At 38.5% G+C, this 50,682-nt stretch overlaps 2 protein-coding genes, 1 long non-coding RNA gene and 2 pseudogenes across 3 annotated transcripts; all 5 read left to right on the top strand.

Moving 5' to 3' along the window:
- The first annotated feature begins 370 nt into the window (after positions 1 to 370).
- On the top strand, positions 371 to 15,784 carry LOC108427127 (annotated as a pseudogene).
- A 10,185-nt stretch (positions 15,785 to 25,969) lies between these two features.
- LOC108427090 (CMRF35-like molecule 5) lies at positions 25,970 to 30,550 on the top strand. The gene is made up of 5 exons (XM_017697035.1): positions 25,970 to 26,049; positions 26,219 to 26,551; positions 26,664 to 26,990; positions 28,083 to 28,145; positions 30,504 to 30,550. Exons 1-5 carry the CDS (start codon positions 26,013 to 26,015, stop codon positions 30,548 to 30,550), a joined length of 807 nt encoding a protein of 268 aa, XP_017552524.1. The 5' UTR covers positions 25,970 to 26,012.
- A 5,273-nt stretch (positions 30,551 to 35,823) lies between these two features.
- LOC119261574 lies at positions 35,824 to 36,708 on the top strand. Its single transcript, XR_005129059.1, has 3 exons — positions 35,824 to 35,896; positions 36,399 to 36,458; positions 36,590 to 36,708. It is a non-coding gene; the product is annotated as an uncharacterized LOC119261574 (long non-coding RNA).
- Positions 36,709 to 41,501: 4,793 nt separating this feature from the next.
- LOC108415594 lies at positions 41,502 to 48,299 on the top strand (annotated as a pseudogene).
- Positions 48,300 to 48,741: 442 nt separating this feature from the next.
- On the top strand, positions 48,742 to 50,134 carry LOC119261626 (CMRF35-like molecule 3). Its single transcript, XM_037531239.1, has 3 exons — positions 48,742 to 48,763; positions 49,563 to 49,728; positions 49,978 to 50,134. Exons 1-3 carry the CDS (start codon positions 48,742 to 48,744, stop codon positions 50,132 to 50,134), a joined length of 345 nt encoding a protein of 114 aa, XP_037387136.1.
- Positions 50,135 to 50,682: the final 548 nt, after the last annotated feature.

Genomic DNA, 50,682 nt, shown 5'->3' with positions numbered 1-50,682 from the left:
GGTGTTGGGGTAGGAGAGTCGTAGTAGGTTACATTGCAGTGCATGCTGGGAACTATAGTGCAGCACATTGTGAAAAGGAATAATATTAATAGAAAATGAAAAATCTGTTTTAGCCCACGAGTCAGATCAGGCCTGCCACACAATCCTATTTGGCCCATTGGCCTTGTATTTTACACATGGGCTCGAGAGTTTGTCTATTGGCCTGAGGTCAGTCTCTCATCAGTTCATCTTTTATGAAGTCAGTCCATAACATACGACATGCTTTCTATAACGGTTTTGTGGCTTGATGGTAAATTTAACTAACAGGAACTGGCTCTGCTGATATAGTCATAGTGTCACCAACACAACAGACACTGAGGCAACAAGAAAAGCTACATCTTATTCGACATAAGAACGAGTCTAACATGAACTACCTTTTGATGTTCATTTTCTTTATTTCCAGTAAGTTGACTGTCTATGTTACCTTTTACATTAATCTGCAAAAAAAGTTTTTATTAACTAATAGCAAAGTTTGAAACTAATGTACTGATCCTCAAGAATCTTAAATGCAACTAGCAAAAATAAGATAATAGTATGTGCAGAAAGTGACATTTGTTCTGATGTCTCTGCAGGCATTGAGAGCCGGAGGTGGTCAGAAAGGCAGTTATCTCTTCAATCTGGAGGAACGGTCACCATCCCGTGTCATTATGATATGAAATATATACAACATAAGAAATACTGGTGTTATGATGCTAAAGCAGCATTTAATTACTGTGAGATTCTGGCTTATGGAAATACTACAAAAGGTAGAGTAACAGTGACTGATTATCCAGCTCAGAGTCTCTTTACTGTGACTATGAGAGATCTGCAGAGTGGAGACACTGGAATGTACTTTTGTGCTGTGGAGATTGGGGGAATATTTCAGCCAGATGTTAAAGAAGACATTTACATCACAGTGAAATCAGGTATTAGATTATAAATCCTATTTAGGGTTTTTTTTTTGTTTTGTTTTGGTGGTTATTTAATTATATTTCATTCTTGCATCATTACAGAATTGTCTCTCTTTGTGTCCAGGTCCTGATGTGTCTGTAGTGGAGAGCAGTGTGAGTGGTCAGGAAGGGGGCAGTGTCAGTGTCCAGTGTCTCTACAGTGCTGGATATCAGAATGAACAGAAGCAGTGGTGCAGATCTAAAGACCAGAGGTGCTACACAGTGGGGAGGACTGACACATCCCAGAATTCAACTGTTCAGACCAGTGATGATGGGAGAAGATCCTTCAGTGTGGAGATGAGTGGGCTGCAGAAGAGTGATGCTGGCTGGTACTGGTGCAAAACTGGAGATCTGCAGGCTCCTGTTCATCTCAGTGTCAGTGATGCTCCTACAGCTATGATCACAAACCCTGGTATTTGATTTCATGAAGTGAATACAGCTGTAATATAATGCTTAGCATAGGATAAGAAACAGTAAAGTGTAGTCAGGAAAAAGACCTGCTCTAGTAAACATTAGTAAGCAATGTTTAAATGTATAAAATGTAAATGTATACGTTTTAAAGGTAGAGGAGCATTTTAAAGGCTTTGAATTCTCATTGAAGTTTCTAAACAAGCACTCAGTCACTCATTCTAAATATACAGCTGCTAGATTTCAGCCGTGTTAAAATCAGACAGCCCTCACTGGTTTATTGAGTTTGTTTATACATTTTTCTTCATACATGTAGAGATGCAAATAAAACATGATCATCAGAGGTTAAATTAATTTAGTTCTGTATAACAATAAATGTTCCAGGCCACTGTTTGTTCTGCCACTGTGTAACACAAATAAAACCACAAGAAAACAACTCTACTGATGGCACTAATGATGATGTTCTAAATTAACATGATATAAATATAGAATATGTGGTTTCATGAGCAGCTGCAGAACACAGTCACCCTGCACCTGAAAATCTTCCTACATCAGCCTGTAACCAAAAAAGGCACAGAGATAGAGAGAGAGAGAGAGAGAGAGAGAATGACAGTGAGAGAGAGAGAGAGAATGACAGCACTAGTACATTTTATCTACTTCATCTGATGGAATGTAATGAAATTGGGTCAATTCAAATGTGCACATCATTTCCACGTGCATAAAATCATGAGCTATGGCAGTCAAAACTGTAATGTGTTGAATTCATACAGAGACCATTTTAAATCATGTCAATTCAGTGATGAACAATGTATGATGTATTTTCAAAGTAAAACCTCTTCATCAGTCTAAATGGCTGCATCAGACTCTGTCAGAGTTTTACTTTGCACAGGTGCTTCATAGTAACTCCAGCTTTCCCTGAAGAGGACAGATTTAATCCTGACACAGTCACACCATTTCATTGTTCTACAAACATCAACTTGTTCCTTTTTTCAACAGTTACAATAGCTGTGGCTTCAGTTTCTGCCTCTGAGAAAACCAGCACCAGTGAGGCCACTTCAGGTACGATCAGTCAGTCTTGTAAAGCTGCACTCATGCATGACATCATTCAATGTCATGTGTGTACATGCTTGTGTACTTATTTTACTTTTTTTTTTTTTGCCTGTCTTGTCTGGCAGATTTGCAATTGAAGCAATTGAAGACGTTTTCCAGTTCATTTTTATTACAGTAACAATTTTTAATAACATTAATTAGTTTAACACATAGTATTATTTTATTAATTTAATTTAAAAATAAATTACTTTGTTGTACTTTTACTATGGCAAGCCATTTAACCTTCTAGTTACTTTTTCTATAGATCTCAGGAATTGTGAATTTAATTTTTTCTTGTACATATTTAATCTCTTAGATCTGGAATCAGTAAAACTGTACAAAATAATCAACTAGCTAGTAACAATTCAGTTTTTATGAATTTTATGAATGAAATGAATTTTAATTAGTAAAAATGTCGTGTTCACATGCATGAACTGAAGTTCTTGGCAAAATCTGTTGTACATTGCCATTCCTGGATGATTAGTTCTGGATCACAAACATCATTTAAACTCATCCAAATGTTTCTGATGGAGCTCTGCCACTCCAGAGAACAGAACTGTGCTCCACAACCCCAAAGCTTTATACCCCTCTAGCCCATTCTTGGCTTGGCGCAAATAGTTTGTGATCTTTGAAGTGTCTATGAATATGGCCTATAGAACCTAACATGATGTCACAGTATATGCTGCCCACATGCTGCTAAAAATGCACCACCAACCTTCCAGTGCCCCTGGAGCTTATTTTTGCTGGTATGTGCCTATGCTGTATGTGTCTTGAATCTTGTCTATGAATCATGGAATTGAGGCAAAAGAGAAGCATCAGGGATAGCACTGATATAACCAGGGGTGATTCTTTGGAGCTTTAGGGGTGCTGAGCACCCAATGAATCCAGCCCCCCACAAATCCACTTATCCTTCGGGGTCATGGGGGAGCTGGAGCCTATCCCAGCCATCATTGGGTGTAAGGCTGAATGAAACTAAGTGATGCATATAATTAACACATTTGCTTTGTCCTTATAGGTTCTGCAATTGTTACTACCAAAACAGAATCAGCAACAGATCTGTGAGTAGTGCACTTCTGCAAGTGGTGGTTATTCTTTAATACAAATTCATTTCCACACTTCATTATCACCCTCACCTCTTTGCTTTTTTGCAGAATAACAACTGAGAATGTAAATAACAGCACAGGAGAGAATGGGGAGAGCAAAATAAATATGCTCTGAAATGCTAAAGAACGAAATTGTTATTGATTCTGCTGAAATGGTGATTTCATCAGTCCAACAGCATGTGTACTCTGATTCACTAATATCGGAAAATAACTAGTATACTTGTGTTTTCAGTGCAGTGCATTATATGAATGGTTAGTGTGGATTTTGGGGTGATTTAAAATGATAATTGTGCAGATGACAACAAAAAGTTAATGATAACATCATATGGAAGTGAGGCGTTTGCATGTGCAGAGTGTGACAAGGTTGGATCTCAAAGAAGATCAGCTGATGTATGAGTTTACAAAAGACTGAATACAGGTAGAAGCTACAAAACACAGATGAAAGAACAAGACAAGGGTGGACAGGGTGGAGTCAATATGCCCCCTGATATGAAACACCATGAACTGATGCAAGTCTGACACCTCTGTTTGTTATATACACTGGCATATATAGTCATATGTGATGTATTGCTGCTTTTATTTGTTGCAGAGAGCAGTTCTGTGTTGCACGCAACTGAATAATTCCACACATGCTGTGATCCTGGAGGTGTCGAGGGCTGGTGAGGGCAGAGAGGAATATTCAGCAGCAACTTCTGTGTTTGTTCATTTAATAATTGTGCAGTAATGGGAACTGATTAGTAAAACAGCAGTGCAGTATATAGATCAGGGTTCCTGGAGGGTTCTAGCCAGTTTTGTAGTCTCCCTATAACACCTACTAAACACCAAGAGTAACAGAACAAGTTGAAGTTCAGGTTGTGTTTGAGCAGGGAAATCATTACACTGTGCTGGACACCAGCCCCCAGGACCAGAGTTGTTCACCCCTGATATCCTTCTGCCTCATGTGATGTCACCGTATAACAGTGATGGGCAATTCCACCAATTTCCTTTTTCAGTGTTTGTTTTGTTGTTTTCTTTTATCACTGCTTGTTTGTTGTTAACTACTTATATCTGTATTGTTCTTTTAATATGGATGTCCTTGATTGTAATGTGTGAGCATGTTATGGCTTGTGTAGATTAATTTTTCTTCTCTTTCAGCTGATCCCTTTAGGGGTCACCACATCGGATCATCTGCCTCCATCTTGCCCTATTCATTGCCTCCTCTACTTTTACACCAACCATCTCCATGTCCACCTTCACTATATCCATAAGCCTTCTCTGAGGTCAACCTTTTCTCCTTCTACCCGGCAGCTCCATCTCCAACATTCTTTGCCCAATATATCCACTATTCCTTCTCAACGCATGTCCCAAACCATCTCAACCTGGCCTCTCTGGCTTTATCTCCAAACTGCTCCACCTTCACTGTCCCTCTGATCAGCTCATTTCTAATCTTGTCCATCCTTGTCACTGCCAACGAAAATCTCAGCATCTTCATCTCCGCCACCTCCAGCTCAGCCTCCTGTCTTTTAGACAGAGCCACAGTCTTCAAACCATACATCATAGCAGGACACACTACTGTCTTGTAAACCTCCCTTTCACTCTTGCTGCTATCCTTCTGTCACACATCAGCCCTGACATCCGTCTACACCCACTCCATCCTGCCTGCACCCTCTTCTTCAACCTTTTGTACACTGTCCATTGTTCTGGATGGTTGACCAAAGATATTTGAAGTCATCCACCTTTACGACCTCTACTCCTTGCATCTTCACCTTTCCACCTGCCTCCCTCTCATTCACACACATGTATTCGGTCTTATCTCTACTGACCTTCATTCCTCTCCACTCCAGTGCAAACCTCCACCTCTCCAGATTCTCTTCCACCTGCTCTCTACTCTCATCACAGATTACAATGTCATCTGCAAACATCATGGTCCATGGAGCCTCCTGCCTGACCTCATCTGTCAACCTGTCCATCACCATTGCAAAAAAGAAGGGGCTCAAAGCTGATCCCTGATGTAACCCTATCTTCACTTTGAAACCATTTGTCACTCCAACTGCACACCTCACCACTGTCTCACTATCCTCATACATGTCCTGCACCACCCTAACATACTTTTCTGCTGCACCTGACTTCCTCATACAGTACCATAGTTCCTGTCTTGGCACCCTATCATATGCCTTCTCTAGATCCACAAAGACACAATGTAGCTCCTTCTGACCTCTCTGTACTTCTCTACCAACACTCTCAATGCAAAAATTGCATCTGTGGTACTCTTTCTGCTCACTGATCTGAACCTCTCGCCTTAGCCTTGCTTCAACAACTTTCCCATACCTTCATGGTGTGGCTCATCAAATTTATACCTCTGTAGTTACTGCAGCTCTTACATCACCATTGGTGACCAATACACTGCTTCTCCACTCATCAGGCATCCTCTCACTCTCCAGGATTTTGTTAAACAACCTGGTTAAAAAGTCCACTGCCTTCTCTCCTAAACATCTCCATACCTCCACAGGTATGTCATCTGGACCAACTGCCTTTCCATTCTTCATCCTTTTTAAAGCTGCCCTCACTTCCACCTTACAAATTCTCTGCACTTCCTGATCCACTATCTCTCCCCCTGTTGTCCTCCTCTCTCTCGTTTTCCTCATTCATTAGTTCTTCAAAGTACTCCTTCCATCTACTCAACACTCCCTGTTCACTCACTAGTACATTTCCCTCTCTATCCTTTATCAGCCTAACCTGCTGTACATCCTTTCTGGCTCTATCTCTCTGTTTAGCCAAACAATACAAGTCCTTTACTCCTTCTTTACTGTCCAGCCTCTTATACAGCTCATCATAGGCCTGAGCCTTTGCCTTTGCCACCATTCTTGTTGCTATGTGACTAGCCTCACGGTACTCCTGCCTACTTCCTTCATCTCTCTGGTTATCCCACTTTTTCTTAGCTGCCTTCTTCTTCTGAGTACTCTCCTGGACTTCCTCATTCCACACCAGCTTTCCCTTTCTTCTTTCCTCTGACCAGACGAAACACCCAACACATTCTTGCCAGTTTCTCTCAATTTTTTCTCTGCAATTTTTCCCTGAACTGCCTGCAACCATCCTCCTCCTTCAGCTTCCACCATCTAATCTTTGGCTCTGTCTTCACTCTCTTCCTCTTCTTTGTTTCTAATCTCATTCTACAGACAACCACCCTATGCTGCCTTGCTACACTTTCCCCTGGCACCACTTTACAATCTCCAATTTCCTTCAGGTGGCATCTCCTGCTAAGGATATAATCCACCTGTGTGCACGTCCCTCCACTCTTGTATGTCACCCTGTGTTCTTCCCTCTTCTGAAAATCCGTGTTCACCACAGCCATTTCCATTCTCTTTGCAAAATCTACAACCATCTGACCTTCTGCATTTCTGTCTTTCACACCATACATACCCAGCACCTCTTCATCCCCTCTGTTCCCTTCACCAACATGTCCATTGAAGTCTGCACCAATCACTAATCTCTCCTCTCTAGGGACACCATTTACCACTTCATCCATCTTACTCCAAAATTCCTCTTTCTCCTCTAACTTCTAACTGACAACCAACCTGTGGTGCATATGAACTGACCACATTCAAAATCACACCATCAACCTCCAACTTCAGGCTCATGATCCTGTCTGACACTTTCTTTACATCCAGAAAACTTTTCCCAAGCTGTTCCTTTAGGATTATCCCTACTCCATTTCTCTTCTTCTCTACACAATGATAGAACAGTTTGAATCCACCTCCAATTTTCCCGGCCTTGCTTCCTTTCCATCTGGTCTCCTGGACACACAGAATATCTACCTTCCTTCTCTCCATCATGTCTGCAAGCTCTCTGCCTTTACCAGTCATTGTCCCTATGTTCAGAGTCCCTACTCTAACCTCCACACTCCTGCCTTTCCTTCTCTCTCGCTGCCGTTCTAACCCGCCTTCCTCCTCTCCTCTCTGATGGTCTTCGACCTACATAGTCCAATTTCCACCGGCACCCTGCTGGTCAACAGCACCGGAGGCGGTCGTTGTTAACCCGGGCCTCGACCGATCCGGTATGGCAATCATATTTGTGATCCGCATGATAGTTTTGGCACAAGTTTTACGCCGGATGCCCTTCCTGACGCAACCCTCACCATTTATCCGGGCCCCTAATGGCTGGTTTGTGTAGATTAATTATTATATATTATTATATATTAATAAAAAAACACCATTAATTTTCTTTTCAATCCAATGCTGTACTTGTAATATCCTGATACCAGTACTAATACTGAACCTTTCAAAAAGGAAAATTCTATATGATAATAATTTAATAATTAATATTAATAAACTGCCACATTGATCTACCATTACTGAGCATTTACTGAGTCTTATATGACTATGTGACTGTGTGTTTGTAATAAGCAGAAGGAGAAGAGGAAGGGAAAGTAGTTCCTATCCTATACATTATATATATATAGTATTGTATTGTATTGTATTGTATTGTATTGTATTGCATTACACAGAATTCTGTGTTCAACTCTGCACCTTTTCTCTCAGTATCAACAGTGACTTTTGTTTCTAGCAGTATCTGAGCTCAGGACTGTCTTTCTCTCTAACCTATTTGTAACTAGCAAAGATGCTTTCTCTAGATAGACAAAGCACTTCTTGTAAGTCGCTCTGGATAGAGGGTCTGCTAAATGCTGTAAATGTAAACGTAAATACTAAAAATGTCTAGTATCAATACTGTCAACAAAGGATTGATTTTTTTTAAAAGAAATATCAGGATCAGAAGTATTTATTTCTTAGTATTGATCTGCTCATCCATACCATATGACTGCTCTGCTATTTCACTGGAAGAATCAAACTATAGTCTATGTGCTGTACAGCTGTTAGAAAACTATTTAGAAGAAAAATATTTGACTGTAATCTAGGTATTCCTAGCTCTAACTGACATGGGAATATTTAATAACTTCAGTGTGATCACTAACATTAACTTTACGGTGGAAAAGTTCTAAACTAGATCTTAGAACCTTAGAATCTTAGATCTTAGAATTTAAACTGATCAACACAGTGATCACATAGATCTCTGCTGGTACACACAGTTCACTGGCTGTTCAACCTAACGTTAACAAACTAAGATAACGCCTTCAGTTTTTATTGTATTTATGGATAATTTCACATCATTTTTTTCACATACAGCTTATTACATCCTTAAATCTGTCCCTCTTGCCCACCCAGTGATGAAGCAGCAGACATCGACAACTACTCTTTCTATACTAAATACACACTATATGTATGTAAACATTACATTTATGTTTTCAGCAGATGCTCTTATCCATAGAGATTTAAAACAGTAGTGTGAGGAGTCAGGCTAAAATACTTTTATTGGTATAACAGTAATGTTATCACAGTAGCCCAGCATCACCTAAACCTTCCGCTCTTTCAGACAACAATAAAACATTCAAATTTGAAAGTCAGTTTGAAATATTGTATTTGTTAAATGATACCTAAAATTACCCTGAGTTTAAAAAAGATTATTTAAGTGTTACATTTTTACCATTTTGAAAATAATAACAATACTATCTATTGTTATTATTATTAAGTCTAGGTCTAACCCACAATTATCAATAACAGCAATAACCAAGATAATCAGTAGAAAATCAACAACAACAAACATCAAAGCCACGTATCAAATTACAAAGAGTCAATAATCACCAGTTTCAAAATGAAATAGAATTCTCCTCCTCAACGTCTCTTTTGTCAAGATCGATTTACTTAAATATCAAGAGTCAGTTCTACTCAGTGGGTGAGCAGATAGAGAAAGAGACCAGTGCGGGAGTCCAGCAAAAGTATGAGTACTCCAGCTCCAGGTTCGGGTGGTTGGCTCTCAAATATGGGCCTTGCTCGCCATCTAGCGTCCGTTCGGTGCACAGGCCACGTGCAGTCGAGCGATGAAAAAAAGGTTTCGAAGGATTCAACCACACCAAAAAACCCGACCGAATCCTGTCCTACATATTTATATGTCGTCGTTGCAGATGTAATTCACCACGACGTGCTCCTTCAACAGCAACATTACTGGCCTGTCTAAACTGGGATAGCTCAGGTTAAACCACTTACGGTCAGAGATAGACCGTTTTAACCTTTACTTTATGGACTTTTACCAAGCCTTAAGCTTTATGTTTCAACGGTAGACGATTTGTAAAAGCATATTCTCAAGTTAGAAATACTTAATCCCAGGGTTTCTCCCAGTTTCACTGCACAACATACATCAGAAAAGGCGGAGTTTACGCCCACTTCACGCTGATTGGCTGTATTAATTTCACCAGTTGTTCTGAGTATTTCAATTATTTCTTTTCTTTTTTTTTTCAAGATAATTGCACAAATAATTTTGCACTTTAGTGACTGTTTCGTTCTGTTGATTTCTATTTCATGTCACTTCAGAATTAAATTATAATTTTTATTCTCCATTATTTCACTTGTCTCAGTGTCCTTCTGTTAACCAAATGAGACCTGGGTTACAAGTGGATCAGACACAGCAGTCCTGCTGGAGTTTTTAAACACTGTGTCCACTCACTGTCCACTCTATTAGACACTACTTTGTCAATCCACCTTGTAGATGTAAAGTCAGAGACGATAGCTCATCTGCTGCTGCACAGTTTGTGTTGGTCATCCTCTAGTCCTTCATCAGTGGTCACAGGACGCTGTTGACAGGATGCTGCTGGCTGGATATTTTTGGTTGGTGGACTATTCTCAGTCCAGCAGTGACACTGAGATGTTTAAAAACACCAGTAGCACTGCTGTGTCTAATCCATGCACACCACTGCAACACACACCAACACACTATCACCACGTCAGTGTTACTGCAGTGCTGAGAATGATCCATTGACTAAATAGTACCTGCTCTGTGAGGGTCCATGGGGGTCCTGACCACTGAAGAACAGGGTAAAAGGGGGCTAACAAAGTATGCAGAGAAACAGATGGACTACAGTCTGTAACTGTAGAACTACAAAGTGCTCCTATTTAGTAAGTGGAGCTGATAAGTATCATAATCTCATAATGCTGTGCTTGTTCAGTGTGAAATTACTGCTATTGTTAACAGTGTAGTCAAAAACTACAATCTAGAGTGAGGGAGCAGTGGGTGGGTCAGACTGATTACCTGAATGAAGTCTTCAGTTCATCAGTTACAGCTACATGTCAGAGTTTGTCTGATGGCCTGAGGTCAGTCTCTCTTCAGTACATCTCTTATGATGTCAGTTCAGAAATTAAAACATGCTCTTTATAATGGTTTTGTTGCTTGATGGTAAATTTAACTAACAGGAACTGGCTCTGCTGATATAGTCACAGTGTCACCAACACAACAGACACTGAGGAAGCAAGAAAAGCTACATCTTATTCGACACAAGAACCAGTGTAACATGGACTACCTTTTGATGTTCATTTTCTTTATTCCCAGTAAGTCGACTTTTATGGTTCCTTTACATTCTTGAGCAAAATAAACTATTTTTATGAACTAATACCAAAGTTTTAAACTAATGTACTGATCCTCAAAAATCTTTAATGCAACTAGCAAAAATAAGATAACAGTATGCGCAGAAAATCACATTTGGTCTGATGTTTTTACAGGCATTGAGAGCCAGAGGTGGTCAGAAAGGCAGTTATCTCTTCAATCTGGAGGAACGGTCACCATCCCGTGTCATTATGATATGAAATATATACAACATAAGAAATACTGGTGTTATGATGCTGAGGGAGCATTTAATTACTGTAAGATTCTGGCTTATGAAAATACTACACAAGATAGAGTAACAGTGACTGATTATCCAGCTCAGAGTCTCTTTACTGTGACTATGAGAGATCTGCAGAGTGGAGACACTGGAATGTACTGGTGTGCTGTGGAGATTGGGGGAATATTTCAGAGAGATGTTAAAGAAGACCTTTACATCACAGTGAAATCAGGTATTAGATTATAAATCCTATTCATGACTGTTTGTTCATCACTGAATTTTGGTGTTTCTTTGACTATGTTTCATCATGGCATCATTACAGAATTTTCTGCCTTGGTGTCCAGATCCTGATCTGTCTGTGTTGGAGAGCAGTGTGAGTGGTCAGGAAGGGGGCAGTGTCAGTGTCCAGTGTCTCTACAGTGCTGGATATCAGAATGAACAGAAGCAGTGGTGCAGATCTAAAGACCAGAGGTGCTACACAGTGGGGAGGACTGACACATCCCCGAATTCTGCTGTTCAGATCAGTGATGATGGGAGAAGATCCTTCAGTGTGGAGATGAGTGGGCTGTAGAAGAGTGATGCTGGCTGGTACTGGTGTAAAACTGGAGATCTACAGGTTCCTGTTCATCTCAGTGTCAGTGATGCTCCTCCAGGTACGATCGCAAACAAAAGCATTTGATTTCTTGAACTGAATAAGTGAACACAATTGTAATGTAAGGCCTAACATCTCACAACAACCAATAAAGTGTCAAGAAATGGGCCTGCTCTAGTAAACGCAGGCAAACAATCTTTAAATGTATGTGTGTGAGGATGGACAACATGGAAAGGCTTCTGACTGGCTTCAGCTGCTAAACGAGAACCCTACGCTGGCCACTTATAATATTTTAAACGTCTGTTTTTTTTCTATAACTCATTTTGGCTGTATTGATTTAAAAAACAATAATCTGATGGGTTCGCCAGACCCCAGAGTAACAAAAACATGAATAACACAAAAGGGTTAAATGTGTACATGAGGAAAGAGTGAGGATGGAGAGGAAAGATTTAATGATGACAGTCACACCATTTCATTGTGCAAGGAATATCAACGTGTTCCTTTTGTTCAACAGCTGTGACTTCAGTTTCTGCCACTGAGGGAACCAGCATCAGTGAAGCCACTTCAGGTACGGCTACAATCAATCTTTTAAAGCTGCACTCATGCATGATATCATTCAAACGTTAAGCAGATGAGGTGATGTGAGCTGCCTGTGACCTGTTTGTGCAGAAAGATATTGTGTTACAAGGGATTTCATGTTCACAAGTCATGAAGTGGGCAGAGTTCTAAAACCTGGAGAAATGGCCACAACATGTAGAGATGGAGAAAGTGACAATCCCAATATTGATATTTACCCACTTGATTCAAGACTGTTATTAAAAAATAAACAAACAAAAAATAAACAGCAGACTAACTCAATATTGAAATATCTTGAGCACTGTAGGGTGGTCGGGTTGGGGGGGGTTTGCATTTATTGTTTTTTGTATATGTTCAATTCAGATAAGATGCAATAAACAGTAATTGTGCAGTAACATGTGCAGAACTGTGTTCCCTATAGAAGATGTGCACTTATTTCACTTCACTTATTTTCACAGTCAACAAAACATGCCATTTGACTGGGCACCCAAATACATCTGTACTTTTATTTTCTGTATTTATATTCCAAAGCTGCAGTAGCTACGATGTGTTTATGTTCAACACTGCCTGTTAAAGAGAAGTGAATCACTTGCCTTGCCGACTGGCTGCTTTAGGGATCACTACAAGAAGCAGGGGTTAGAGGCTGTTTGTTTGGCTTGATGCAGAATAATATTGCCTTAAAATCATTAGTTCATCAGAGAGCAGAGAGAGCAGGGTGTGTGATGCCACACTATCTGCTCTTTGTGGTTTCCTTTTATGAGCCTCGTCTATAGTATCTAGCATGATGGCACAGTATATTCTGCCTGAATGCTGCTAAAAACGTACCTTTAACCTTCCACCACCCTTGGAGCTTATTTATGCAGGCATGAGCCTTTGCTGTATGTATTTGAGTCTATGGAGCGCAGAGTTTGGGGAAAAGTGAAACATCAGGAACAGCATGGATGTAACAGAATGGTAAATAAGTTATGGAGTATTATTGTCATTTCATTAACTTGTCCTTCATTAACCCTACATAGTAAAACCATGAAGACCTGTCAGTTGTGTGTCATTATAGAACTCATTAGAAATGTTTAATGCAGAAACCTTGTAAATTGCTTTGTACATAGCCTTTTAATGTCTCATTAGCTGCTAGCACAATGCAATTTCTACTAGCATGCCTATGGGAATTTTGTTAGCACTAAGCTACCAGTGTTTGTTTTCAATTCACATCCAATTTTAATTGTTTAGTCCTTTTTATAAGCGCTGTTGTCACAAAGCAGGGTGACACTTTATTTTAAGTGGTCCTTTTTACATGAAATAAGTACTTCACAGTGGTCTTAATCTCAGGACCATATCAATAACATATCAATGTTGTAGCATCAGTGAATACATTCCGTAGATTATCAAGAGACTTTTAATCAACTGCTGAAAAACGATTTGTTTATAATCTGCTGAATTCAGTTATTCATTTTATTTGTTAGATCCAACTTTATATTTGTGGATGTTGACCTGAGAGGTCACTGAACATGAAACAGGTCTAATGCAGACCATCTCAACAGTCCCAGCATGCTGTATTACGTTGTTAAGTTTCACTGACATTGTCAGATATACTGAAAAAAACTGTAAATGCAACCTGAGATGGATTACTGACTGACCATGCCGGCCTCAGACCACAAGGCCTGACATGGCCAAAGAGGGAACAGTCCACTGCAGACACAAAAATACATAAATAAATGTCTCTTGATTATGTGACGACTTAATAAATGAAATATCCTGCCACTTTAATTAAAGTGTCTATCATACATTATACTTAAAATTAAATTTTTTCACCTGAATTTTTAAACGGTCATTTTCCAACCTCTCTTTACCCTTACTGCACCAAGCTCCTTCATTTCAAATTGCTGAGGAAAGTTTATTTTTCATCAGATCGTGAGCCGTGACTTTTTACTGGGAAGATACACACATTAGTATCCGGTGTGACCACCATGCACATGCAAGAGAGGAACACATGTAGGCCCGGAAGGTCGCCGGTTCGATCCCCAGAGCCGACAGCACATGACTGAGGTGTCTTTGAGCAAGACACCTAACCCCCAATTGTTCCCCAGGCGCTGCGGATTGGGCTGCCCACCGCTCCGGGCAAGTGTGCTCACAGCCCCCTAGTGTGTGTGCTCACTAGTGTGTATGTGGTGTTTCACTTCACAGAGTTAAATGCAGAGGTGAAATTTCCCTGTTGTGGGACTAATAAGGGTCTCTTAATTAATGTACAGTAAAAACATGGTTAAATAAACATGTTAATTTATATGTAATTTACTGAGTTGCATCACTTTTTACAGTTATGTAAAATTACAAAACATTTAGTTACTGCTTATTACTGTAAGTGTACAACAGACTTGCAGTGCTGATGATTCGCAGGACATTCTGGGAATTTCCTCATAACACTCCGTTTGGAATGCGCCTCTGAAAAATCACTGTTTGAAGGGCCATGTAGCCCTAATACTTCACCGTACCCCTCCATCTTCAAATCCACTTATCCCTCGGGGTCATGGGGGAGCTGGATCCTATCCCAGCCGTCATTGGGTGTAAGGCTGAATGAAACTAAGTGATGCATATAATTAACACATTTGCTTTGTCCTTATAGGTTCTGCAATTGTTACTACCAATACAGAATCAGCAACAGATCTGTGAGTAGTGCACTTCTGCAAGTGGTGTTATTCTTTAAATGCAAATTCATTTCCACACTTCATTATCACCCCCACCTCTTTGCTTTTTGCAGAATAACAACTGAGAATGTAAATAACAGCACAGGAGAGAATGGGGGACGGCAAAATAAATATGCTCTGAAATGCTAAAGAACGAAATTGTTATTGATTCTGCTGAAATGGTGATTTCATCAGTCATCAGCATGTGATTCACTAATATCAGAAATAACTAGTATAACTTGTGTTTTCAGTGCAAAGCATTATATGAATGGTTAGTGTGGATTTTGGGGTGATTTAAAATGATAATTGTGCAGATGACAACAAAAAGCTAACGATAACATCATATGGAACTGAGGCGTTTGCATGTGCAGACTGTAACAAGGATGGCTCTCAAAGAAGGCCAGCTGATGTATGAGTTTACAAAAGACTGATTACAGGTAGAAGCTACAAAATACAGATGAAAGAACAAGACATGAGTGGACAGAGTCAATATGCCCCCTGATATGAAACACTATGAACTGATGCAAGTCTGACACCTCTGTTTGTGCTTTTATATACACTGGCATATATAGTCATATGTGATGTATTGCTGCTTTTATTTGTTGCAGAGAGCAGTTCTGTGTTGCACGCAAGTGAATAATTCCACACATGCTGTGATCCTGGAGGTGTTGAGGGCTGGCAAGGGCAGAGAGGAATATTCAGCAGCAACTTCTGTGTTTGTTAATTTATCATGGTTTGATGGCAGTAATGGGAACTGATTAGTAAAACAGCAGTGCAGTATATAGATCAGGGTTCCTGGAGGGTTCCAGCGCAGTTTTGTAGTCTCCCTATAACACCTACTAAACACCAAGAGTAACAGACAAGTTGAAGTTCAGGTGTGTTTGAGCAGGGAAATCATTACACTGTGCTGGACACCAGCCCCCAGGACCAGAGTTGTTCACCCCTGATATCCTTCTGCCTCATGTGATGTGACCGTATAACAGGGATGGGCAATTCCACTAATTTCCTTTTTCAGTGTTTGTTTTGTTGTTTTCTTTTTATCACTGCTTGTTGTTGTTAACTACTTATTTCTGTATTGTTCTTTTAATATGGATGTCCTAGATTGTAATGTGTGTTTGAGCATGTTATGGCTTTGTGTAGATTAATTACACCATGTAAAAATTTTGTTCCCAGTTGTTAAGTGTGTTTTCCTGATTGTTTGTACCCTAAATGAATAGAAAAAAGTTATTATTCCCTGTAAACTTTGCTTTTGTGGTCAGCACAATGATATTTTGAAATTGATCTATTTTTAAGGATATTCGCCATATTTCAAGATACTTAAGAAGCTTCTGGAATTCTGAGAACTATCAAGAAGTTTCTAGAACTGTCCAGAATTATAGAATAGAATAGAATAGAATAGAATAGAATAGAATAGAATTCAACTTTATTGTCATTGCGTATGTCACAGGTACAAAGCAACGAAATGCAGTTTGCATCCATCCAGAAGTGCTTAGCAGCAATATAAATATATATCTTACAATGTACAGTAAGTATAGTATATACAGGTTAAAAAAATATGAGGGGGTATGAACACGAAGGGGGTTATACAGGTTATAAACAAGAATGTACAGGTTATAAATATGAGGGGTATAAAGTACTATGAACAGGTTATAAATATGAGGGGGTATAAAGTACTATGAACAGATTATAAATATGAGGGGGTATAAAGTACTATGAACAGGTTATAAATATGAAGGGGTATAAAGTACTATGAACAGGTTATAAATATGAAGGGGGATAAGTATGTACTTATGAACAGGTAGAGTATTTACACAGTATATACAATAATGGGCAGTATATACAGCAGATGTAAGTGCCGGTAAGTGGTGTTGAGTGGTGTGTAAGTCTGTGTGTTATTGGTGTGTGTTAGGGTACAGTCCATTGTTATTTGTTTAGATGTCAGGAGGCAGAGTTCAGGAGTGTATCTAGAACTTTCTGGGACTGTACAGAATTGTAGGTAGCTGTATAACTACAGTTATATAGGGCCACTATAGCCCTTCCTGAGAGACGGAGAGACATGATCTAATTGATTGGGATTGCATAGTAAGTGGGCAACAGCCATCACAGACAAAGGGGAATTGATCTAGACAGACAGGTGTGAATTCATTCTCTATTCAGATTCTGATAATGACAGTATTCACACTTCACCCCACACCCATTACAGGAGGAGCTTAGGAAGGACCACTACTTTCAAATGTATATATTGTGTGTTACTCTGCTACCGGGTGATCAGTCTTGCTCTGCTGAATCTTCAGTACACTCTTGTACTTTGATACTGCATGGAATAAAGATTGACCATTTTTATCAAGTTTGGAGAGACAGGCTTTTTCCTTACAGTACACAGCAACTTAGTCAATTTAGATGGCATCAAGAGGTTGCATACATCCAGCAGACGCATTTTGCTATGTATGTGGCCATTTTATAAAGACGAGCGAAAAAGTACTCTGTGGAAGCATCTGCTAAGATGTGTGAGGCCTACAAAGCATACTTCGGCATGCCTGTTGGTGACCAAGACAAACCATGGGCTCCTCATTTCACATGTGAGCACTGCAAGAAAACTCTTGAAGGTAAGCGGATAAATGATACTCTCTTAAATAGCAGATTTAAATTTTTATTTTGCAAAATTTTTAAATCAGTTAAAGTTTAAAAGAGCTTTAATTAACACCTTTTCACATGTTGTAGTTAAATATATCAAATATACACAGATATATTTTATTGTGTGGGCGGCACGGTGGCGTGGTGGGTAGCGCTGTCGCCTCACAGCAAGGAGGGCCTGGGTTCGATTCCCCGGCCGGGCGGCCAGGGTCCTCTCTGTGTGGAGTTTGCATGTTCTCCCCGTGTCTGCGAGGGTTTCCTCCGGGTTCTCCGGTTTCCTCCCACAGTCCAAAGACATGCAGTCAGGCCAATTGGGTGTGCTAAATTGTCCCTAGGTGTGAGTGTGTGAGTGACTGTCTGTGTCTGTCTGTCTGCCCTGCGATGGACTGGCGACCTGTCCAGGGTGTATCCTGCCTTCCGCCCGAAGACTGCTGGGATAGGCTCCGGCTCCCCCCCGCGACCCTGACGGAGAAGCGGCTTAGAAAATGGATAGATGGATGGATATTTTATTGTTTGATATATAACAGATTTCAAACTGTGTTAATATCGCACATACCACTAGTCATTAGTGTGAAATTGGCCCAAATCAAATTCTCAATCCAAATTTTATTTTGTTTGCTTGTAGGTTGGTACAGGGGAGAGAAGAGAGCCATGCATTTTGCTGTCCCAAGAATTTGGCGTGAACCGACTGATCACTCAACAAATTGCTACTTCTGCATGGTGGACCCTTCCAAACGTCGCACTGGCAAAAATGCAACGCCTGTAACGTACCCTGACATTCCTTCATCTATTGCCCCAGTACCACACTGCCCTGAACTTCCTGTACCAACACCTCCAGACAGAGCAACACCACCTTCAGAAGAAAGCAGCAGGTCAGACACCCAGGAAGATGTTGAAGATCACGATTTCTCTTCATGTGCAGATGAGGAGCGGAAGCCATACTACCCTAACCAAAAAGACCTCAATGATCTGATCAGAGACCTTGGTCTCACCAAGTCCAACACTGGGCTTCTGACATCAAGGCTCAAGCAATGGACTTTATTAGATGAAAGCGTCCAAGTCACAGGTCAGAGGAAGCGTCACCAAGTTTTTTTCCACCTTCTTCAGTCATCAAGACGGACTGTGCTTCTGCAACAATGTGGCCGGTCTATTCGAGGCTATAGGTATCACCTGTAACCCCGAATGAGTGGCGTCTCGTCATAGACAGCTCATGCAAGATCCTCAAAGCCGTGCTGCTTCACAATGGGAACAAGTACCCATCTCTTCCTGTAGCTCACTCTGTACACATGAAAGAGGAATACACCAGTGTCAAGATGTTGCTAGATTCCTTGAAGTATGATGAGTACAGCTGGGAATTATTGGAGATTTCAAAATGGTGTCATTCCTGATGGGCCTCCAAGGTGGTTTTACTAAGTATCCTTGCTTTATTTGCCTTTGGGACAGCCAGGATACTAAAGCGCACTACCACAGGCGGGACTGGCCTCAGCGGACAGAGTTCACTGTGGGGAAGAACAATGTAAAGTGGGAGCCACTGGTGGACCCACGCAAGGTGCTGATGCCACCACTACACATCAAGTTGGGGCTCATAAAACAATTTGTCAGGGCTCTAGATAAGGAGTCGAGAGCTTTCAATTACCTCCAAGATCTTTTCCCTAAGCTGTCTGAAGCAAAGATCAAAGCTGGTGTCTTCGTCGGACCACAAATCAAGAAGATCATAGAGTGCAGTGAATTTCCCAAGAAGCTGAATAGGAAGGAGAGAGCGGCTTGGAACAGTTTTGTCGCAGTGGTTCGCGGCTTCCTAGGCAATCATAAAGATGAAAACTATGTACAACTGGTCCAGACTCTGATAAAGAACTATGCTGCAATGGGCTGCAGGATGTCACTCAAAATCCATATCCTTGATGCTCATCTTGATAAGTTCAAAGAGAACATGGGAGCTTATTCAGAGGAGCAAGGCGAGCGCTTCCACCAGGACATTATGAACTTTGAATGCCGTTACCAAGGACAATATAACGAGAACATGATGGGCGACTATATTTGGGGATTGATTCGTGAATCTGATTTGCAGTATAGTCGTAAATCTCGGAAAACCACACACTTCTGAACAGTTTTTGGTAATCTGTGTAAATTTGCAATGCCTATAGTGTTCTTAGTCTGACTGTATAAATGAGAAGATACAAAATCGTCTGTTTCTATAATAAAAATTCATAATTTTCGTTGCCGTGGTCACAAAAGCGAAGTTTATGATGAATGTAAGCAATTTTTAATTTGTTTTAGACATAAGCAATTGGAATATAACATTAAAAAGCTGGGAACAAAACTTGTGTTAATAATTATTAGATATTATTATATATTAATAAAAAAAACACCATTAATTTTCTTTTCAATCCAATGCCAAGTAATTCTAATATCCTGATACCAGTCGTAATACTGAACCTTTTTACAGATAAACCAGTAAAAAGTCAAATTCATATTTGAAAGCCTTTGTATTAATATTAATAAACTGCCACATTGATCTACCATTACAGAGCATTTAATGAGTCTTATATGACTATGTGACTGTGTGTTTGTAATAAGCAGAAGGAGAAGAGGAAGGAAAAGTAGTTCCTATCCTATATATATATATATATATACACTGCTCAAAAAAATAAAGGGAACACTTAAACAACACAATATAACTCCAAGTAAATCAAACTGTGAAATCAAACTGTCCACTTAGGAAGCAACACTGATTGACAATCAATTTCACAGCTGTTGTGCAAATGGAACAGACAACAGGTGGAAATAATTGGCAATTAGCACAGACCACTTCTCAGTACCTTTCTGCTTTCTGGCTGATGTTTTGGTCACTTTTGAATGTTGGTGGTGCTTTCACACTCGTGGTAGCATGAGACGGACTCTACAACCCACACAAGTGGCTCAGGTAGTGCAGCTCATCCAGGATGGCACATCAATGCAAGCTGTGGCAAGAAGGTTTGCTGTGTCTGTCAGCGTAGTGTCCAGAGGCTGGAGACACTGGAGGAATGAAGGGTTGGGTTACATACATTATATGTACAGGGCACTATTACTGACCATAATGGATTATTTCAGAGTCCAGAGCACAAATATAAAACTCATTTAACAATTTATCAATACAAGTGTCCTTTGTTAATAATAAATTGCTGTGATGTGAATGAGATTCTTAAATATGCGTGCAGATTCTTCTTATGTGACTTGTATTCAGTGCTTTATAATCAAAAGCAGTGGACACTGTTGGGGGAAAGGACAGATAGGTGGTTTAGATTTCATCCAAGAGCTAAGTCTTGCATGTATTAATAATATAGATCAGTTCAGTTCAGTTAAGTTTCAGAATGAATACATCTTCTGATTCTGTTTCTGGTTTGACATCTTGATTTTAAATTTAGCAAACAGGAACTGGTTGAGCCTCTATGGGCACAGTATCAGCAACACAATGGAGACAGATGAAGCAAAATTTATGCCATGAAAAAAACAACTAACATGCATTGCCTTTTCATTTTTATATCTTTTGTCACATGTAAGTAGATTTTCATGCAGTAAGTTTTTGTATTGCATTCATTTAGACCAGTTATCAAAACCAGACATTAGTGTTAATGTACTATTAATAGTATTTCAAAACACAAAATGACAGTTATTTGCAGTCAGTAACAATAGCTGTCTGTCTGTTGTCTCTGCAGGTCTCGAGAGTGACAGGTTTTTAACTCTTCAAACTGGAGCGTCTGTCATTATTCCATGTCCCTATGATAACAAATATATGCAACATAAGAAATACTGGTGCTATCATCTTGGGGGAGAATTCAGTTACTGTGAGATTCGGGCGTATGCAAATACGACAAAGGAGAAATTAGTAGTGATCGATTACCCAGCTCAGAGTCTCTTTACTGTGACTATGAGAGATCTGCAGAGTGGAGACACTGGATGGTACTGGTGTGCTGTGGAGATTGAGGGATTGTGGCCTGATGTTAAAGAAGAAATGCATGTCACAGCAGAGTCAGGTATGAGATTACAATAGTATTAGCCTTTCCCTGAATTTAGTTGTGTTTCTCATGTTAATTATAATTAATCCAAACAACATTGTCTGTCTTTGTGTCCAGTTACTGATCTGTCTGTGATGGAGAGCAGTGTGAGTGGTCAGAATCAAATTTTTTATTGGAAGGGAGGGCAGGGTCAGTGTCCAGGGTCTCTACAGTACAGAGTATCTACATAACCAGAAGCAGTGGTGCAGCTCTAAAGACTGGTGCTGCTACACAGTGGGGAGGACTGACACATCCCAGAATTCTGGGTTCTTTGCATGATGCCACAGAAGAACCATTTCTGTTTCCCTTTAAATGGATAATTCTTTAGAGAACAATTCAAGTAAATGATTTGTAAGGGTGAGAACACTTTTAGTTAAAACTTCCATATAATTGAAAGGTTTTAGGAAAAACCCTTAAATTGGTCATTATATGAAAAGTTCTTTAATTAAATTTGGTTTGAATTAAATAAACATCACAGAAATGTAATATCACATCTATCGGAGAACACTTGTTTCACAGCCCTCAGTTCAGTGCAAGTGGTGAGAAGAGAGTAAAACAGGTTCTAAATATGCAGGTGGTGTTGTAGACCGTACTGTGTCCAAAGGGCAATAACACATTAATAAGTTTTATATCAACGTCCTAAAGATGATGAGGTTCTTATTTACTTTACTGTTGGAGGTGCATCCAGGCATCCAGGGAAAACTGGTGTGGCCAACTGAATAAAAGAAACAGCAAGCAGGCAGCTGGTCTAGCCTAGCTCAGTTATGATTGCTAGGTGAGTTTTCGCTTGGTTGTTAGCTTTCTCTCAGTAAGTTTCTCGAGCATAGAGAGCACACAGATGAACAGAGAATCATTTGGTGACTGGTGAGGGGACTACGGGCATACATGAGACTGATGATCAGCACTTTTTTGCAAAATACATCACCCATTTAGTGGGCATTGGAAAATCACTTGCAGAACATTCAGTATATTTCCAGAAGTACTCACTCACCCATCCAAATCATTTTCCAATCACTTCTACGTGTATAAAACCAAGCACCTAGGCATGCAAACTGCTTCTACTAACATTTATGAAAGAATGGGTCGCTCTCAGGAGCTCACTGAATTCCAGAGTTGTACCTGATAGGATGCCATCTGTGCAACAAGTCCACTCGTGAAATTTCCTCACTACTAAATATTCCAGTCAACTGTCAGTGGTGTTATAACAAAGTGGAATGACAGCAAATCAGCTACGAATTGGTAGGCCATGTAAAATGACAGAGTGGGTCCAGATCTCCAAACTTCATGTGGCCTTCAGATTAGCTCAAGAACAGAGCTTCATGGAATGGGTTTCCATGGCCAAGCAGCTGCATTCAAGCCTTACATCACCAAGTGCAATGCAAAGCGTCAAATGCAGTGGTGCAAAGCGCCAGCAGTGGACTCTAGAACAGTGGAGACGTGTTCTCTGGCGTGAAGAATCACGCTTCTCTGTCTGGCAATCCGATGGATGACTCAGAGTTTTTTGGTTCCCAGGAGAACGCAACTTGTCTGACTGAATTATGCCAAGTGTGAAGTTTGGTGGAGGGGGGATTATGGTTTGGTGTTGTTTTTCACAAGTTATGCTCGGCCCCTTAGTTCCAGTGAAAGGAACTCTTAATGCTTCAGCAGACCAAGAGATTTTAGATAATTTCATGCTTCCAACTTTGTGGGAACAGTTTGGGGATGGCCCCTTCCTGTTCCAACATGACTGTGCACCAGTGCACAAAACAAGGTCCATAAAGACATGGATGAGCGACTTTGTTGTGGAAGAACTTGACTGGCCTGCACAGAGTCCTGACCGCAACCTGATAGAACACCTTTGAGTTGAATTAGAGTGGACACTGTGAGCCCATCCAACATCAGTGTCTGACCTCACAAAAGCACTTCTGGAAGAATGATCAAAAATTCTCATACACACTCCTAAACCCTGTGGAAAACCTTGAAGCTGTTATATCTGCAAAGGGTGGGCCAACATCATATTAAATCCTATGGATTAAGAATGGGATGTTACTCAATTTCATATGCGTGTGAAGGCAGATGAGCGAATACTTTTGGAAATATAGTGTACTTCCTACAGGTATAAGATAAACCTACTTACACTGTAAAAAAATCTATAAACAGAATTATAGTGGCAAGAAATTAATAGTAAATTTTTGTAACATTAACAGACAATTCTGTTGCTTTGCTTTCACAGATATTATGAATGTGTTATTTAATAACTTATCAATAGACAAGCAATTCATCAACAATGGCTAATCTGTATCATTTGCTGTACTCACTCTCTCTCTCAAAAAGACGAAAAAAGACAGCCATTGACATTCCATTACTTATTTAATGTAAAATTCTGTTAAATTGCAGCGTATATCATGGACAGGACTATTATTTCACTCCATATACTAGTCCATAATTTTATATTTTTATATGTAAAAAAATCATACTAGACAGATGTTGACTTTTGGTGATAAAAGTCTGGATGGCTTCTTTTGTCTTTGGAAAACTCAATGTTTTCCCAAAAACAAGCTAAAACATGGACTCATCTGACCACAGCATACATTTCCACTTTTTTTGGACTAACATAGACGATCTTGGGCCCAGTAACTTCTGCACAGAATTGATTCATGGATTTCTTCTTGCGTAATAAAGTTTCAAGTTGCATTTCTTGTTGCAGCAGCAAACTGTGTTAATTGACGATGGTTTTCCAAAGTCCATCTGAGCCCATGTGGCTGTATTTAACAGTAGCGTGACGTTTTCTCAGGCAGTGCCATCTGAGGGCTTGAAGGTCACACAAATTCAACAGTGGTTTCTGGCCTTGCCCTATGCGGACAAAGATTTCTACAGATTCCCTGAATTTCTACAATATGTTTATATAATACAGTACATGGTGAAAGTCTTAAATTCTTTGCAATCTTCACTGAGAAATATTCTTTTCTTTTTACATTTGCGAGTCAAATGAAGGTTCAAGAGAATTAACAAATTACAGATTCTTGTTTTTATTACATTTATTTCCAAAATGTCCCAACTCCTCAGGAAATGTGATTTGTGTAGTTTATAAGATTTATGTACCTTAAGTGTACACTGAATTGAAAGAAATATGTCAGCATAACTGAATCCAACAACGGCAAGTGAACAGTGTCTTGTTGTCCTTTGTTCTTGTTCCTATGTTCTGTTTTCTGACATTAAGAAAGAAACAGTTAACAAAGGGATCAAAATGTTACTGTTACTGTTGAAATGACAAGATCAGCAAACTATTTACAATTACAACAAAAATGATACAGCTGTGTAATTTAATTTCATTTCACCAAAAAGTGTAAATAGGAATAAGAAGTTTAAACACACCTGCTGTTTTGTCTTATACGAACTGTATTCAGTGCTTCATAGTCAAAAGGCTCTAGAACAGAGGTGTGAAACTCAACCAATAGAGGGCCATATTAAAAAATCTCATCAAATCTGTGATTTTTAATTAATTTAGTATAATCTGAACTGGCTATTGCTTATTTAAAATATGCAAAAACTTCTAACAGTAAAATACAGACACTTGTAGTAGACCTTGAAATATTACATGAACCCCTGAAATACTCAAAAGTGTCTCAGACTTTTAAACCTACCTATTTGCTTGAACTAGACGCCCTTTCTTTTCATAAACTTTTAAAACTTGGGCTCAAATGAACTCCTGAGCTAACAGGCGTTTGTATTGGTTGAACTGCAGCTGAAATGCATTTTGGTGATACGACTCGTGTAGAATTGCACAGAATTGTCTAGAATTGAGGTGTAACCACTGTACCACAGACTGGTGTTGGGGTAGGAGAGTTGTAGTAGGTTACATTGCAGTGCATGCTGGGAACTATAGTGCAGCACATTGTGAAAAGGGCTAATATTAATAGAAAATGAAAAATCTGTTTTAGCCCAACACAAGGCCCACGAGTCAGATCAGGCCTGCCACACAATCCTGTCTGGCCCATTGGCCTTGTTTTTGACACATGGGCTTGAGAGTGAGGGGGCAGTGGCTGTCAGAGTTTGTCTGATGGCCTGAGGTCAGTCTCTCATCAGTTCATCTTTTATGAAGTCAGTCCATATCATACGACATGCTTTCTATAACGGTTTTGTGGCTTGATGGTAAATTTAACTTACAGGAACTGGCTCTGCTGATATCGTCACAGTGTCACCAACACAACAGACACTGAGGAAGCAAGAAAAGCTACACCTTATTCGACATAAGAACGAGTCTAACATGGACTACCTTTTGATGTTCATTTTCTTTATTCCCAGTAAGTCGACTTTCTATATTACCTTTTACATTAATCTGCAAAAAAGTTTTTATTAACTAATAGCAAAGTTTGAAACTAATGTACTGATCCTCAAGAATCTTAAATGCAACTAGCAAAAATAAGATAATAGTATGTGCAGAAAGTGACATTTGTTCTGATGTTTTTACAGGCATTGAGAGCCAGAGGTGGTCAGCAAGGCAGTTATCTCTTCAATCTGGAGGAAATTTCACCATCCCATGTCATTATGATATGAAATATATACAACATAAGAAGTACTGGTGTTATCATGCTGGGGGAGCATTTAATTACTGTAAGATTCTGGCTTATGAAAATACTACACAAGATAGAGTAACAGTGACTGATTATCCAGCTCAGAGTCTCTTTACTGTGACTATGAGAGATCTGCAGAGTGGAGACACTGGAATGTACTGGTGTGCTGTGGAGATTGGGGGAATATTTCAGCCAGATGTTAAAGAACAGTTTTACATCACAGTGAAATCAGGTATTTGATTATAAATCCTATTCATGACTGTTTGTTCATCACTGAATTTTGGTGTTTCTTTGACTATGTTTCATCATGGCATCATTACAGAATTGTCTCTCTTTGTGTCCAGATCCTGATCTGTCTGTGTTGGAGAGCAGTGTGAGTGGTCAGGAAGGGGGCAATGTCAGTGTCCAGTGTCTCTACAGTGCTGGATATCAGAATGAACAGAAGTGGTGGTGCAGATCTAAAGACCAGAGGTGTTACACAGTGGGGAGGACTGACACATCCCAGAATTCAACTGTTCAGACCAGTGATGATGGGAGAAAATCCTTCAGTGTGGAGATGAGTGGGCTGCAGAAGAGTGATGCTGGCTGGTACTGGTGCAAAACTGGAGATCTGCAGGCTCCTGTTCATCTCAGTGTCAGTGATGCTCCTCCAGCTACGATCACAAACACTGGTATTTGATTTCATGAAGTGAATACAGCTGTAATATAATGCTTAGCATATGATAGGAAACAGTAAAGTGTGGTCAGGAAAAAGACCTGCTCTAGTAAACATTAGTAAGCAATGTTTAAATGTATAAAATGTAAATGTATACGTTTTAAAGGTAGATGAGCGTTTTAAAGGCTTTGAATTCTCACTGAAGTTTTTAAACAAGCACTCAGTCACTCATTCTAAATATAGAGCTGCTAGATTTCAGCCGTGTTAAAATCAGACAGCCCTCACTGGTTTATTTAGTTTGTTTATACATTTGTCTTCATACATGTAGAGATGCAAATAAAACATGATCATCAGAGGTTAAATTAATTTAGTTCTGTATAACAATAAATGTTCCTGGCCACTGTTTGTTCTGCCACTGTGTAACACAAATAAAACCACAAGAAAACAACTCTACTGATGGCACTAATGATGATGTTCTAAATTAACATGATAGAAATATAGAATATGTGGTTTCATGAGCAGCTGCAGAACACAGTCACCCTGCATCTGAAAATCTTCCTACATCAGCCTGTAACCATAAAAGGCACAGAGAAAGAGAGAGAGAGAGAGAGAGAGAGAGAGAGAGAGAGAGAGAGAGAGAGAGAGAGAGAGAGAGAGAGAATGACAGTGAGAGAGAGAGAGAGAGAGAGAGACAGAGAGAGAGCGAGAGAGAGAGAGAGAGAATGACAGTGAGAGAGAGAGAGAGAATGACAGCACTAGTACATTTTTATCTACTTCATCTGATGGAATGTAATGAAATTGGGTCAATTCAAATGTGCACATTCCACATGAATAAAATCATGAGCTATGGCAGTCAAAACTGTAATGTGTTGAATTCATACAGAGATCATTTTAAATCATGTCAATTCAGTGATCACAATGTATGATGTATTTTCAAAGTAAAACCTCTTCACGAGTCTAAATGGCTGCATCAGACTCTGTCAGAGTTTTACTTTGCACAGTTGCTTCATAGTAACTCCAGCTTTCTCTGAAGAGGACAGATTTAATATTGACACAGTCACACCATTTCATTGTTCTACTAACATCAACTTGTTTCTTTTTTCAACAGTTACAACGGCTGTGACTTCAGTTTCTGCCTCTGAGAAAACCAGCACCAGTGAGGCCACTTCAGGTACGATCAGTCAGTCTTTTAAAGCTGCACTCATGCATGACATCATTCAATGTCATGTGTGTACATGCTTGTGTACTTATTTTACTTATTTTCACATTCACGAAAATGTTTCATTTGTCTGGGGCCCCCAAACATTTAGATAAAACTAAATTTTTATTTTCTGTATTTATATTGCAAAACTGTAGTAGCTACACACTGTTTACGTTACTGCTGCCTTCTAAAGTGTAGCGAATCGTTTCCCTTGCTAGTTGTCTGCTTTAGGGGTGTCACTACAACACAAGCAGGAGTAAGAGGCTGTACACAGAATTATCTTGCTTTAAAAACTCATTATTTTGGATGTAGCCTAACTATGGGTGTAACAAAAGCAACTCTGCCTTTTATGAGCAGTCTGAGTGGTTAATGCTCAGCTCATTTGCATAAAGTTCATCAGAGACAGCAGAGTATATGATGTGTGCATGCATATATTGTTGTCTCTCACCAGAATCTAGCACATTATAATAAGTTCTGTTTTGATCTAAATGATCCAAACAATTTCAATGACAGAAATGACCAGGTTCATAAAACTAGGCAGTAACAGCAAACAGTACAGCACAGTAAACAGGAGCTATACATATTTTTTTCATGGTAAAGATGCTTTAAAGTTTTAATCAACTTTGTTTATAAAATGTTGTTTTTCTATAAAAAATGTTTTAAAAATGTTAAATCTTAAAAAGAATAAAAATAAAATGTGAAACTTTTATTTTTAGAAATTATATTTTAGCATGTAAGATTTCATTTGTCATTGGTAGCAGTTGAAGACTTTTTCCAGTTCATTTTTATTACAGTAACAATTTTTCCTAACATTAATTAGTTTAACACATGGTATTATTTTATTAATTTTATTTAAGAATAAATTAAATTACTTTGTTGTACTTTTACTATGGCAAGCCATTTAACCTTCTAGTTACTTTTTCTATTGATCTCAGGAATTGTGAATTTAATTTTTTCTTGTACATATTTAATCTCTTAGATCTGGAATCAGTAAATGGAAAACTATAAAAAAAATCAACTAACTAGTAACAATTCAGTTTTTACCTCTAAGAAATGGATTTTAATTAGTAAAAATGTCGTTTTCACATGTGTGAACTGAAGTTCTTGGCAAAATCTGTTGTACATTGCAATTCCTGGATGATTAGTTCTGGATCACAAACATCATTTAAACTCATCCAAATGTTTCTGATGGAGCTCTGCCACTCCAGAGAACAGAGCTCCGCAACCCCAAAGCTGGAGGGCTTTATACCCCTCTAGCCCACGCTTGGCTTGACGCAAATAGTTTATCTGATCTTTGAAGTGTCTATGAATATGGCCTATAGAACCTAACATGATGTCACAGTAAATGCTGCCCACATGCTGCTAAAAATGCACCACCAACCTTCCAGTGCCCCTGGAGCTTATTTTTGCTTGTATGAGCCTATGCATACAAGCATGCAGAGTCCAGCGCCCCCCCACCTGTGGGTGCATGTGTATGTGTGTGCACGTATGCATCTGATGAGCAGCCACCACAAAAAAAAATTCAACTGATGCCAGTGTCACAAAGTAGTTATCACATCTTCTAAGCTGCTTCTCCCTCAGGGTCTCGGGGGGCGCTGGAGCCTAGCTTAGCGGTCAACGGGCAGAAGGCAGGATATACCCTGGACAGGTTGCAAGTTCATTGCAGGGCAGACAGACAGACAGACATACATACACAATCACACACACTCACACCTGGGGCAGTGTAGAATGTCCAATTGGCCTGACTGCATGTCTTTGGACTGTGGGAGGAAACCGGAGGAAACCCACGCAGACACGGGGAGAACATGCAAACTCCACACAGAGAGGACCCTGGTCGCCCAGCCGGGGAATCAAACCCAGGCCCTCCTCGCCATGAGGCAACCGCACTACCCACCGTGCCACTGTGCCGCCCCTGTTTCCAAATACTGAAGTGAAATATAAAAATAAAGAATGTAAAGAGCGCTCAATTACATTATTTGTATGTTTGAGGTTTGATATGATTGACCTGGTCATCTTTTTATCTTATATGTTAGTCTCTGGGAGCACAGCAAAAGCAGCACCAGGTGACATGAGCAGCACCTCCCCCAGGTCTTTTCCTGCTATCAGTATAATGTGATTGAGAATGAGCTAGAAACGATTTGAACTGGTAATGAACATTTATTAGGGAAGAGTGGGCTAGGGGGAATCCCTAAAACTGGTCTTCTGTTGTCCCTGGTCATTACATCTAGTACCGCTGTCATTACACCTATTGGGCGAAAATAGAGTTCACCATTAAATGAATCAAGTCACATAGGGCATATAATTAACACATTTGCTTTGTCCTTCTAGGTTCTGCAAGTATTACTACAGAAACAGAATCAGCAAAAGATCCGTGAGTAGTGCACTTCTGCAAGTGCTTTTATTTTTAATGACATTTATCAGGGAGTAGCTAAGTAGCGTGCTACTTTTTGTAACTACCTACATTTTTTTTGTAGATAATAGCTGTAACTGCCACAGTTTTATGAAATGTAACTAATAGCTGTAGCGCCTGACTGACCTGTGGACAGTTTGAGCAAACTAGTAAGCTTAGAAGAGCCATTCTGTTCTTTCAACCACCTTGGGAGCCACAACACTTTATTTCCGTTTTACCATCTTGGCTCTAAGTATGTCTCAGTATGTGCTAATGTACTAGTATAGGCTAAAAATATAATATAAACACAGACTTTGCTGTGCTTTAAGCTTTAGCTCAGCTCTAGCAACTTCTCTCACATCTTGGGAACGTTTTCTGCAAGTTTCTTGTAAAATGTCTCTCAATCTTTGACTTCTTATAAAGAGAAGTGGCTTCAGCTTTGTGACTTGTTGCAGATTAAACATATGAGAAAACCATCTCAGAGCTTACAAATGCAAATCATCTCCAAATTATTGCTGTTTGTCCTAATACTTTCTCTTTGCCTTTTCGTTATCTGTGTTGCCGTATGACCAGTAGTCTACTCAGTTGTCAGCATTAAAAGTTTACATTAACTCCAGCATTTATGGCCATTTATTATGACATTTGTTAGGACTGTGTGTTATAACGATTTCACAGCAGTGGAGGATTATGTTATTTTACTTAAATCTAGTTCCAGCTCTGCAGCAATGGAAAGATTCAGGCCTGATTCTCACCTCAAACAGAGCCACAGTCACTGATGAAAATTTTGAGGCTGATGTTTTGCTGAAATTTAACAAAGGACTCTGTCATGTCTGTATGGTACGGAGCCCCTAAGGGGCCATAGTTTAAAAAAAAAAAAAAAAAGTTAATGACACTGTGTTTCCTTGCAAATGTTTTGCATTGAGTTTCAGTTTGCACTCACTAATAGCATAATCATGTTTGATTTTGACAAGTGACACTATGTTCATATGATAAACATAAAATTCAATGAGATGCTCCATATCTGAGTTTTTTTAATCATAGCCCCTTAGGGGCTTTGTGTGAAATGTTTAAATTTCAGTTTTATTTCAATAGTTCACAATGCTTTGCACAAAATTGTTTGGTTGTATATGGTTATTTGTGTTGATTTTTGTTGGGATTTTTGTTTTTGTTTTGTTTTTTCTACACGTTTGTTGGATATCATGCCTTTTGTAGTGTAAATTTGATTGTTGGTTACACTTTTTGGTGATCTTTTTGTATATTTGCAGCTTTTCAGTTATATGTTTCTTGCTGACACAAGATAAAATGCAGTGCCTTGTTAACATTTTGAGCTTTAGGCTTGTTTGTTGTCTCAGGTGGAGATACACAAATATTCTGACAATCACACTTTCAAAGTAGTTTAAAAGTAGTGCACTACTTTTCAAAAAGTAGCTAAAAAGTAGCCACTACTTTTTCTGGAAAAGTAGCTAAATTGTAGCTAGCTACAAATTTTGGGCGATTAGCTACAAAGTAGCTAATTACATATTTTTCAGTAGCTATCCCAACCCTGTCTTTAATTAGAGATTCATCATCACACTCCATTATCATACCTCCCCTTGCTTCTGAACTGGCTCTTCTTCAGTAATGACTTCTGAGAAGGTTAATAGCAGCACAGGAAAGAGTGGGGGAGTACAACATAAGTACATTCTGAAATGCTGATGAACAGAATTTTTATTGATTCTGCTGAAATGATGATTTCATTAGTCAATAGCATGTGTACTCTGAGACCCTGATTTACTAAGATCCCAAATAAGTAGTGCTAATTTGCATGTGCAGTTCAGTTCATTGTGTGAGCAGTTAATGTTCATATTGTGACTTATAAATGACAACAAAGAGGTGTTGAGAACACTGTATGTAAATGGCAAGGTTTGATCTCAAAGAGTGCCAGTTGAAGTGTACGTTTATGAAAGATATGTAGCAAAAAAAAACTTAAATAAATAAATATAAAACAAAAACAAAAAATAAATTAACAAAAAAGCTAATGATATTTGACCTTTGATATATGACATTGGTAAATAAAATCAGGTTCATTTGTGGAGTGACAAGATCAGAACTATTTAGTTGCAGGATGAGGTTAAGTAAGTAATGCCGTAAGCTACATGCTGGAAGCTACATGCAGCTGGAAATATGTATGAAATACTCCCATTTGTTCTTTGCAACTGTTTTGTTTCCTGCTGATGCACCAGTAATCGCTATGCCATCAGAAATATGCAGCTGAAATATTAATCTAATATAAAATAAAACAGAACACTTCTAAGCTGCACTATGTAAAATGTGGGTACTTGGCGACCTCTCTGGTGGAATGTGTAATTACACACAATATGCAGAGTAACATTTTGTAACATTGGATGCAATGAAACTAAAAATGGGTCATGACTGGATCTTCTAGCAGGATAGTGTTCTGAAACATATGTCCAGATCAACACAAAAATCATTTAATTAAACTGTGTGGTGAGTTAAAGGTGAGAGTGCACAAGAGAGGACCAAGGACCATAAACGATCTGTAGAGATTCTGTAGAGGAATGACTTCAAATTCCCCACTCTGTGTTCTCCAACCTTATAAGATGATATAGGAGAAGACGAAGTGTTGTTTTATTGGCAAAAGCAGATTATACTAATTATGAAATGCAGGAGTGCCAAGGTTGGATTTCTCATTTTCAGATTAAGCTAATTATCAACAAAGCCTTACTAAATAAGTAACAGTAATGTGGTGCAAATCTTATATTAGAGATCAGTGATGGTATAATAATGCAAAATAAAAGAATCAGGAAGTGTATCCTTCTGGTTCATTGAGTCCAGCAAATGATAGCAGTGCTAAATTGCTCATACCATGTGTCTTCATTTACTGCAGGAAAGGAGAGACCAAGTTGGTCTGGGTTTTACCTGCTGTAGGGCTTGGAGTCCTGCTGATTCTGGTCAGCATTATCATCTGTGTATGGAGAAAAAAGTTCAGTGAGTAGTCTTATTTACTTGAAAGGCTTTTAAAAGTGTTTTTGAAATGCTTCTATTAAAACCTGTTGGGACAAGAAAAAAAGGCCCAGCTTTTGGAACATGTACAGTATACAGAAAGCAGACAGCACAGTCATATGGTTAAAGAGGTTAGGTAATCACTGTTAAAGTGCCCCTATCATGGACAATTGACTTTATATAAACATTTTAGTTTTAAAACATACTGGTCACTTCCCAGTCCATAAATGAAATATAAGCCACAAAATCAGTCTGTTTTGAATTCACTAGTTTTGTGATGGCACAAAAACCAACACCTTTACATGTATCCATCTGTTCAACTTTCAGCAGATTAGCTCTGTGCTTTCACACTGAAGTTATAAGGCGCCTTTAAGCCCAGTTGAATGAGGAACAATACAGGGCAGCCGATCAGATGACAGATCATTTATATATATCTATAACAGTCTTAAAGGATCAACGACAAAAAACAGCCTGTATAATTCTAAGGCATAATACTTTATCCCTTAGAATTATACAGGCTGTTTTTGTTACTGTAAATAGGTTGTAAAATGGTCATGTAAAAATGACTGATTTTGGTACATAAAGCCACACAAATGTAACAACTGGCCCTCAGGGAAAAATATAAAAAGTAAGCAAAATGTAAGGCATGAGCCGTTTAGTAAATAAGTTAGTTTCTCAACAAAGTCTAATCTGTATCATATGTTTTACTCACTCTCTCTCTCTCTCTCTCTCTCTCTCTCTCTCTCTCTCTCTCTCTCTCTCTCTCTAACAGATAAAAATGAGACCAGAGAGAGGAGCAGTAACACTGCAGTTCACATGGTTAGTATTGAGGTTAATGGGAGGCATCATGCAGTCTGGTTTAGCATTGATTTTAGTGTTGACTAGTGTTCTAACAGTAGACAAGAGTTACTGTGATGGCATCATACACACTTAAAAATAAGGTTTCCACATAATATAACCCCTTAAAATCCCATGTTTATGAGCTACTAAGGCTTATTATTCAGTAACTACATGGACTACAATGCAAACTACCAGAGTTATTCTTGGGATATAGAAGGGTGTAATAAAACTTTGAGTGTGCCAGTGGACCCTGGCTATTTAAAGGGTTAAGGGTTCTTCCTGGTAGAGAACCTACTCATTAAAAAAAGTACCACTTTTATCACTTTATTTGAAGGTTCTTTCAGTCTTTAAAGTCTCAGTTTGTGTGATACTAAAACTGAGTGTTATATTAACCATCCAGCAAAGTATAAATGAAATAAAGAAGATAGAAATGTAATAAAACATTTCTTAAATGTCACTTATCAGATCTATCTGAGAACTGTTTGTTCCTAATATTCTGGTGAGCACACTTGTTTGACGGACCTTAGTTCAGCACAAGTGGTAAGAAATGAGTGAAATAGGCTCGACATGTGCAGGTGGTACTGGAGACCCCGATGTGTCCACAGCTCACTAAAAACATTATCCAGTATTTATATTGCAACATCTTAAAGACAGTGAGGCTCTTATTCACTTTACTATTGGATCTGTGCCCAGTGAGAACTGATATGGCCAAGTGAATAAACAAACAGGCAACAGGCAGGCAGGTGAGCTAGCCTGATAGCTTAGTTATGCTTGCTAGGTTAGTTTTCGCTAGGTTGTTCGCTTTTTCTCACTAAGAGTGAGAAAGATATTATTAAATTATTATTAATATTAAAGATGTGTGGGCGGGACAAACTGCATCAGTCTTGTTATTGGTGAGGAGGCTAATTATGCACAGGTGACTCAAGATCACCACTTGAATTCTGGCAAAATACATCACCCATTTGGTGGATAGTTACAGAAAATATGTTGTACATGGATTTCATTATATTATTTTTATATTGTGAACTCATAAAAGCAAAATTAACCTACTTAGAAAGAAAATGTGGATTAGGTTCCCTGGGTCTTGAAAAGGTTTGTTCACACTGACAAATCTGTTCCTGCAGATCTTCAGTGGTGTCACATGAAGAGCCTGGGGCACTTTTTTGGGAGTATATTTGTAGTTTTGAAAAAAGTTCATTTGTTTTTACAAAAACGAGTATGATACTTTTAATCAATGCAGTATTTTAGAACTTTATAGCAGTCTAGTTTTGTGTGTTAAATGTCTTCTGCAGCTGAAGCAGCATTCAGTAGTGTTATTAAATCAAAGAAAAAGATAGGATTCTACACTCATTTGGTTATAATAACCTTAGCATTCAGTTATTATTATTGAGTTACTCTGAGTGAATTATGTCCACAGCCTTCATCTGCACTGCATCATGAAAATGGTGTGATCTACAGCTCTGTAGATGCAGCTACCAAAAACAACACTGTGAGTGAACTTCTAAAAATACAGTAACATTTACATTTACAGCATTTAGCAGACGCTCTTATACAGAGCGACTTACAAGAAGTGCTTTGTCAATTTAGAGAAATTATCTTTGCTAGTTACCAATAGCTTAGAGAAAAAGACAGTCCTGAGCTCAGATACTGCTAGAAACAAAATGTCACTGCAGACACCAAGAGGAAAAGAAACAGAGTTGAACGCAGAACTCTGTGCCATTCAATGCAATACAATAACAATAAGATACAATACAATAAACTACAATACAGAGTGAAGTACAATAAAATAAGTGCAGCTTATAATTCAGTGACAGTTCATTGTTTTAACTACTACAGTTTAAGTTGGTTTAAAGCTGCAAGTGATGGAAAATTTAATTTAGATAGAAGTTCCTCAGCCTCAGTGAGCCTTTAGTTTAGTTGGAGAAAGAGCACTCAGGGTGTCAGAGGAATCAGAGATCCTTCTTTATTACTAAAGCTGTTCCATTTTCCAGGTCTCTCCAGCAGGTGGCAATGATTGGGTGATCTACAGCTCTGTGGTCACTAATTGAGAGGTAAGAGTCTCAGACTGGGGTAGTGAGTTTACTGAAAGGCAAAACTGAGTTGATTGAGCCCTTTATTCAAGTAGAAATGATCAAGTTATTTACTTTAATTTTTCTATTTCTTTGTTATGTCTTGATTGCAGGTGTAAGCAGATGGATTTCTGGAGCAGAGAGGGTGCTGTAATACAAGTAACGTGCAAAATGAATATAGACTATAGATTATCTGGCATGTACATGTACTCTTTTCCTTAGTCCTATTATGTATGCAATTTGAATCCACAACATTCAATGGCTTTTAGAGCTGCTAATAAGTGTTCTTCTAGCTTAAAGCTGTAAATTTTGGTGGATTGGAGTCCTCTCTGGTGGAAATGTGTAATTGCACACAATATGTAGGTTTTATCTTTATTTTTACCCTTTAAAATTATTGCCAAATTATGAGCAAAAACTGATTTCTTTGTTCTATATTAGCTTGATTTTGCAGAAATAATAAAAAAATACATTAAAGGAAACTCAATTCCAAAAATCCACGTCCCACAGTTTGTAATGTTTATTTCCCAATGTCAATTATTGGAAACCCTGGAAATTCTCGCTATTAAAATCTATTCTATATATATTCTGTTCTGTTGTAGGGTGAAGGAAACAATATTGATTACTGTAATTATATTGATGATGTACAGATATTTCTGGCCTTTATAACAGATGAGTACAGTCTAGTAGAATCACTGTACCAATCTATGGAGCTCATAAATACAAACCACATTTCTGGAGAAGTTTGTAAAATGCAACAAAAACAAGAATCTGTGATTTTGTTTATTTTCTTGAACAATTATTTAACTGAAAAAACTACAATGAAAAAAATACAAATGTTCTCATTGACCAACTTATTATATTTAAAACTGTAGAATTAAATGCATGTAACACAAAGTTGGGACAGGGGCATGTTGACCATTGTGTGAAATCAACTTTCTTTTAAACGCACTTTTTAATCTTTTTAGAACTGAGGACAATCATTGTTTCAGTTGGTCTGCAGGCCGGCCAGTGAAGCACACACACTCTGTATCTGTGAAGCCATCCACATGCAGGGATGTCCCATCTTGATGGCAGCATATCACTAAAGTCCTCTGTTTGAAAGGGTATCTTCAAACCAAAGTCACCCCAGCTGTGGGCACTTATGTACTCCATACCATAACAGATATTGGCACATTTTGCCAATAAAGGTCTGGATGCTCCTTTTTATCTTTGGAGAACTCAATGTCTGTTTTTCCCAAAACAAGCTAAACAAGGACTCTAGATTTCTACAGGTTCTGTAAATATTTTTACAGTATGTGTACAATAGATGGTGAAATTCCTAAATTCTGTGCAATCTTGCATTGAACTGTTTGGCAGTTCTCTCACAAAACTTGGCACAAAGTGATGAGCAACGACCCATCTTCACTTGCGCACACTCATCCTTTGGTGGACACTTCTTTTATACTCCATCATGATATCCTTACCTGTTACCAGTTCAGCTGCTTATTGTGGCATGTTTCAAAACAGTGTACCTTGAATATTCTATGATTTTTTTTCTGTTATTCTGCCCCCTTTTGTGTGTGTTGCAGGCATCAAATTGAACATTTGTGTACCTTTACAAAATACAAGCAAGTTGATCAGCGAAAATACTGTCAAACTTTCCTTTGTAAATTTGCCAGTTAAATGAAGGTTCAAGAGAATTAACAAATCACAGATTCTTGTTTTTATGACATTTTACAAAATGTCACAGTTTCTCAGGAAATGTGGTTTGCATGTTGTTCTGATATAATTGGCAAATAACTGTAGTTTATAAGATACACTATATTTCCAAAAGTATTCGCTCATCTGGTTTCACATATACGAACTTGAGTAATATCTCATTCTTAATCCATAGGGTGTAATATCATATCGGCCTACCCTTTGTAGCTATAACAGCTTCAACTATTCTGGGAAGGCTTTCTACAAGGGTTAGGTGTGTGTTTATGGGAATTTTTGACCAGTCTTTCAGAATCGCATTTGTGAGGTCAAACGCGGATGTTGGATGAGAAGGTCTACCTTGCAGTCTCACTTGCAGGTGGTCACTCAAACCTGGCACCTCACGGTGCTGTATTGAGACCTCCTGGCCCCATGTCTGGAGGATTGGGCAAGGTTTAACAGCAACACTCGTCTGCCTGCATTGTGCCAATTGTAAAGTTAGGTGGAGGGGTGATTATGGTGTGGCGTTGTTTTTCAGGAGTTGGGTTCAGTTCCTTAGTTCCAGTGAAAGGAACTCTTAATGCTTCAGCAGACCAAGAGATTTTAGATAATTTCATGCTTCCAACTTTGTGGGAACAGTTTGGGGATGGCCCCTTCCTGTTCCAACATGACTGTGCACCAGTGCACAAAGCAAGGTCCATAAAGACACGGATAAGCGAGTTTGGTGTGGAAGAACTTGACTGGCCTGTACAGATTCCTGACCTCAACCTGACAGAACACCTCTGGAATTAATTAGAGCAGAGGCTGTGAGCCAGGCCTTCTTGTCCAACATCGGTGTCTGACCTCACAAATGCACTTCTGGAAGTATGGTCAAAAATTCCCATAAACATACTCCTAACCCTTGTGGAAAGCCTTAGCAGAAGAGTTGAAGCTGTTAAAGCTGTAAAGGACCAACATCATATTAAACCCTATGGATTAAGAATGGGATCTCACTCAGTTTTCATATGCGTGTGAAGGCAGACGAGTGAATACTTTTGGCACTTTTGGTGTAATTTACTTTCAACTAAACATGTACTAAATTGTCCATAATTATATAAAAACAATATGGAAATTTAAATGTCCCCAGGAGCTCAGTCTTGATCTACCTGTCTTATTGAACTAGATGCCTGGCATCCTTCACTAATACTTAACTCAGTGAGCTGCTGAGCTGATGTTAGATCTTTATATTGGTTGCAATGCAGCTGGTGTGGAATTGTGTGGAATTGTTTAAAACTGAGGTGTAACCAATGACCCACAGACTGTTGTTGGGGAGAGCTACCTTCTGGCAATGTTTAGTTCCAACCTGTTTTCAAAAAACTGCCACAACCCTTAGTGACCTCTAGTACATCTGATCCAGCTAATCATGAACTTGGGAAGGGGTTGATTACCTGGAGTAGGTGTGACAAATTATGGTTGGAACAAGGCTCTGCAGGAAGGTAGCTTTCCAGGACCAGGTTTGGGGACCACTGTTGCAGGCAATTTTTATTCAGGTTTTTCCTTTATTTTGTCATTTGTCTGTAGAAGCACTGCTATAGGTTTATAGTTATGTCTGCATTGGTGATTTCTTTTGCTTCCGTTTGGGCATCCTCTAACCCAGGGGTGTCAATCATATGGCCTGTAGGCTGGGACCAACCAGATTATGGGTCTTATCAGGCCTACAAGATGAATTTAAAATCAGTGTTCTGAATTAAAATCTCATGTGGACCAAAACCGCCAGTTTGCAAAGTAATAATTGACATGACACTCAACCAATCACTTAGTATTTATAAACACGGCTTCTGCTGACTAGCAAGTGAAGAACTATGGCAAAACTCCTCATAACAAATCAGGGGTATGGCTTTGGTGGTAAATTGGTCACTACTGTTAGGTTAAGGGACATTCCTAACAATGTAAATTGAAAGAGTCTTGGATTATTCCTCTTGGAAGACCACACTTACAGCGCAATGAAAAAACATGTAGCTCTCTGGTAACTTAAACTTTAGCGTAAACTGTAATTGCTTGAAACTTGCATGAAACCAAATTGCACTTGACTTGCATGATGTTAACCATCCTGCAACTCATTTGAAACTCAGCTGCAACAGTTGCACATGCTTCAACTTTGTGGAACAAGTTTCATGAAGCAGCCAACAAAATGTCAGTAACACATCATGTGTTCACCTTGAACGACCACTTTCAAACCACAGATTTCACCAGATAAGTGAGCAAGAAAACAAGACAGACCAACTAAGTGACTCAGGGTTGGTAATCATTTTATCAGTTTCCTGACCTTTGACAACAAACGTGACCTGCTGGTTTATCTAGCCAGCTAATGCTAACAGCTGTTTAAATGGCTAAATGTGCAGAGTGTATTCTTCTTTACCTGCTGTTTTCATGATTTACATGGGTACATTAATTTTCTCCCCTCTTAATGGCCCCCAATTTTACATGAAGCTCAGATTTAATTGAGATTCTGAGGATGAAAATTGTTACAGAAGAGAGACTGAGATCAGTCTGCAATGAACTTGTGTTGCTTGGACAGGATGTGTGAGACATAAAGCAGACTATAACAATAATGGATACTTAAAATTCATTTTTAAGGGCACAAAACAGTTAAAACAAAAAAACTCATATATACAACTCATATAAACTCATATATATAACTAGTGATCTTTCTATGATCAGTGAATAAGTTGATCCACTGATCCACTGCTTATGGATATCAGGGATATCCATAAATGTGAAAAGCCCAGTACAACTAGTACCTCATATATAGTAACGTGTGATATTCACTACCATGTCACTGCAGCTGTGCTGAGAATGGCCCACCAATCAATATGTTTTCAGCAGTGGTCCTATAGTGGTCCCGTTTCCACTGATGGATGAGGTAAAGTGGAGCTGATAAATCGTGCATCAACAGATATTTTCCAGTGAGTAATTGTAGACCTACAAAGTGCCCCATATGGTAGGTGTTTCTGATAAAATGGCCAGCGAGGTTAGATACAGTGTCAGGTAGTTGCATTTAGTAAACTCAGGGCATGCTGAATTCAGAATCTGTCAATACATATTTTTTTCTAGTGCTGTGATCTTGATCATGTGATAAAAGTTTGAAAAAGACAAATTGGTATCATTGTTACAAAAGAACTAAAACAACGAGCTTTTCATATTTGCAATAAAGTTATTTTCTGAAAATAAAACCAGCTCCCTTATTCTGATATTCTCCAGCAGAAGATGAGAAAAGGAGAGCTAAACACGCATGCAGTTTCTCCTTATATGACCTGTATCCAGTGCTTCATAGTCAAAATGCCACTATGTCAGTTGTGTCCAAGAGCTGGAGTGAAGTATTCAGCTTACAAGTTATTTTCAGTTCCTCTTTTATGTGGTCAGTACCTAAATTAATGGAAGTCTAATGATCTCGCTATGAATTTACCAAATGGGAACTGGTTCAGATGCTACAGCCATAGTGCCAAAACCACAGAAACAACACAGGAAGTGAGAAAACCCTCTTCAACATTGGAGCAAATCTAACATGGACTGTCTTTTGATTTTGCTCCTCATTTTTCCTAGTAAGTAGACTTTTCTCACGTATTACCTTTAACGTCGTAATAAACAATTTCTACATCAACAAACAGACCTGGAAAAGCAAGTAAGTGAGTAACAAATTCTTTCTGTTGTCTTTGTTCTGTCTCTGCAGCCACTGAGAGCAGGAGGTGGTCAGAAAGGCAATCCTCTCTACAAACTGGAGGAACGGTCACCATCCCGTGTCTTTATGATATAAAATATATACAACATAAGAAGTACTGGTGTTATGATGCTAAAGCCGCATTTAATTACTGTAAGATTCTGGCTTATGGAAATACTACACAAGATAGAGTAACAGTGACTGATTATCCAGCTGAGTCTCTTTACTGTGACTATGAGAGATCTGCAGAGTGGAGACACTGGAATGTACTGGTGTGCTGTGGAGATTGGAGGAAAATCTAAGCCAGATGTTAAAGAAGACTTTTACATCACAGTCAAATCAGGTATTAGATTACAAAGAGCAAACTGAGTATTGGCTTGTTAATAAAACTCATCCTTAAATCTGTGTTAAATTGTCTCTCTTTGTGTCCAGATCCTGATCTATCTGTAGTGGAGAGCAGTGTGAGTGGTCAGGAAGGGGGCAGTGTCAGTGTCCAGTGTCTCTACAGTGCTGGATATCAGAATGAACAGAAGCAGTGGTGGAGATCTAAAGACCAGAGGTGCTACACAGTGGGAAGGACTGACACATCCCAGAATTCAGCCGTGCAGATCAGTGATGATGGAAGAAGATCCTTTAGTGTGGAGATGAGTGGACTGCAGCAGAGTGATGCTGGCTGGTACTGGTGTAAAACTGGATATCTGCAGATTCCTGTTCATCTCAGTGTCAGTGATGCTCCTCCAGGTACGATCGCAAACACTAGTATTTGATTTCATGATTACCTGTGTGAAGGATAAATGCATTCAAGGTTACTTTCCCAAAGTACTTCTACTGTTTACACTAAGTGTGTTAGAATTATAATTAACTATAATAATAACTAAATTAATTTAGTTGTACTTTTTAAAGTACAACTTAATTTGCACCTAAGTAGATTTAAGTATGCTATTTGTAGACATAACAGTTATTACACTTATTAAAGATATACTGTTTGATGAACTGATACACTTTGTGCTATGTGCTATGTATGAGTTTAACAGCAAATAAAATGCACTTAAATGAAATTAGATTTCAGTCACAAACAAATCAAACATGAATGAAAGTGTACTTTAAAACTTACATAAGGAATATTGTAATATATCTTCCACGCCTTCAAGTGCTTTTCTGCTCCAAATTGGAACAACTTATGTTGCAATGAAGTTAACTTAAGCAAGTGTCAAAACACAAGTTCTACTAAATCCAGAAGCTCACAAAAGCATACATTAAAAGCAATTACTTTGAAATTTAAATTTTAACTTTAAAATTTGACTTAAAATATAGTTTTTGAAAAAAAAAAAACAGAAAAATATATTTTAGATATTTTCCATAAAATACATGAAATCTAAAAGTGTAGTAAGTGTAAGTAATCTTAGTATTCTCTATATACACTTAAGTATACTATTTGATGTACTTAAGTATTCAGTTAAGTGACCCAGTTTATTAGTCCCACAAGTGGGAAATTCAACCCTGCAGTCTAACCCATCCGTTCAATGAAACCCCACATACACACTAGTGAATACACACACTAAGGGGCAGTGAGCACACTTTCTCAGAGTGGTGGGCAGCCGAATCCGCAGCACCCAGGAAGCAGTTGGGAGATTGGTGTCTTGCTCAAGGGCTCTTTAGTCACAGAGCGTTGGCTCAGGGGATTGAACCAGCAACCTTCTGGTCGCAAGACTGGTTCCCTAACGTCCAGCCCATGACTGCCCCTATTCTTCTTTCATGCTAGGGTATTGAGAACCATTTACAGTTTTTCCAAGCAAATTTCAATTTCTCGAGTAAAAAATAAAGGAATGAGACACTTGAACTGTGCACTGGTCTACATATCATTACATTTGACTGCTCTTATGTTGGATAGCAGAAAGAAACTGCACTGATAAACATCAAATATTTTCAAAACAATACTTTTGTGTATTTATGTGTATTTTTTTTTACATGCTGTGCTTTCTTCATTCATTCCAGTTGCCTTTTTGTCAGACCACTATATTCATAATCACAAATATTTTCAAAATGAATTGAAGTAACGTAATGAATTAATTTATGTGACTGTTTTTGTAGGTTCGACAACTGTGACTAGAATGACAGAGACAGAGCTGTAAGTAATGACATCAGCTCTAAGCATTCCTAGTCTCCTGTTCAGCTATACTCTCACACCTCAGTGCTGGATTTTTTTTCTTTTGCAGAACAACAAATGCCTCCTCTGCAGTGACAACGTCTGAGAATATAAATCACACAGACAACAACAGGATGGAGCAAGACAAGTAATTCATAATGTGATTTGCTGACAAACTGAACTTCTCCTGATTATGTACTGTTAATATTGATGAAAGCATGAATTCTTTAGGGGGCAGTGTGTACAGTACTGTGTGGCATTCCTTTTATTTAATTTTCAGTCAAAATGTCCATTTTTAAGTGTCATGAAAAATAACAAAATGTACATTTATAGGATATAAATGTATAGAAAATTGTACAAAAGCATCAAAGGCTAAATATAATATTACATTTTCCCGTATTTAGCATGTTTACTCTTTGTATGTTTAGTTTTTTAGTATGTTTACAGCTTCCATTCTTTTGCTTTCAGTTTTTCAATGAAATCTGCAGGAATATTTGAGACACCTCCAAAGTTCATTGCTAAAAAAGTTTCGCATTTTTTGCTTCTCACAGTCCAAATAATCCCAACTACAAATTTAGTCTTATCATTTCATCGAACCTTACTCAACATCTCAGAGATCCAGTTCCAGTGTTCTAGTCAATTTGTTTAGTCTAACAGCTACTCATCCTTTAAACTCATAGTACTGAGTTGTCTTCTCACAGTGGAAGGATGGACAGAGACACCTGCGGAGTGGAGCCTGATTTTCTCCTCTCTCTCTCAAAGATTAACCCCTTTAAAATTCCTAGACCGATTACATACTGTGGTTATTATTTAGCAACTACAGGAACTTCAATGCCAACTAGTCAAGGCCTTCTTAGGTTATAGATGTGTGTAATAAAACATTATTGCTTGCCCTCCAGCAGACCATGGCCTATTAAGAGGTTAAATACTGTTTATCTGATGGTGACCATTTTAGTGGACTACTAGGTCTTGCCCGGTTGTTAGGAGTCCCATTTTCACTGTGTCTTTTAATTATTATTCCAGTTTTCACTTATTTTCTATTAACTGTCCTCTTCCTTATACTAGTAGATTATACTTATAATAATCCTATTATAATCCTATTAATCCTATTAATATCCTAATAATATATCCTATAAAATAAAAAGCTTGTTCTTGCTTGTGGCTGTTTTGATTACAATTAAACAAATGAAAGGGTGACTATGTGCTTTGTGCAATGTGTACGTAGGTTAGAGAAGTATTATTGTATGAAAATGCACAGTGCATGAGTCAAAATGTGTCTCCCTCTGGTTCAAGTAAGAATGGCTGGCTTACATAGACCATGTATCTTCATTCTTTGCAGAAATGGAGAGATCTGGTTGGTCGGGGTTCTGCTGGCTGTAGGCCTCGGACTGCTGCTGATCCTGCTCGGCATTATAATGTGCACATTAAGAAAAAAGCACAGTAAGTATTCACTGTCTCCTTTTTCCATAGAGAGCTTTTATGGACATTTTTGAGATTTTGTTATAAATACTGATGAGGTCCGTAAAAGAAAAATCTTCGAAAGTCACTACTAAAGTAAATTAGTTGGTTTCAGTTAAAGTTACACTATGAAAGATTTGGAGACCTTTCTGTGGGAAATGTATAATTGTCTATATCACTTGATTTTCACTTCTGACAGAGAGCAGAGGGAGGTGCTATAACACTGCAGTTCTCATGGTTAGTATTGTGGTTGATGGGTGTTATCATGTGGTGTGGTGCAGTTTACCTCTTTTAGTTTAGAGTGCAGTTGTTAGTGATGTGTCTTTCTGGTGTCATGACTGTAGTTTTGAAATTTCATTTGTTTCCAGAAATAAAATAATGTGATATTTTTATTTAATGCAAGAAATTGTCTGTGTTGTTAAAAAGCTTGGGAACCACTGCTCTGAACTCATTTGTTCATAAACAATATCCTGTCATTAAAACTTTTACGTGTTATCATTGTGTATGTTATATCCACAGCCTTCATCTGCACCAGATCAAAGTGATGTGACCTACATCTCTGTAAGAAAAGTTACTAAAAATGAAACTGTAAGTGAACTCCAAAAATACAGCCATTGCCACCAATAGGGAAGTTTGACATTTTCACAGTATAATAACCTAGGCTAAGACTCAGATTATATGCTGATGTATTACATTCTCATTTGAATTTTGCTACTGATATGGTTCCATTTTAAATTTGTGGGTGATCTGACTGAGGGTTTCCCTTCAGTATTGAAGTATTCACATAGAATCATTTCTTAATCTTTTTCTTTGTTTTTTGTGAAATCTTCCAATTAGAAATACGCTTATTGATTTTATATGAAACAAAAGTAAACACATTTTCAAATTTAATCTCCTAATACATTTAAATAGTAGCCTGAATAAAGTATTTATTAGATGCTTATCTTAGATATTAATCAGCCTCTGTTTTATTCAAGTGGGTTGCTGTCATGAGGTTAACTTTGCAGAATCATTGACGGTTGCATTAAAGCAAAACAAAGCTAATTTAATGGATTTTCAAGAAATACTTTATTTTCCAGCACAAAGATATCCTGTTATCATTATGAGCTTAAACAAAGTGGCTATTCATGTCAAGTCATGTTCTGAGCTCAAAAAAAGTCCTAGCAGCGAGTGGCTCTGAACCAAGCAGCTATCTTGGCAAATTTTTATACATCAAACTTTATGTCATTATCAGCTAATTACACTAAAACCACTGTAAAATTTACACGTTGCTTCATTCATTCAGAACGACTGAGCTGAGGAAAATCTATCAAGTGTTTACAATAGTGTTGTTTGATTTATTTATGATGATACTAATAATGAGATGCATTTAGTTTGTTTGGATGCCGCATGTGATATTACTAAGTAGCAATACAGATTGTGTTTACGGCAGGTTTACATTTCAGAACTAATTTTGAAGCATGATGAAGTCCTTGTCCCATGTGTGCACTGATATATGAAGAAGGCTGCTCTAAAGTGTTTCATGGTTGAGAGTCAGAATTGACAGGGAGTGGATCATCATGTCTAAAATTGACTGACATCTGGTTTAGTTAACTGTAACTCATAGGCTGAACACCATGGCTAACTCTGCCACTGTGACATCATAACATCTTTAACCATTAGTAACACTGTTTTGATCACATGATAGTCCAAGTAAAGTTGTCATAGAGAAATGTCTAGTTGTGGTGCAGGTTCCCCTAACTCACCTGATTTAGCTGGTGTAAGTGAACCAGTTGCTGGTAGGAATCTAAGATCCTCCTTTGTTTCTAAATCTGTCGCATTTTCCAGCTTCGTCCAACATTTGGAGATGAAGGGGTGATCTACAGCTCTCTGAGTGACAAGTAAGAGGTGAGAATTACTCAGATTGAGGGTCAAAATACAACAGCTGCGGTAGGTTATGGCACACACTGAAAAAATGAATGGATAAAAGAATGATGTGAATTAGGCATCAGCTTTGCGCTAGGGGTTGTGTCCATTAATCAGCGCTGTGGGCAACGGTTGAGTACTTGCGGACAGTGCCTGAAATACAGTAGTGGTAAAAAACTGTAGTGAAGCAGCAGGAGGAACGGAAAAGAAACCAGAACAGAACAGAAAATCAGTTTTTCTCCTGAACACAAAGCCTAAACTACTTTTAGTGTGTAAATACTATATAAAATGAATCCAGATTTACTGCAAACAGAGTATTACTGTGCTGAAATACAGGCTTGTAAGCCAAATTTGGACTACTGGTCAGCAAACAAACATGGATAACTTGTTTACACAAAATTCCAGAATATAATTTTTAAAGCGGTATCATGTTTCCTGGTTCAGCGACTAAGACTATATCTTGTTCGGAAAGGCTCATGTTTGTTTCACCATTGGACAGTGCAGTGAAACATTTTACACCGATGCAATTATTGCTAAAGGTGAACTGAAACACACAATTGTGTTTAGTAGATTTTATTCAAGTGGAAATGATGTACACATGTGAATCATGTAAACTCAGTGCATTGCACTTTCCACTTTTTTCAGTTATTTCAGTCAGCTACTACATATTCTGTTCTCTCTGTCTTGATTAAAGGTTTAAGCAGGTGTATTTCTGGACTACATCCCTGACCACAGCTTTTACAAAGAAGATTATAAAGTGGCCGAACAAGTGGGATTTAGAGTATTTATGAGATGCAACCCTTTGGCCTAACTCAAGACGAGAAGGGGAAATGATCAAGAACTTTCTGTACCATTTCAGCATTGGAATGTCTACTTACAGCTGTAAACAAAAGTTTTGGACCCCTGTCAAAAGACATATTTTGTTGATTTTTGAATGAAAGGTTTAAACACAACCTGTTTTAACAATAATATTTCTATGCAGATGTTAATGCACATATAGTTTATATATTGTATTAAATAAAAAAGCAATTCAATTTCAAAATAAAATTTCAGCATGTGCAAAAAATTGGACATCCTGTTCTCCCATTCTTAGTAACACCTGCTTTGGCAGATATCACATCTTGCAAACACATCTGTAGCCAATTAGGAGATCGTTCTATTCTTGTTCCTCAAAGATGATAAAGCCAGGAGACTGTGAAGGCCATTCTCAAAGCATTTTTTCAATTCCCCATGCAATGTGTCACTCACCATTGCTGCCACACTACCACAAATGCTTAACAGGCAAGGTGTTCTTTTCATCAAATGCTGCAAATCTCCAACATACTTTTGGTGATTGTCACCAAAGAGTTCCATGTGTGCTTCAATCCACATCACTTCTTTTCAGAATGCTTCTGGCTAAGGTTGCAGGTAAGTTTTCCTTGTGATGCAGGTCATGTTTGTGCAAGCAATGCCACACAGTAAAACAGTGCACCACCACCAATGTACATTAAACCTTCTTGCAGGTCATTCACTGTCATATGGGGGTTTTGCATTGCCTTTCTGGCCAATATCAAAAAATTGTCATCCTATCTGCCCTGTTTGAACAGTTCAACAATCAGGGTGGTTACCAGTAAGAGTCTGAAGATGCTGCATTTAATGATTGTGATTGGCTAATTTGCAATGAAGGGGAGTGGAAGTACGCTGAGCTCTTCTTCGGTGCTTCTCTGTGTTAATTTACTTTTTGACAGTGAATTGCACATGTGTTGTAGGTTAAATTCCATCTATGGAATAAATTTGTGCTAAAGCTATTGCAGCCCTTTCTCTCATTATGTTCCCTTGTACTGTACTTTTCCTAGCAGTGTGCTACCCCAATAGATCTATCTCTAGATCAAACCTGGTCACCTCATTCTAAAAGTTCTTGCTCCTGGCTGATATCTAAAACATAGCAATAGTCATGGGTGAGCGGGAGAATTTAGAGACTTTATTAAATAATAACAAAAAAAAGTCTAAGTATTTGTTTACCATCACTGCATTTCCCCTGCGTCTGTATATGTAGAACATCAAGGAATCTACACAAGAGTAACACAAAGTAAGTTGATTTTTTACTTAGTTTTGGCAAATTATTTTTTATTATCAAATGATATATTTATATTAATATGTGTATAATATATGATGTATAAATGCTTATACTGAGTTCAGAGCAATTTTTTATCTTTTTTCTAAACAGACACTGAGAGCCAGAGGTGGTCAGAAAGGCAGTTATCTCTTCAAACTGGAGCATCGGTCACCATCCCGTATCATTATGATATGAAATATATACAACATAAGAAATACTGGTGTTATGATGCTGCGGGAGCATTCAATTATTGTACGATTCTGGATATGGAAATTAAGTTATTATTAAGTGATACTTTTGATCCCACAACCGAGGAAATTCCACCTCCGCATTTAACCCATCCGTGAAATGAAACACCACATACACACTAGTGAACACATACACACTAGGGGGCAGTGAGCAGCCCTATCCACGGCGCCCAGGGAGCAATTGGGGGTTAGGTGTCTTGCTCAAGGACACCTCAGTCATGGAGTGTCGGCCCTGGGGATCGAACCGGCAACCTTCCGGTTCGATCCCTAACCTCCAGCCCACGACTGCCTAGAGTAACAGTGACAGATTATCCAGCTCAGAGTCTCTTTACTGTGACTATGAGAGATCTGCAGAGTGGAGACACTGGAGTGTACTGGTGTGCTGTGGAGATTGGAGGAATAACTGAGCCAGATGATAAAGGGATTTTTATCTAACAGTACAGTCAAGTCATAAACAATCATAAACAGCACATTATAATTAGTGGCTTGTATTTGGTTTACTTAGAGGTACTTCATATTGCTAAAATTTATCCGGGTGTAACTTCATAATTAACATGAAGTGCAATATAACCATTTGTTTTGGCTCATGTGCTTTTTCTAATAAGGCCCATTTGCACCTTGCTGTACAAAATATCATTAGGTTGAAATAATGACTTATTTTCTCAAGATAAGAAGATGAATAGTGAAGTGGAAAATGTTGAGGTATTACTCAAAGTATGTGGTTATTCTAACATATTAAATAACTAAGACATTGGTTCAACATAATACGGTATACATTTGAGAGAATAAGTGATGACTTTGACTTTGTTAGATGAGCTGAACTCAGTGCCTTTGGAAATGTGAATTTGTAAACTCCCTGTTTAATTTCATTGAAGACAACCAGGTTGTTTGTATGATTGTATGATTAGGACTTGTCGGTCACATTGCACAAATAAAGTGCATATAGAAGCCACAGAGTTTCAATGTGTGCAAAAACAGACCTA

Source organism: Pygocentrus nattereri, chromosome 19, assembly GCF_015220715.1.
Source record: "Pygocentrus nattereri isolate fPygNat1 chromosome 19, fPygNat1.pri, whole genome shotgun sequence".
NCBI lineage: Eukaryota > Metazoa > Chordata > Actinopteri > Characiformes > Serrasalmidae > Pygocentrus > Pygocentrus nattereri.
This window is presented reverse-complemented; position numbering and strand designations above follow the sequence as displayed.

What these genes read in the sequence shown, in the direction of transcription:
- LOC108427090 (XM_017697035.1), top strand. Translation starts at nt 26,013, where the DNA reads ATGGACTACCTTTTGATGTTCATTTTCTTTATTCCCA. An exon ending in AGCTACGATCACAAACACTG is followed by an intron (nt 26,991 to 28,082) that starts GTATTTGATTTC and finishes TTTTTTCAACAG; the next exon opens with TTACAACGGCTGTGACTTCA. An exon ending in CACCAGTGAGGCCACTTCAG is followed by an intron (nt 28,146 to 30,503) that starts GTACGATCAGTC and finishes TTGTCCTTCTAG; the next exon opens with GTTCTGCAAGTATTACTACA.
- LOC119261626 (XM_037531239.1), top strand. Translation starts at nt 48,742, where the DNA reads ATGCTTCTGGCTAAGGTTGCAG. An exon ending in GCTTCTGGCTAAGGTTGCAG is followed by an intron (nt 48,764 to 49,562) that starts GTAAGTTTTCCT and finishes TTTTCTAAACAG; the next exon opens with ACACTGAGAGCCAGAGGTGG. An exon ending in ATTCTGGATATGGAAATTAA is followed by an intron (nt 49,729 to 49,977) that starts GTTATTATTAAG and finishes CCTAACCTCCAG; the next exon opens with CCCACGACTGCCTAGAGTAA.